The sequence below is a fragment of the Triturus cristatus genome, chromosome 11, assembly GCF_964204655.1.
Source record: "Triturus cristatus chromosome 11, aTriCri1.1, whole genome shotgun sequence".
Taxonomy (NCBI): Eukaryota; Metazoa; Chordata; class Amphibia; order Caudata; family Salamandridae; genus Triturus; species Triturus cristatus.
The window spans coordinates 878,007,602-878,079,690 of NC_140594.1; the positions used below are offsets into that span (position 1 = coordinate 878,007,602).

General features: G+C 42.1%; 1 pseudogene; it reads left to right on the forward strand.

The window, feature by feature from the left end:
* Positions 1-15,665: 15,665 nt before the first annotated feature.
* LOC146785571 (E3 ubiquitin-protein ligase makorin-1-like) lies at positions 15,666-54,557 on the forward strand (annotated as a pseudogene).
* The last annotated feature ends 17,532 nt before the right edge of the window (positions 54,558-72,089 follow it).

Genomic DNA, 72,089 nt, shown 5'->3' on the forward strand with positions numbered 1-72,089 from the left:
GAAGGGCACTTTTGCAAAGACATGAACAAACGCAACACCTTGAGGGGTGGCAATGCCACGTCAGTCGACCAACTAACTGAAATAGTACAGAAGCATAATATACATTATCCCCGGACCATTTAGCAATCAGGATGGAGAGACATTACCACTATGCTAACCAGTACCAGAACTGGAGAATAGTTCAATACTTGCATCAGAGCTGCTGTGCGGAGGGGAGGGCCCGCCACTCCTCGACCCCATCCTGTTTTTGTTTTGTTTGTAAGTGTGAAAGAATTCCTTTGCCTCTGTAGGAGTGTCAAAGATGGGAGCACGGCCACCTACATCCACCTTCAGTCTGGCAGGATACACCATATCATATTTTAAACCCAGGTTTCTAAGGGTGGCCTTCACCCCATTAAATTTCCGGCGGGTACCTTGTACCATTAAGGTGAAGTCTGGGTAGAAGGAGAGTTTAGAGCCCTACCATATGGTGTCTCCCCGTTCCCCAGCAAGGCGCAATACTGAATCCCGGTCTCGGAAGTTCATGACTCGGGCAATGATGGGTCTTGGGTAGCAGCCAGGATTAGGCCGGTGCCCGAGGGACCGATGTGCTTGCTCTGTCACAAATCCCGGGTGAAGGACTCCCTGCCAAAAATGTCAGACAACAAGGTCTCTACAAATAAATCCATCCGGTCTGTAGCTGCAGTGTCAGGGACCCCCAAATTGCGAATGTTATTGCGCCTACTGCGCGCCTCGAGGTCTTCGTTCTTTATAGCCACTTCCTTAAGGATGCGTTCGATACGCTCCAGACGCTTCAGAGACTGCGCGGTGCCATCCTCGATGTCCGAGAAGTGGGCTTCAGCAATATCCAAGCGTCGGTCATGTGCTTGGAGTTTGGCCCCCATGTCCACCAGGCTTTTGTCTAACGTGTCAAACTTCCCATCCAGTGCTTTGAAACCTGCCCTTATTTCCTGTAGCATCGACGCCGATAGCGCAGGGAGGACATCCACACACTCCGCACTCTGCGCACTCCCCGCCATTGTAGAGGCCTCTTCCGCAGTCTTGTCTGTGAGCTTTTCGAAGGGCAGGGTCTTCTGTTTAGGGTCTTTGCAGCCCATTCCGCGGTGCCGCGTCGTGGTGGAAGAGCAGTTTGGCCAAAAGACACTCTGTTGTATTTGCAGCCCAAGCTATTTCCCTAAAGGTAAGCCAGCAGACTGCAGCGCATCTTAAGTAGTAAGGATATCAATGGCACAAGCTACAGCTGGCCCAGTATACCGGCAAGGGAATAATACCAGGAGTATGGTTAGCCTTAGTGCAGCAGGTGACTGGGTAGTTGCAGCAGGTAAGTCTCAACAACCCCCCTGCGTCATGAGCCCCGGCCCCATGTCTGTGTGTAGTGTGCTGTAGCTAGGGCCTCAATCAGATGGTCTGGCAGACTAAGAGTCAACAGGCGGGCCACATGTTATAGCGCATGTCAGAGAGCCAGGCCCAACACTCTTGATGGTGTGATTAGTTGCCTGATGAGTACAGGTATCTAGCTGCAATTAGAGGGGCAGGCATGTCTGTTGTAACGGACGCCAGGAGCAGGGATGTTGCGCCCTTGGTGTCTCTCTGCGGCAGGGAAAAGCAGCAGGCAAAATCAGGCCCCTCGCGTTTCAGGGAGCCATACGTTGAGGCAGGTCTCTGATAAAGGGGCAGCTTAGGAGCGGGGGACAAGGGACCGCATCACCTGGCGGCCAGCCTCAATGCACCCAGGGGCTGGCACAGAGACCGCCCCCCACTGTCCCCCATGCTCCAACACCCTTAGATGGGCGCCATAGAGGCTCACAGTGGGCCCTGTCCCCCACATGGTCTAAGTAAGTGGCGGGTGCGTGCGCTTCTGAATGGGCGCGGCCCGCTATCTCTGCATCTCAGCCCAATTCTCTGCGCAGCAGGGGGGAGGGTAGTCACCACTGCCGCCTCGCAACTGGCCCCACCACTGTGGCAATGGGCCCCCACTCACCTCCGGCAGCACAGGTCACCGCACCGCCTCCTCGCCAGTCTGCAGCAGCAGGGTCCAGGGCAATATGCTCCGCCTCTCCGTGCCCCGAGTTTCCAGTCGCCTTATCTCGATGACGGAGGCACCCTCCGGGGTCTAATTCGGTTCGGCAGAATCGAAACTGCCTCGCACATGCAGCGCCGTTCCGTGTAGTATCAATGCTGAAGATAATGAAGGCGATAATGCAGAATACAGTTGGCTGGCCGACAGAGCTTCAACAGCAAGCTGCCATCTTGGACGCCTGCGTGGCCACACCCCCCTTCTTACGCTGCTCATAAGACCATTTCATACGTACATTTCATTAATTGCGAATTTAAAATTTCGCCCCTGTGGGCTTTCACACATAAAACTGTTTCTAACCATGGTTTCCTTAAATAATATAACATAGATAAAATGTATCTCAGTTTTCAAATTTTTACAATGCTATATAAAGTGCTGATATAAAATGATCATGTTAAAGTACTGTATTTAAGTGTCTTGCACTTAAAATCCTGTGCAAGTGTGTTAAAAACACTTCATTCTTCACCTTAACATAACTGGTTTTTCAGGTAGGGAATCAACTAGTGGCCTTATCATAGATGTGTATATAAGTCTGCTTCTGCATTGAGTTCAGGCAGTGTCATTGTGCTCAGTTCTATAATATATTTTGACTTGAGGCATCTTAGAGCTTTCTCCCTGTTTCCATCCCTTCTACTCCTGGGAATTGCATAAATCACATAATATAGCAGCAGGCCAGCATTGCTTGCATGGCACTCTACAAAGTGGCTACAGGGTAATTCTTGTCTTTGTTTTTAATTGCTCAAACATGCTGTGCCTGTAATATTGTACTGCCTACATAAAGTAGGATACATGGACACAAGAGTACATATACTGTATGTTCAGTCTTTCATGAATATAATCCTCCAAGCTTCGGCTACTTTTTTGGGAGTGTTCATGTCATGAAGAGGCCTTGCATTTACTGCATTTCCTGAACCCTGTATTCTGCCCTAACCAGGGTTACTTCTTTATGTATTCCGGACTACTCTTCACTACATAGTCCCTCATCGTTTAAGTTCTCCTAAAAATGACGCCCGGTTTCTCGGGTTCCAAGTTCCCTGTCACTAGGTCAGGCCCAATGAGGTGTAAATTTTTCTGTTAGTTCAATCAATCAATCAATCTATAAACTTTAAACTTTTTTTTCAGAACAAGTGCAAGACACACTACACCATTTTTCCTAGACATAATCTTCCTCCAGTGTCCTTTAGTTCCATAATCATGATACCAAAGTGTATTAAAAGATCAGACACATGACCGGTCTAGATGGCCTGGGATACAACCTTCGGGCACCTAATCCAGAAGTAAAGTAAAAATCGGCTTACTGCAAAGACTACTGGATCAGACGTTTAGCTCTTCAGAATTCTATAAGCAACCCAATGTTGTCTGATTTCTGCATTTAAGAAGATTGGTTGTATCCACCTCCTATGAATCAGATGATATTTAATGCAGAAAAACAAAATATATTCCTTGGATTCTTGTACTAGCTTGCATGCCGGACATATTTCTAATGTTAGATCAAAGAAGCTACTTTGTCCGAAACCTAACAAACAAGCTTTTGGCAAGTGGTGGAGAAATCAAATCCAGATAGGATTCAAACTTAGGGCAGAGCCTAAAACGTAAGAACTGTGTTGTTAGACAACCAATAGTCATTCTAACTGCATAATGCTCTGCCACATACGCCCAGTACTCAATCTTTACTCTAGGTAATTCATCTTTGCTCACCTACTCTGGTCAAGCCCACAAGTTTGGCATTTCCAATGATCTACACGAATTTTCAATGTGTTTGACCCATGGTAGTTTTTTTACGCCGCTAATCATCAGGATCTCCCGTCGTGAATTGCAGTAATCATTTAGCTGGGGCATTTTCCAAAAGCGCAGCCAATACATTAAGGGATTAAGCAAAGCAACATCCCCAATTCTTTTCATCCCCAGATCGAGGAGTGATGGGTTCAAAGGGGTGGTAACAGGTACTGAGACGAGTGATCTAGCAAAAATATTTTTGCATATCGTCAGTTTATGGGTGCTCGAATAGCCCCATATCTCAGCTCCCTCCAATGCTCCAATTTGGGCTTTTGCATACTAGACCTCCAGTGCTGGGGTCAGTGGCCGAATTCGTGACTGTCTATAAAACCTCAATATTGACTTTGACCTATGACATAAGGTAAGGTAGCTTTTATCTAGTTGTCGCTCCCATCTAAGCGAGTCAGTCCACCTTATCCCTCGGTAGTCAAAGCTTTTTAACCTCTCTAGTGGTTCAGCTGCATTCCTAACCACTTGTGTTTTTCCCCTCCCCTTCCCAAAGATCATACATTTTGTTTTTGCTCCATTGAGTTCCAAACCCCTTTTCTTGTAAAAAACATAAAATATATCTACTAAATTTTGTAAGCCCGTTGGTGTTGTGGAAATGAGTAGGGAATCATCTGCAAACGGCAGGATCGGCATTTTCTTACCATTCAAGAGGGGAGATTCATTCCTACAGTCCATAAGCCTATTTGCCACTTCATTGATAAACAGGGAAAACAAAGTGGGAGCGAGTACACACCCCTGACGCACCCCACACTGTATTGGAATCTTATCTGTTAATTTGCCAATTTTCCGCCATCGTACCTGGGCATAATGATTAGGCCTGGGCTAAAACTCCATTCCGCTTGCGGAAATTGCGATAATTTGACATTTTCGCGTTCCGCGGAGAGCGTGAAAATGTCAAATTTTCCGCAATCCGCATTTTACCGGAAATTTTTTGCTTGCTCGTGCTGTAAAATAATACATTCTCGCGTGCGCGCGATCGCCTTACCTGAATCCCCGCGTTCGCCGACAAGTTTTCCCGATCCGGTCGTGTTCTCCACGAGATGTTGGATTGCTGGTAGCCATTTGCGCTGTCTCGTGACAGTTCGCGCCCGCAGTAACGTCATTCGTCGCACGATCACGTCTTTTTTCTCGCGATCATGCACCGCGAGACAAGTGAAAACAAGATGGCCGCGCCCGCGAGCAACTGCATGGGTAAGTTGGCGAGCCGCGACCACGCAGAAAATACCGCGAACGGGCGGGAAAAAAACTTCCGCATCTTCGCGATATTTCTGCGTGTTTGCGGAGATTTTTAACATTTTCGCGATAATTTGCGAAAGTGAATTTCGCAAATTCCGCCCACCCCTAATAATTATCTTCGTACAATCTAGCTATCAGGTTTACCAGATTAGTCAGAAGACCCATATCTAGCATAACTCTCCATAACTTTTCATGGGGCACAAGTTCAAACCAATAGCGGCTCCTCCGCTAAGGCGGAGGAGCCTCGCCCCACCACTTTTTTGCAGTGAAACAAAGAAAAAATAAAATGATAATAATTTGAATTATTATCATTTTATTTTCTCCTAATTTTGCAGCTTTGCGTGAGAGGCGGGGCCAGGGGAGGAGTGGTAGCACCATCCTAAGTGCACAGGCCAGGTTGCTCTTCTGCAGTTGTTGGCTATAAGAGGCTCTTGTTCCATTAAAATATGGTTAGGTGGTTTCCTTTCAAGAGCGGCACCCTCCATATTTAAAAGCCGGGGGTTATGATCACCAACAGACCTCTGGACGATCACCATGTCCTCAATTAGTGATCAAATTCTGACGTCTTTTAAGATGCAGTCAATAACACTAGAGCTGGGGCTCCATTTAAAGGTAGATTGTCTATTTGAATCTGAGAGGGTCCTCCCATTACAAGGCCTTAGGCTCCTTCCCATAACCAAGGATGCAAGCTGGAGGGTTACAGATGTAGAATGTATTCAATAAAGGGGAAAGTTCAAAGGAAGTAATAACATCCCCAGCCACTAAAACTTTAGAATTGGTTTGGTATGCTCCAACAAGATCATCTAGTAGGGATAGCACCAATGACTCATTACTGTGGGATACCGACCTGGCATAAACATTAAGGGCAGTCAAAATTAATTCTGTGGGAAAGGTAAGCTCGATCCCCAATATGTTGGCAGAGTTGATTGGTAACTGTTTATATTTTTGGGCTATAGTATTTTTCCCAAAGATTAACTGTCCCCATTAGCTCTACCTGATTATTTAGGCCTCAATTGCTTCAACGCTGTAAGTTGTGTAACCATTTACGTATACCCTATCCATGGCCCATGTCTCCTGGAAAATACAAATATCGTTACTTTCTATGAAAGCATGCCAACCTGGATCTGAAAGTTTGGAGTAAATCCTTGCCAGATTCCATGAAATCAGGGACAATCCTTTATGTACCCCATTATTCAGCATTTTCAAACCTCTGGAGATTTCTACCTCATAAGAAGGCATGGTGCCAATACTAGAGTAACAATTTCGGGCTACTGGATCAGCACTGGCAATTGAAAAAAAAGCATTGGTTACAGCAGAACCGCAGTTAGGTGGTACATCAGTACTGATTGTAGTTTGCCTTAGGGGGTAGATGCCTCATAATTGTAGATGTTTCCCAAGAGCATATTAATAACACTGCTAATAACAGGGGGCCTTAGTGAGGAAGCAGAAACAATACTCACTTTATCCCTTTGGCTGCATGAACTACAAATCAGTTGGGTTTTGTCCCCTGTATCACTAGTATGTGGCTGGATCTAGATGGCCTTATCCAGTAGGATCTTCCATATCACACCTTTTTGCCTGCTTTATGTAGTAATCACCCTGAAACTAGGATTTTTTTTTAGATTGTTTAGGTTTATACAGCAGATGTTGTCTAGAATATTGGTTAGCTTTTCTTTTTGTCTAATCTATAGTCTCTTTTGAATTCCTTCAGTTCACAACTTGCGCTCCACTCAGTGTTGACTGTAGTTCAACACCACAGTCAACACTAAGGGGAGTGCAACGTAATACAATGCTCCCCTTAGTGTTGACTGTAATGTTGATACTACAGTAATCACTGAGGGGAGCGCAAATTGTGGACCACATGTACCATGATGCGAAGGAGAAAACTTTTCTGGGATATGATGTAGTGTCCGGCCACACCCCTTTCCCCGCCCAAACTGATTTTCTTGACCTCTTCTACCATTTATCACACATTCCTTTTTGTAAAAATTGCCTTCTGGCCTATTGAATATACTTCATCCGGTTCGAGCTGGAGAGTACGGCTCGAGTGGGAAGAGTGCGGCCAAAGCCAGAGATTCCGGCTCGACTGCATGAAGATACGACTCGTAAATTACCTCTGTGAATATCAAAAGTAGTAAAGCTAGAATTTTGGCATAGATTGCCTTTGTGAATCAGGCCCTATGTCTGTTTCAGGACAGTATGAGAGTCCTAATGATAAGTTCTTCACTTCCTTTTCCGTTAATGTCATGTCAGTTAGATTAATTATTGTCTGAGCGTCATAGGTTATTGATTCTTGTTCCACTTCTGTTGCTTGGTAAACTGTTGATTTTTCTTTCCTCTTCCTGCCCCGTCTGTTTCTCCTTTTTCTCCTCTTTTCTTTTGTTCCTGCTGCCTTGGTCGTAAGCTCAACCACCTGTCCTGTCTTTAATAATTGAGTTCACCAAAGGTTATAGGGATGTTAGAGTTGGACTCAGATTTCACATGCACAAAACCATGGAAATTCAGCAGTTATTGTTAACTAAGCTAATTATAAATGACGTCCCTGCAGTGCACTGATTATGACCTCACCCATTACATCACTCATGACATGGCCAGTGACATCACTGATGACATCAGTGATTACATCTCAAATGAAAACCTTTGGTTTTTTCAGTGAATTTCTAAAGGTGTTTTTTAATTCCATTTCCTAATCATAATGTGCCTATAGCATCTATTTTACCTGTGAATGGCTGTGTTCTTTTAATATTATTTCCTAGTGTGTAGGAGTGTTAGTGGTTTGGTGGTTGCATGAGTGGGTGTGTGAGTGGTTGCATGAGTCTGTGAGTGGACGTATGAGTGGTGATGTAGTTGTGTGAGTGACTGTATGGGTCTGTGAGTGGTTTTGGGGGATGAATGGGTGTGTGAGTAACTGTATGGGTGTGTGAGGAGGTCTTTGAGTTCCTGTATGTATCTGTGAGTGGATGTGAGAGTGGTTGAATGGGTATGTGAGTGGGTGTCTTTGTGGGTGTGTCAGTAGCTGTGTGAGTGACTGGGCCAGAACAGAACCTCACCTGCCCCGTTATCCAGCAAAATTCCACAGTTTTGCACAAAATGTCTACCCAACTGGAGTACTTTGTACCAGTTAATTAGTAAGTGCTAAATCAGTGGGTAAATGTCTAGTTTATATTCTATTCTACAGCTGCACAATGGGCTAGAGGCATATGTCTCCGGTGACCTTCTGTTCATTAAAATCCGGCAATGTGATTGTTATAGATGCGTCTTCTTCCAGAAATCTTTGATAACATGAATTCTGTTGTAGAGAAAATGACAAGACTACAAAGGGGTGAATCTCCACCAAACAAGAGTACTTCTTCTTAACAATTTAAAGTAAGTGCTTCTTTGTTTGGTGGTGATGTCCTCATATTCATCACATTAAGAAGGTGTCACCATAATTGGTGAGAAATGCACTGGGGGACCTTTTGGTGAGTTGCTCATCATACTGGCAATAAGGCAGGAAGACTATTGCATACTACTAAAGTGGATGGATGGGGCCAAATGGGCAAGGCTTCCTGGTGAATTCACGCATTTGGATACTCGTAGTAATTTAAAGAGAGAACCACAGACTTTGCTTTCACCAGGAGAGGACAGGAAAGAACCCACTTGTCAAAGTCACTACAGATTGTGCTCCGATAGATCCTGTGCAACAGATGGCAAATCTTTGGAGTTCGGAGGGTTTACATTTACTGTTCCCACTCCAGTCTGTGCAACAGTAGCGAAAGCGTTGGACTTCAAAGGGTTCAAATTTACTATTCCCTTTCCAGTCTGTGCAACAGTAGGGAAAGTGTTGACCTTTGGTGGGGTAAGATTTACTATTCTGACTCCAGTCTGTGCACCACTAGAGGAAGAATTGGACTTCTGGGGGGTAAGATTTACTATTCTGAATCCAGCCTGTGCAACAGTAGAAAACGTTTTGGACTTCTGGGAAATTAAATTTACTATTCCCACTACAGTCTGTGCATCAGTAGGGAAAGCGTTGGACATTGGAGGGGTAGGATTTATTTTTCCCACTCCAGTCTGTGCAATAGTAGGGAAAGTGCCGGACTTCGGAGGGACTACATTTACTATTCCCACTATAGCAAGTGTAACAGTCGGAAAAGCGTTGGACTTCAGAGTGGTTACATTTACTATTCCCACTCCAGTCTGTGCAACAGTAGGGAAAGCGTTGGACTTCGTAGGAGTAAGATTTATGATTCACACTCCTGTTTGTGCAATATTAGGGAAAGCGTCTGACTTTGGAGGGGTAAGATTTACCTTTCCCACTCAAGTCTGTGTAGCACTAGGGAAATTGTTGGACTTCGGAGGGGTTACATCCACTAGTCCCACTTCAGTATGTGAAGCAGTAGGGAAGGCCTTGGACATCAGAGGGGTTACATTTACTATTCCCACTCAAGTCTAAGCAACAGTAGGAAAAGTACTTCACTTCACATGTTGGAGTGACCCTATTAATTTTGAAGAAATATAAAACTCTTAATATGAACATTAGTAATTACCCCAAAGAATATATATATTTGGAGGATCAGCATGGGAGTGCTAGGCGTGGAGCCCCCAGAGAGTGCGGCGGAAAGAGGAACAAGGATGGCAGCTCCAGGAATTCCGGATCGAGCAGCGGGGCGGTCACATTGACTGCCAGCACTTGGTTCTACGTTTCTGAAACAAGAAATGCCTTGCCCAGGATACTGTCGTCCTCTGGTGACTGGGCACCGTAGATGCCGATGCAAAAGCGGTGAGGTCGGTTTTGGCATATCTGATTTGTGTGCATCGGTCTCCTCCGACCTTGTTACGTGCCCATTAAACAGATCCATGTCGCGCTGTTGACGGATAAAGACATTGAGACATTTCCCGTAATCTCAATAATGTAAAAGACAAACGGATTTTAGTTTAAGGTTCTAGCACACATATGGAGCATTGACAATTCGCATTCTGGCACTGGTCATGTAAAAAAAAAGAAAAAAAAAAAAACTGGTCATGTACTTACAGCTTTTTGAACTCTGCACTACCGACCAAATGGATTGTGGGCCTTGTAGTCTGGTTGGGAGAAATAACAATCACCCGGTGGCTGACATTAGCGTCGGACACAAACACACCTTGTGTAAATAAAGCCCCGCAGTGCTGCCACTAATCTCATGAATTAGAATGTGTTTCTCAGTGCACTCAAACATGCATTTGCAAGTGACAATTCAAATTATGTTCGATATTGTTACCAGAACAGGTTTTCTAGCACACATATGGAGCATTTCGAATTCTGGCACTGGTCATGTATTTACAGCTTTTGAACTCTGCACTGCCGTCCAAATGGATTGTGGGCCTTGTAGTCTGGTTGGGAGAAATAACGACCACCCGGCGGCTGACATTAGCGTCGGACAGAAACACACTTTGTGTAAATAAAGCCCCGCAGTGTTGCCACTAATCTCATGAATTTGAAGAGGTTTCTCAGTGCACTCAAACACGCATTTGCAAATGACAATCTAAATCATGTTTGATACTGTTACCAAAACGGATTTTTCATTTGAAATTTGAGATGTCTTAACACAGGATTGTTAATAATTTATGCAGCATGACCTCATTCGATTCAAGCGTATTTTAATTCATTTTTTGATCTAATGCAAAAAGAAAGGGCGTTTTATGTTTTTACAGAGAGTTGGCGCTACTATGTTAAATACCCAAATACCCTGGGTAGTCATTATGACAAACTTCCATCAAGAGCAGGAGAGATATCATTATATCTTCTCAGGGCATATATCAGCAGGCGCACTATGTTTAAATGCTTGTTGTAACTATGTGGAATAATGCACTATGCTTTTATTCATGTGTATAATTTTGTTGCATTCAGCATTTTAGTTATTAGGCAATTAGAATGTTTTGCCAGTGACATATCTTGTTTACGTGTAACAGTCAATATAGCAGTTATCAGCATTTGATTATAACTACATAGTCTGTCTTCTGTGCCTATCCACTTTCAAATGGGGAGAAGGGGTATTTAACTAGGATTGTTGATGTCGCCAATTAGATTGATAAAGGCTGCTGCGCAGCAGAAACGCGTATCTCATCTAATGCGGTGTCGAGGGAGACCTGAAATACAATAAATTAGCCTTATTCCTGCCTACCTCGAGTGCATGCCTCTTCTTCATTGGAGTTGAATGTTTCTTTTGATATATATATATATATATATATCAAAGAAACTTCCCAAATGTGCAGTCGCGCACAACGATAGGAACGGACAACTTCAATCGCCAGTGCTTGAAAATAGTATTTATTAGAAATAAATTACGTGCCTAGTCCATGACGCGTTTCGAGCCACTCGGCCCTTGCTCACATGACCGCGTTACGTGCATAACAGTGCATTTAAAGTGAAATCACCAATAAGCACCTGAAAACAATCCAAAGGCATTGCTACGGAAATAGAAAAAATACTATTGCGTGTTAATTCATTATATTCACGACTAAATATCAAATCCATAGCTGAATCATGAAAAACACTCCTGTAACATTATTAACTTAAGCTGAAGTTGCCTGAAAATTTGCTAAACACATTTGATAAGTTTACCAATCACATATTCAACAATGTACGCTGTACACATCAATCCGATCTGTTTATGTAAAGCCAAAAGAATATTTTTTCTGAATGGTTAACCTGTTGGTCCCAAGGACTTCCATGATTGAACATAATGCATAATATATAAACAGCAAATGGAAATGCAATGTGATGTAAATAACTGGAAGTTATTAATACTAGGTACAAATACCCTATTGTGAACAGGTATTGTGGCTCCACAGATTTGCAAAATCAATTGGCTGCTGTGTACACGTAAAATGATACACTTGGAATGATCAAATGGGATAACATCCCAAGAACAGTTAATGGAGGTGGTTGAATCCATGTTTGGAGATATATACCAGTGAGTGACACGATTTGTATGCCATAATGATTTAAGTGCTCAGTGCTAAGGTGCAAATAAAATTGTGTGTAAAGTGCTAGTGATTAAAATGTTGTGTTCAGAATGTCAGCAAAAAATCACCGACTCCAAAATGGAGAGGGATTAAAGAGTACTAAATCATAATTTTGGGTATAGATACCCAAGGCTGATACCTGACAAAAGGGATCCCCCTTAAAAACCGACCCAAAATATGTTGTTCATCAAGTAGAACTACAAACCAATGTACAGATCTGATAGGGTCACGTGACCAGGACAGTATCATTACTAAGGATTGCACAGTTACAGGTCAACACCCGAGTGTCGTGGGGTGTTGTTGGGGTGTTTGTTGGTAACGGAATGACCATTGGCATAAGGATGGAATGAACCAATGATTGTAAGTCAGAGATTTATGGGGCATAGAATATGATGGCATAGCCACGGACTGATTCCCTCACCTCATGCACTGGCCAGGTGTAAATTACAGAAAATGGTGCATGTCTTCGCCGGTATTAAGACCATGGGGGCATTTGGTGTCAAGCTCGATGATATAGCGAGACTCCAATTGTCGCAATCGCTTTTCGCGATTGCCTCCTCTTTTCTGGCTGGGTACAGAGTCTAGAACGCAATACTTGAGACAATTGAGATTGTTGGCATGCACCATTTTGAAGTGTCTGGCCACTGGATATGCGGGATCTGAATTGACAATGGCTCGCAAATGCTGGAGAATGCGAGCATGCACCGGTAGCTTGGTGCTGCCGACGTATCTCAGTCCGCAAGTGCATTCTAACATGTAGACTGCATATTCCGTTCTGCAGGAGTAGTGCCCTTTAATGGGGTAACTTTCCGTCGAAAAGGCAGTGGTATAGCTATTGGTATTTATCCCGAATTTGCAGGCGCGGCAAGAAATGCAACTGTAAAATCCTGATTTGGGAGATAACCAACTGCCTTTGGATGTTAATTCAGGACTAGATCTTTCTAAGACATTGTGCATGGAGTAGGCTTTCCGGAAAGTAATGGCAGGCCTAATAGGGAGTACCTGTTTGAGAGTAGAATCTGTCCAAACAATAGGCCATTGTTTATTGATGATGGTCTTAATTTGCTTGGCCTGTCTGCTGTATGTGGTAATGAGCCTACATGACACTTGATTGCACTGGGAATCATCTATAAGATTTGATGTAGTTGTTTTCAATGAATGTGCAGTGTTACTTAGTAATGACAATCTGTCTGTGCTGTTGGCCTTGTCTCTAGCTGATTTAAGTTTGAGAGGATTGTATCCTCTCTCTAAGAACCTCTGTGTAGCCTCATCTTGATGGCGAATCAACTCATTGGAGTTGCTACAAGCTCGGCGTATGCGTAGATATTCGCCGTAGGGTAGACTGGTAATGGTGTGGGCTGGATGGAAGCTTTTGGCATGTAAAATGCTATTTCCTGCTGAAGGTTTACGATACAGACATGTCTCTATGTGGTCGTTCTCAATGTACAGTTGAATATCAAGAAAATTGCAGACTGAATCGTCTATGTTGGCGGTGAAGTGTAAATTGATGGTGTTCATGTTGATTTTGGTGACAAAATCCTCAGCTTCCTCATGTGTACCATGCCAAATGACAAAAATGTCGTCGATATAACGCCACCACCTGATGACATGTTTGCTCCACAAAGCACTGTGCTCTTGCTGTAGGACATGCTCCTCCCACCAGTCCACGTGTAAACACGCGTAGCTGGGGGAGAAGCATGCCCCCATCGCAACTCCCTGCAGTTGTTGAAATAATGTACCATCGAAAGTAAACACGTTGTTAAATAAACACCAACGGATCATAGAAATCAACATCTTATTGTGGGAATAAAATTCAATGGGTCTTTTGTTGAGAAAAAATTCAATAGCTTGAATTCCGTCGGTGTGCCGGATACTGGTGTAGAGTGAAGAAATGTCCAGCGTTATGAAACAATATTCTGAGGACCACATCTGATTGTTGAGTTTGCACAAGAAGTCTTTGCTGTCACGTAGATATGTTGGTAGTTGAGTTACAAAATCCTGTAAATAATAATCGATATAACGAGAGGTATTTTCAAAAATGCTTTTGTTAGCAGAAATGTTTGGTCTACCCTGTACCGGATTAATACCTTTATGAACGTTGGGTATGAAGTAAATTGTTGGAAGAACAGGGTATGAATTGTAAAGAAAATTGAATTCGTCCTTGCTGATCAGATTGTCTCTTTTCCACATCATGAGATCGTCTTTATAGTTTTTACTGATTTTGTTGAACTCAGTTGTGTTGGTTCTGCGGTAACATTCTTCATCATTTAGGTGTCGATAGGCTTCAACTTTGTATTCCTTCTTACCCCACAGTACTATATTGCCACCTTTGTCGCTGTTGTTAATGATGATCTCATGATTGGTGCTGAGTTTTTTCATCAATTGGAAATAAGTACGTGGTTGATGTTTGGAGTAAAATCCCTTTTTCATTCTGCTTGTTTCGAGTAACATGGATTTTCTTTAATTCTTCAATGATCCTATCGTGAAAAATGTCAACCGCGTCCCGGGGCATAATAGGAACAAATGTGGAGGTGGGTTTGAAGGGACTTTGACCAGGAAGGGAGATGTTGATACCTTCTATGTCTGTCAGTTCTTGTGTGTTAATGCTTTCACTATCATGGTCATCAGTGTTGTCACTCAGTGAGTAGAGAGTTTTCATCACTTGTAGATCACCGGCCACGAGGTTCTCACATTGATTGGTGGCTGAACTAGATAGCTCTTGACTTAGCAATGATTTGGGAGCACTTATAGTTTTTTGCTTGATGACTGAAACATTTGTTGCTTTTGCTTTTTCTTTTTCTTTGATTTTTTTGGCATCGTTTGTGTTGACTTGTTTTTTGATGGTATAATATTTAGTTAGTTTAAGTTTATGAATAAATTTGAAAACATCGACTCTTGTTTCGCTGTAATTGAAATTACTTTCTGGACAGAAACTGAGACCTAGAGCTAGTAATTGTTTTTCTGCATTACTAAGCTCAACATCCGTAAGATTGATGATGGTACGATCAGCTGATGTTAGCGTTGTTGCCATCTCTTTCTCTGCTGCCCCCTTCCTCTTCCTCTTGGTGCATTTGCACTTCTCTCTTCTGCGTTGATTTCTTTTCTGTTTGGTTGTGCAGTGGTGTTCCGAGATCTCAGTGATTTTTTCCGGTCCTCTGCTAAAAAATCAATTTCCTCAGCATAGGTTAAATGACCTAAATCTTCTCTGTTGGTACTGGAGGAATAACCACTGGAATTTGAATCTAAATCACTCAAGTGAGAGCTGAGGTCAGACGTGGAGGCATTTGTGTTTGGTGTTGTAGCCTGTAATACTTTGTCGTTGGATTCCTTGCCGCTGTTTCTGGATTTTCTCAGATAGTCATATTTGCGCGCGAACGTGAACACTTGTCCCAGTTCGTAGTCTCTTTTGTCGCGCGCAAATTTGAAAGCCTTTCTGTTTTTAATGATGGTCTCTTGTTTGTGGAGGCGAGTTTTCATTTCGTCGATGCCTTTGTCAATGGTGTCATTGGTAGATGTACTGCGAACTTTAGTTAGTTCAGAATTCAAGCGTTCTATTTCTTTTAGATTTGCGTCGCGATCGATGCGGGCATATTTGATAAGTAAGCATACCAAACGCATAGACGCCTCTAAATTACTCTCTGCCCATTCTTTTAGTAGAAGCGGGTTCGGGCTGTCGAAACTGGGGGCAAGCATAATTCGTAACCCGCGCGGTATCCTACCCACTTCATGGTATTTCTCCAATGATTTGATTTCCCACCATTTTGTTAGTTCGCTTTTGCTGTTTTTTTCTAGTGCTCTCAATAAAGTTTTTACATCATTGCTGCTTTGATTGGTATCTTTGCTTGTATTGGGATTTGTTTTTATATATATATATATATATATAATAAGATACAATTAAACAATTTACATAATTAATTATCAAATATATTTTGCTTATTTATGTATTACTTAATTAACTTCCAACACTATACCCCTACCACCCTAGCAGTCAATGCTTAAGATATAGCTAAAATAAATAAGCATAACATAATTTACATAATTAGCTAATTGATAACAATTCATAATTATTTGTTCAATAATTATTACTTAATTAATATACCACCCTATACCCTTACAAACCTAGCAACCGGCAATTAAAATATAACAAGATTAAATCAGTATTACATGATGTACATAATGAATTATCCAATTAATAATTATTAATAATGACATAATTGGTAATTATTAATTAATGTATTAACTTCCCACCCTGTATCCTTACAAACCCAACAGCACAAAATATAAATAAAATATAAAGTTATTTCTCAATTTACATATTGAGTATTACATTGATTATGTAGTAATAAATTAATATTTAATTGGTAATTACTTATTATGTAATTAACTATCCACACTTCACCCCTACAAATCCACCAACTCACACCTAAAATATAACAAAAGAATATAATTACTATGCCATTCACATAATTAATCATCAATTACATTATTAATAATACATTAATAATTTATAATTTAAATAATTATTACTCAATTAACTTTCCAAACCTACACCCCCACAAACCCAGCATCCTTTACCTAAAATATAACAAACACAAATCAAATTATTGCACAATCTGCATAATTGATATTCAATTAAATGATTAATGATAAATTATAAATGTGTTAATTAATTATTCACTAATAAAGTTCCCACCCTATAGCCTTACAAACGTAGCAACCCACACCTAAATATAAGTAAAATAAATCAACATTACATAATATAGATAATGAACATAAATCACACACCTACCTAAAAAATTATAAATCAATTAATTTTTACTTAATTAGTTTCCCACCCTATCCCCCTACAAACCCAACAACCTGCTACATGATATGGAATTGCAGACTATATTTAAAAACATAATAACAATTTTACAATCAATACTAACACTTAAAATAATATATAAACTAAAACACATTAAATTACACTATTCTTAATAACGATATTACTTACCAGAAAAAACGATGTTCTAGATAATAATATTTTTGCATCACAATATTTTTTTTTCAATATTATCGTCTTCCGATATTTCAGCTCGATATTTGTCCAAATACCGTGCAAACGATAATGCTTCTATTAGGTTCACTCCTTACTGTTTTCAACCACCCTGCCACAAGTGCAGCCCAAGGCTGACAGACCTGTTTGCTGAGCCTCTACAGGGCCAACCATGGATATGCCATATATCAGTTTTGAGGCCACAGAAATGCCACCATAATTTTCAGCAGCATCAACAACTAATAAGAATACCACCAGTACATGGAATTGTTGTAGAATGGTCTTGGAGGAATCTCTGACATGCTGGGTGAAACTCTTAGAATGTCACTGAAACCTTGTGATATGTAATGGGAACAGTGCTTAGAATTAATGAATAATGTGGAACGAGGTGTGCATATGCTGCTTCTGTATCAATAATTCTGGCAAGTGCTATTACCAATGCAATCTACCACCAAAAGTGGTAATGAGCACCACAGTATATAAATAAAGAAGTGAATCAAAAACACTTTGGAGAATGAAATTGAAGCTCAGCGGTATTCAGTCTTAATAAATGTGGTCAAACAAAAGAAAGCACCTGACCACATTAACAGCAAATTTATTAAGAATCCATGCAATGCTGTGTGGCAAACATTGGTGAAACGGAGAGAGACGAATAGCGTCATATCTCATAAACCATTGTGATGTTTCTTCTCTCCCTGCACTGTCTCACTTTAGAGTGCCATGCCTTAACTCACACATTTTTGTATCATGGTTCAAGAGTGTGTGAGTTATTTCAAGCAAGCGTTTTTACTAGAAGTGTCCCTTTCCAGTACAAAATACTATGCTTTGACACAGTTTAAGGCTTTTATAAATTTGTATGAGTGCTGCTGTATGGTGCAGCAAAGTTAAAAAAAGGAAAGACATTTTTCACTCATGTTACAGTTGCCCTGAGGAGGCATCAATGTTTTACCCAAATCCCTTTGTATCAGAGGTAGCAGATAAATATTTGCACCTAAATCCCTGGGTAGCTGCAGGGCAATACCTATATACCAACCATGGCACACCACTTGGTGCAAGCTGTACTTTGCATTACTTTCTAGTGCAAATCATGATTTCCATTGTAAAGTAAAAATTGTCACTGGATGTTTCCCAAGTAAAATGTAAATAGATCTATTGTAACACAGCATAATCAGTACTGAGAATAGTAAAAGCATACATTTTTGGAAATTGGGTTTCTGGTTGGCAGAGGTATGCACCCTGACCACGAGGAACCACAGTCCTCGTCAGGATAAGTCAGAAACACACCCTACATTAACCTCTGTTCACCGTCTGGTAGCTTGGCACAGAGCAGGCAGGCTTAATGTAAGAGGCAATGTGTAGATTATTTGTAAAACACATCAAACAGTAACACAGTGTGAACACGACAAAAAGGCTCCACACCAGTTTAAAAGAATAGATTATGATATTATAAATAAAACAAGACCAAAACAACAAAATCCAATATGTAGAAGTCCAGATATAAATTTTGCGATGTGCCAGGTATCTCCATGCAGTCGAGGCGATGTGCTGATCCTCTTTCACTGCAGTGGTGGCGATGCAGTGGTTCTGATGCATCAATTCTGATGGCAATGGCCGAGGGTAGCAGGCTGCAAGACAGCTCAGCAAAAAAGCTGTTCTTCCAAATCATTAGTCCAGCAGAGTGACAGTCATTGTAGCAGCACAGCAGTCCTTCATTCTGGCAGGGTTTCTTTACAGGTACAGTAGTGTCTGATTTGGATGGGTCAGAGACCCAGTACTTATACCCAGTTGTGCCTTTGAAGCGGGGGTGACTTCAAAGAGTTGCTTTGAAGTGTACAGAGGTCCACCCTTGCAGCTCTTGCTCCACAGGGGTATGGAGCCCTATGTGCAGGGACAGGACACATCCTATACAGGTCTAGATGTCAGCTCCTCCCCCCATCCTGCCCAGGATTGTCCATCAGGATGTAGATGACCACTCAGTCACATCTAAGCTCCCTTTGTGTGTGGCTGTCCAGAGGGAGTGCACAAAGTCCAGCTGTCACCTACCCAAGACGTGTATTGGATACAGGCTGCAGGAACACAACTAAAAGCAGAAATATCCATCAGGGTAGTGATAAATTCATCTTTACCAGTATAGAGGGTTTATCATTACCATTCAAGTGATATGAAACCTGACAGATCTACTTATTTTCAATCAGAAATTACAGCTTAAAAGTGCAACAAGGAATTCCCAATGTTAACCTATGAGAGGGGTAGGCCTCAGAATAATTAAGAACAAATTCAGGTGTTTTTCAATACCAGGAAATACAAAACTTAAAAGTGCATGTCCTACCTTTTGATTACACTTCAGACTGCCCTATGGCATACCTTAGAGGTGACTTACATGTAATAAAAGGGTAGTTTAAGGCCTGAAAAAGGGTTTTAAGGTTAAGTGCCAAGTCAACATGTCAGTGTAAACTGCATACACAGGCTCAGCATTGGCATGCCTGAGACATGTTTAAAGGACTACTTGAGTGGGTGGCACAATCAATGCTGCAGGCCACTAGTAGCTTTTAATTTGCAGGCCATGGCACATGTAGTGCACTTTAATAGAGACTTATAAGTAAATTAAATACGTCAATTGTAGATAAGCCAATGTTACCATATTTTAGGGAGAGAGCACATGCACTTTAGCACTGGTAGCAGTGGTAAAGTGCCCAGAGTCCTAACACCAACAAAAACGAGGTCAGAAAAAGAGGAGGTGGAAGGCAGCTCATTTGGGGTAACCCTTCCAACAATATGAAACACCGATGTAAGGTTATTAGTGTGCAACTCAATAAGATCTGCAACTGTGAATAACTCCACTCTCCATTTATGCTTGATAAATCAAAACAATGACTTTACATTTGCTATAAATTTACCTTTAGAATATTCATGATGACATAAAGTCTCATTTATAGTTTGGTACAAACAAGGCGAAGTATTCTATACAGCAAACTAACAGTCCAGCCGCTACATCAGAGTCCACTGCCAGAAACCTTACACTGATGGACTTGAGGCCGTCGGTCAAAGTACGTCAGACAGTCTGCCCTATTTATGGGGGATGGTCTGATGTACTTTTTGTCCGTTTGGGACTGCCAAGAAAAGTCTGGTGGTTCTGGACAGGAAAATAAAAGAATGACCCAAACCCAAAACCTTGGGAGAAAACACCTAGGGTTTTGTGGTTATTAGGTTTTTTTTGTTTTAAAAAAACAGACTCCTGCTTTTGGAGTTGTTTTTGTAAAACAAAAAAGTTTGCAGAGCGGATGCATGAAACACGGTGGCTGGTAAGCAAACTTTCAGTGCTTTCAGAGGAGCCACGTTGGCAGAGGCTCCTTTAAAGATCTCCACCAGGCTGACAGAGCTCTCCAAATATGGTGGGCAGTAGTCTTAAGGGTGCCAGAGGTAGCCTCTGCCTTCCTGGTGGCTGGTGGCCTACTGCACACATTATATCAAGCATTTAGCCTGGCGCTATAGAGTCATTGCAGCACTGTATATTTTCACATTTGATCTGAATTTTTACAGGTATTTTCTTCTAAATAAAAACGAATGTCAATCAAAATGTTAGTTTTGAAGGACTCTTAGGGCCTGATTACAAGTTTGGCAGTGTGGCGCCGGGTCCACCCCGCAGCCACACCGCCAGATACGTGGTCAGGTCGCACTCCAGATTATGAGTGTTTCTCATGTCTGGCAGATTTCTTTTGTTTTACGTTCCCACGGCGGAGGCTCAGAAAATGGGCACGTAATTGGAATGTTAAAAACAGTTCCTGCACGGCATGGACTTTAAAGTCTGTACAGTACACAAACTGGGGTGTAGGCATACAGGGGGGCACATGTTGTGCCCCTACATGCACCTAGTGCCCCAGAGGCAAAATAGGCCCTGTAGGTCCCCCTTTGTTTCCTCTAATCCTAGGTTTTCATGGCAGGGAATGGCCATGAAAACCGTGGCGGTGAGGAAACCTGTAATATGCTTGGCGGGAACGTGGTGGTCCCAGCAAGCATTTTCCTGCCTCTACACCAGCGCACCACCCGCGGATCTGACGTTCCATGGACCGCTAGACTCGTAAGCGAGCCCTAAGTGCAAAGCACACAAATTGCAAAGACCATTTCTCTCCAGCTTGTTCTATACTGTAGAAACTTTGAAACCAACTTGAGCAACAGTTAAGTCTGCTATGTCACAGCACCTTTTCTTAAAAAACAATTTGCCAGTGTTAGAAATGGGGGTCTGTAGTTGGCAGTGGAATGGACCTTGTACCAGTAGAGACCCTTCCTTCTAGTCCAGTTAAGGGAATTACACACCCAAGATAAACTCTGCTCAACCCTTGGTAGCTTGGCACAAGAAGTCAGGCCTCTCTCAGAGGCAATGTGTAAAGTATTTTTACATAACACACACAGTAACACAGTGAAAACACTACAAATGAACACCACACCAGTTTAGAAAAATAATGTATCTGTATCTAAACCAAACAAGACCAAAATGACAAAACTCCAACATACACAACTCAAAATATGACCTTTAAAAGGTTTCAAGCAATTCTGTTCATAGAAATCTGTGGATGTGTGATTTTCTGACAAAGAACCTTGCATACATCAAAATCCACAAGGCAAAATAGCCACAGAGGAGGAAGGTGCCATAGAAAACAGTGATGGGGAGGCGATGCAACAGTCCTGCTGCACGCAAGAGAAGTGATGGGCCAAATCTGGACTGAAGGAGAAAGTGATGCATCAATTCCAAGAAGGTTCTGGTCTGCGGGTGATGCGTCAGAAAAACTTGGCACTAATGTGTGATGTGTGGAAATCTGGGATGTGCTGGAGGTTGGTGAAGCGGTGGGAAACAGGTGCTGTTTCGATTTCTTTAGTTGCAATCCCACGATGTGTCATGTCTTTTAGCGGCACAGCAGGGCCTGCTTCGGAGTCGGTCCAGTGGTCTCGGACTTAGGAGACCAGTACGCTGAACTTGCTGTGCGATGATTCTTCAGACCGCTGACAGGCGCTGCATTAATGTCTTCGGCGGCATGGGGCTGAGTGTCAGGAGTTTCTCCTGCACAGCGGTGCTGCATTGTGAAATACAGCTGCAAGAAGGGTGAAGCGTCGATTTTGTATGTTTCTTCAGTTCTTTGTAGTTCTTTGCAGCAGGAACAACCTCCAAGGACCCAGAACTGGATTTGGTACCACAAGGCAGATAAAAACTCCCGGCTGTAAAGTTAAAGGATGCAGCAGGTGAAATCTTTGTGTCCCTGAGACTTCTTAACAGGAGGCAAGCTTTACTTCAAGCCCTTGGAGAATCTTCCTAAGCAGGATACCACAGCAAGGCGAAAGTCAAGTCCTTCTCCTTTCCACTGCCCACAGACAGAAGCAGCAACTGCCGGCCAACCCAGCAAAGCAACACACAGCAAAGGGGCAGTATTCCTCCTGGCAGCTCTGCAGCTTCTCTTCTGGCAGGGTCCTCTTAGTCCAGAAGCAATCTGAAAGTCTGGGGTTTTACGCCTAATACTTATGATGGAGCAGGGTTTTTACTTTAAAACCGAATACCTGCTTCATTTTCGCATGTTATAATTAAAAGTACTACTGATTAATTATTAATTACTTAAATATGTCAAAGTCATGTCTAACCAACATTATTAACAAGAGAATTACACGTGGGAATGCTATTGCATGGCTACAATAATAAGTGAACTAAGTTGGTGAGCAAACTGACAGAAATCGATGTTGCTTATGTAATGTTATTGTGTTTGCGCTTATAATTAATATGCATTAATGGCTTTTGATGTCGCAAATGGCTAGATAAATACATACACATAAGGGTATTAGCAGGGAAATAACACTGTTTAATCATTTCCGTGCAGTAATTCTGTTTTATGTCTTATTTCATTTAAGTTGGCCAATGTGGCCTACCAGAAAATGGCTACCACCCGCAGCCTGCATTTGAGTGGATGGAAACTTTTGCAAGGAAGCTTCGCGCTGCCTGTGACCTTGCCCACTCGACAAAACTGAAAAGCCATGATCATGATGACAAATCCGGGATGGTTGCCAAGAGCCCCTGAACATGAAGTTTGTTGCAAAAGTGAAAACTGAACTTATGAACTGTTGATCCCACCACTGGGATACAAATTATCTTAAAAAGACATCCGTAGATGTATCGAATTAGTCATGGACATTCAATTTTTCTATTCATTATTTGGGACAATCTAAGTGTGAGAAAATCTCGCACAGTATCACAAATGTACCAAGATGACATTATTTCCGCCATTCATCCGTTCTGAACAATGAATTGTAACTTTACAGAATGTAAATTTTAGTATAAATATTAGTAGACTAGAGAGGTCTAGTGCCACTTCTTACCGAACTGATGATCCGAGGTCCCTATGCTGACGGAGAGGACGGTGACTCTACATGACTGCAGAAAACTCTGTTTCTTCTACTAAGGACCGGTTCTGACTTAGGATCCGACATTTAGACAGAATAGGTAAATATGAGAGAAATGAATTTGCATTTAATTGGCTTTTCCTACAATTTTAGATAAACGAACATTCTGTTTGAATCTCTGTGTCGGGTGGTTATTTCTAGTCATGATTATTGAATTTATTTGCATATTGTGTGAAATGTTTTGCTAGATTTATACGCAACTAGTTGGTCGCATCGACCTCAGAGTACATGCAGATTGGTTAGGTTATCAGAAAGTGTTTTCCCCTTATACATGGCACGGATAAGAGTGGTAGGATGAATGTTGGTGTAATGGGCCCCACCAGCGTGTGATGTGTGTGTGCGTGTGTGACTGTGAGATCACTCCGTCCGTGGAAGTAGAGGGGATTCGGAAGCTCCGATCTGCAACAGTTTCTTGGTAGCAGAATGATGGTTAACTATTGTCTTGGTCTGGCGAAATTGCGTGTATATAGGCTTGTTGAATATTGATTGATATTTGTACTAACACTGTATGTTGAAGTTGTGTTGAGTTTTATGTATTGTGAACGGCTTCTGGGACGTAGGGAGTAGATGACAGTTCCGTAGTAGGGCAGAGGGAAGCGCTGCTCTCGGAAGAGGCGGAATTGTTGGCCCTGTATGCAGGCAGGGGAAAACGTGTGACAATAGAAGTTGCACGTCGCATTGTCTGGGTTCGATGAGGTAGCATCGCCGTGTGTTGCCATTAGAAACGTATTTTCTGTGTGAGGGAAGTGTATATGATAGCGAAGGTTATCTGTGAAGTTCTGGTCTTAGGTCCCAGGGATCCGTATGGCATTCCGTTAAAGCTTCTCACTAGAAAAGTAATAGGTATTCTCTGAGCTTGTTAGAAGGATGGAGCAGAGGTAAGCGCTGCTTTGTTAACGTGTGATATAATTCTGTAATAGGACAGACTGTTCGCTGTTCTCGGGAAAGACAGAATTCTGTGTGAATGTACTACATTTTCTGGTATGAAAGTACGTGAATGAGAAGGCATTTTGGTTAATTGTGAAACTCTTAGGAGCATTCCGGAGAAAACAGTTAATTGGTGCTTGTAAGAAGGGTAGAGTAGAGGGATGTGCTACTTTATCAACGGAAGTAACGATTCTGTAGTAGGGCAGAGGTAAGCGCTGCTCTCGGGAAAGGCAGAATTCTCGTGGGAAAGGTCTTTTGCTGTTCTGTGGCCAGCGAAGCAGACAATGGAGATGTTTGTATGTTGTAACTAACAGACTCGTAGAAGTTGAAACAAAGTCTACCAAGTAGTCTTGTAAAGGAGGGGTAGACGAGAGAGACAGGAGACAGGAGCAGAAGCTGCTGCAGCGACTGCTGACGTCAGGGAGACCGCGCTGTGATTGGACAGTGGGTTGAAACGGTAAAGGCACGGTGATTGGTGTGCTAGTGTACGCCGCGCTAGGATTGGGAGACATACAGGGTGACGTAGACGCTCCAGGATTGGTGCGTTGGTGTGAGTCGCGCTGGGATTCGTGAACTGAGTCAGTGACGTAGACGCTCCAGGATTGGTGCGTTAGTGTGAGTCACGCTGCAATTGGACAAGAGATCGCACAGTTGTAGAAAGAGCAAAAAGCTTGTAGGAAATAAGAAAATGCATTACCACGCTGAGGAAAAGAAAAAGAAATCCTTGTTTAGTAAGGTTAAGACCTGGTTCGACAAAGATAAGGATATTGTGACTAGGGAGGGACAGTTACTGCCTCCGATAAGAACCCCAGCATCCTTCATGGTTGCGAAGTATGGGTATCATACCTGTATTTGGTTAGATAACTGGGTGAAGTATACAAAAGATGATGGAGTGTTAGCGTTCCCGGAACATGGCTCATTTAATCTGGCCATACTGAGGAATTTACGGGAGCAGATGATGAGCCTAGAGCCTCGGGTAGGCCGACGCAGTTTGAGGCATTGACGGAATGGGAAGATGAAATGCATGAACGAGAAAAGCAGAAAGGTGGGGGTAGTTACAGGTACATGTTTGGGCGAAAGTATGATCGCGAAACCCATCATGACCGGATGAGAAGGTGGCGTGATGCCAGTATGACTGAGGGATTATATCCTGTAAGAACGGCAGAGGAGTCAGGAGGGAGAAAGTGTAACGAGAAAGAACATAATATAGAACCCAGGAGATATGGGGCAAATGAGTCTGATGATGATGTCTTAGAGGACATACTCTATAAAAGACCACCCCCATATAGACGAGAACCAGAGGTAGGAACAGCAGTGACCCCGATGAGAGACACCCTGCGGATTATTAAGACAGAGGGTACCACCCCTGGGTTGAAAAGCAGTTGTTCTCTGGCGGAAAGAGAAAGAGAGAGAGATAGAGAGAGAGAAAGAGAGAGAGATAGAGAAAGGGAAAGAGAGAGAGAAAGAGAGAGAGAAAGAGAGAGAGAAAGAGAGAGAGAAAGAGAAATAGAAAGGGAGAATGAACTTGAGGATGAAAAGACCAGAGAACTAGCAAGAACTACCTTTGAACTGACAGAGAAAATCAGAGAGCTGACTAAAAATCTTGAGGCAGTTACAGTGCCTGTGACAATAGGCCCGGTTATGCCGATTTTTGACAAGCAGAGGACGGGCGAAAGTGGTTTGACGGTACCATATGTGGGCAATAGATTGATTGTTCCTCCGGAGCAGGCAGAAATGAGAGCAGGAGAAACCCAGTGGAGAACAGGAGAAAATCAGTGGAGACATACCATATGTGGAGGAGAATTGAGTGTGCAGACTAACTCGAGTTTGAATTCTGGATATGTGGAAGGGAACAGAGGATCGATCTTAGAACCACAAACAATGACAGAACCAGGGGGTGCAGAAAAATCTGTGGGAATAACTGCTGAAGATTTGAATGATTGGCTGAAGGCTTTGCAGAAGAAAGAAAAAGAATCACAGGGAATTGATGTAGCTAGGCTACGTATGGAAATGGAGGAGATGATTGTAGGAACACTCCCTACAGAACCACTGAAAAATTATCAGGAAGGGGAGATCCTCTTCCTGTGTAAAAGTATCACATGGAGAGCAAAGAACATACATGACAGGTTGAAAGGAATAGCCAGTGAATTGGGGATTGACATGGACAAGGTAAAAGCTTTACAAAAGTCTTACCGAGTGGATTTTACAGATAAGGACATTGAGAATCTGAACAATGCAGGCCGAACAGGACAGATTAAGGAAATGATTGCTTTGCTGAAGAAATGGGGAGATGTAGAAAGATGGAAAGACAGATGGTACCGAAAGCGAGAGGATGGGACAGATAGAACTTACTCGACATTCCCTCTGAAAGAAAAAGAAAAGGCAGTAACAGCTTACCCCATGAGAGAGATTCCAGGAGGTGGGTATGTACATGTCCCATTGACCAGACAGGATATTTTATCCTTCACAAATGATTTCCCTCGACTAAGGGAGAAGCCCATCGAGTTTGTATAGACAGGTCGACAGATTTGTGAAGTTGTCAAAAGTGCTGTGGATTGACCTGAATAGTCTGTTTGATATAATTGTACCAGCAGACCTGTGGGCAGAATGTAAAATAGTCATAGACTGGCCCACTAAGGAATACCCAAGAGATCCAAAGACAGGAGCTCCAGATCCGGAGGTAATGAAGAAATATGAGCAGGTTATGGCCTTCTTGAAAAATAAGGTGCCCCCCAAGGAAACAGATTGGGTTAAAATAGATCGAACACATCAAGAACTGAAGGAATCAGTACATGCATATTATGAAAGACTAATCTTAGCTTTCAAACAGTTCAGTGGAGATGAACATCTGGGTGACAAGGACCTGAGCCATTTTGTATATAGATTTGTGTATGGTTTGCGGCCGGAAATCTGTGAAATGATAAGGCAGCATACCATAGACTGGCAGAGCAAGAAGATTGATGAGATTCTGAGACATGCAAAATACTTCAGTGATGAGATTGAGGCAAAGCAGAGGAAGTTAAAAGAAAAGGCAATGTGGGCACAGGTGAAAGTTGCAGAAAGACAGGAAGCTCAGTTGGTTGAACAAGCAAATAACCCAGGAAATAAACCTAGGTTTAGTTCAGGCAAAGGGAAAGGAAATATTGAAGAAGCGAAGAAAAAGTTCCCATGCCACAACTGTGGAAAATTAGGGCACTGGAAATTCGAGTGTAAGAATCCACCGTCTACTAATGATGACAATCCATCATTGAATTCACAGGTGCAGAGTGAAGGGTGTGGTCAGCATCAGCCACAGCAGAAGGATGCTAAACAGCAGAATCAGGTGCCAAAACCACCCTTGCCGCAGAGAAAAGGATCCCAGAAGTACAGCCAAGAATCAGGGTTCTACGATGAAGAGCAGGTAATCAAGCCAAAACGCGCAAGCGCTGTTTCTCAGTACTGGCTGAAAAATGATGGAAGCGACTCCGAGGGAGACTTCTGACGGTGCCGAAGAGAGGAGGAGGAGTACGTACTTGGCGCAACTCTAGAAGTAGACCAGGCAGGGCCTTTTGTAGATGGGAAAATTAATGGTGAAACTGTTACTTTTCTAGTTGACACAGGAGCCACAAGATCGACTGTCAGGTCAGCTGATATAAAGAATCTTCCTCTCTCGGACGAAGCAATCCAAGTAGTTGGTGTGTCCAACACACAGATTAAAACTCTACTTACTGAACCAGTAAGAGTTAGAATAGGGAAATTTTCAGACATGCACCGATTTGTGGTGTGTGACACTAGTCCCGTGAACTTGCTAGGCAGGGACCTGCTGTGCAAGATGAATTGCACTATTTTCTGTACTCCAGATGGAATAACCTTTGAGACACCAGATGAGGATGTCCTATACAGAATGACGATGGATAACAGGGAATGTGAGGCTTTGGGGACATATGCTGTATTTAATCCAGATGCATTACCCCCAGAATTGAAACAGACAGTGAAAGCAGCAGTTTGGGATTTTACTGGAGAAGATGTAGGTCTGATGAGAAATGTAGATCCAGTAAATATTACTGTAAAAGAGGGAGTGGTTTACCCAAACATACCACAATACAGACTGACACCTGAAATAATTGAAGGAATAACACCCATAATTGAGAAGATGATTCAGCAGGGGGTGTTAAGAGAAATATTGAGCAGCCCATGTAATTCACCAATAATGGGACTGAAGAAACCTAATGGAAAGTTCAGAATAGTACAGGATTTGAGAAAAATTAACAAGATTGTTGTGTCATGTTGTCCCATTGTGCCAAATCCATCAGTGATTTTGTATCAGAATCCCCATGATGCAGAATGGTATACTGTAATTGATTTATGTCATGCTTTCTTTTCAATTCCCTTGCATCATGACAGCCAGCCAATATTTTCTTTTAGATTTGGAGAGCGGATTTTGGCATGGTGCCGAATTCCACAGGGGTATACAGAGAGCCCTTCAATATTTAATCAATTGCTAAAGAAATCTCTGGAAAGTCTGACAATGCCTGAAAATTCAGTCTTGGTCCAGTATATTGATGACCTACTTGTGGCATCAAAAACACATGAAGCTTGTGAAGTAGACACCATTGCATTACTGAATCACTTGGCAGATGGAGGATTAAAAGTATCTCCAGCCAAATTGCAATTCTGCAAGAAAGAAGTCCAGTATCTGGGACATAATATTGAGAAAGGCCTGAGAAAAGTGACCATTGACAGGATCAAAATCATTTGAGGAATGAGAGCCCCAATGACACAAAGAGAGGTGAGAATGTTCCTGGGAATGGTGGGTTACTGTCGTCAGTGGATAAGTAACTTTTCCCTGATTGCCAAACCATTGATTAAATTGACCAAAAGTGAGGTGAAAGACCCATTAGAACTAAACCCAGAAGAAATGGCTGCATTCAGAGAGTTAAAAGACAGACTATGTGAAGCTCCTGCCCTGGGAATGCCTGATTATGAAAAGGAATTTGAGCTGTATTGTAGTGAGAGAAATGGATGTGCACTTTCAGTGTTAATCCAGAAACATGGACGTCTGAGGAGGCCAATTGCCTATTTCTCAGCAACTCTTGACCCAGTAGCTGTGGGTTTACCAGGTTGCCTGAAAGCAGTAGCTGCTACCTGCAAAAGTCTGGAACAAAGTAAGGGAATCATAATGGGATATCCTGTACGGGTATTCGTACCTCATGATGTGGCAATCCTTTTGACAAGGAGCCGGACACAGTTCATGTCTCATAGTCGGCTGACTAAATATGAGAAAGTCATTCTTGGTGCAACCAATGTAAGCCTGGAGAGATGTGTGAATGTGAATCCAGCGACACTGTTGTCTGATGCTGAATGTGTGGGAGTGAGAAATGAAGTTGATCATGACTGCCTGGATGTGCTTGATTATTGTACAAAACCAAGACCAGACATAAGAGATCTACCACTGCCTGAGAGTGATCATGTGTTGTTTGTGGATGGATCTTGTCTGAGAACAGATGAAGGAGTGCTGAGTGGTGCATATGCGGTGTGTAAAGTCTCGGAAGTTGTGGAAGCATCACCCTTGAAAGGAGTTAAATCCGCTCAGGTGGCAGAATTGGTGGCACTGACAAAAGCCTGCAAGATTGGAAGGAGTGTGAGAGTGACTGTGATGACTGATAGCCAGTATGGCTTCGGAGTGGTCCATGACTTCGGCCACCTATGGCTAAAAAGAGGTTTCCTGACCTCAAGTGGAACTCCCATAAAGAATGCTGAAGTGGTTGGAAAATTGCTAGAGGTGATACAGCTGCCAAAAGAACTAGCAGTTGTAAAATGTGCTGCTCATGGTCAGGGTGATGATTTTGTTACTGTGGGAAATAAATTTGCCAATGACATAGCACAATACTGTGCAAGAAACAATCATTCCATTAACCGGAGTAAAGAGAGAGAAATATCTTCTTGTTCCTTAACGTTTACTAATGAGATGGGAACATGGGAGGAAGTAAAACAGCTGCAGGATGAGGCAGGAGATGAGGAAATTAGAGATTGGGTGAAAGCAGGTTGTGCACCTAGAGAAAAAGATCATGTGTGGGTTTATAGGGATGGAAGACCAGTCATGCCAAATAGCATGCTATCAACAATGGCAAGGATGTATCATAGCCAAGGACACCTGGGGAGGGATGCTATGATAAGGGCTTTTAAGCAGACCTAGTATAGTCCAAAGTTCAGGCTGATAGCAGAAAGTCTCTGTCAGAGATGTCTGATATGTCAGCAATTCAATCCTGGAAAGAAAACAGTGGTAAGCCTAGGAACAATAGGCAGAGAGGGAGGACCCTTCACAAGAATGCAGATAGACTTCATTGAAATGCCCCAAGTCAACAGATTGAGGTATGTCCTGGTGGTGGTCTGTTTATTATCCAGGTGGGTGGAGGCATATCCAACAAGAAGAAATGATGGGATAACAGTGGCCAAATTACTGTTAAGAGAGTTCATCCCAAGGTACGGGTTCCCAGTAACCATTGAATCAGACAGAGGAGGACATTTTTATAATGAAATCATGAGTCTAATTTGTGAAGCATTGAGTGTACAGCAGAAGCTACATTGTGCTTATCGACCAGAGGCTTCTGGTGTGGTTGAACAAATGAATGGTACCATTAAAAATAGAATTGGCAAAATGTGCCTGGCCACTGGAATGAAATGGCCCGATGTCTTGCCTCTAGTCCTGATGACCATTAGGTCTACTCCGTATAGAACAACAGGTTTGAGTCCACATGAAATTATCATGGGACGTGCAATGAGACACGCATTTGTACCAGTCAACAAGTTGATGACAATAACTGATGACATGATTTTGGATTACTGTAAGGGCCTGGCTGACGCAGTTCATTCTGTGTTTCACCAGGTTGGAGAAGACGCCACCACACTTGAAAAGAAACCAGCCCATGATCTGAGCCCAGGGGACTGGGTAAGGATAAAAGTCCACAGAAGAAGGAATTGCCTGGTTCCAAGGTGGGGAAGGCCAAGACAAGTCATCTTGACCACAACGACTGCTGTGAAGTGTGCTGGAGTGAAAAATTGGATACATGCAAGTCACACACTGAGAGTTCCAAATCCAAGAGACGGCACTGGAAAAGAATACTTTGAAGAATCAGATTCCAGTGATGATGCAGACAGTGAGACAGTAAGAAGGAAAAAGAATCCTGAAAGTGGGGAAAGTGAGTCAAGGGAAATTTTCATCCCACCAGAAGAGTTTCTGAAAAGAACAGTGCAAACTGCAGAGGCAAGTTCAGATTCTGAAGAAGTGCCTGAGGTTCTAACTGACAGTGTCCAACACAAAAAGAAAGAAAGAAAAGAAAAAAACCTTCCAACAGAAGTGACACCTGAATCACATGAGGAAATTGGACGAGTTCCACCTGAGATAAATATAGAAAAAGAAGGGACAGACAAAGACAGAGAGGGACAGATTGCGGAAAAACCCCGAGGAGGTGTAGGGAATATCAACAACAAGCTAGGTGAAGGGACAAGTAGACAGCAAGAAGATTGCGTGTCGGAGACCCGAGGAGGGACAGAAGTAGGGAAATCTCAATTGGTGGAAAAAGAGACTGTTGGAGAAAAGGAAGTTGTTGGAGAAAAGGAAGCTGTGAATGAACAAGAGGCAACTGAGACAGAGTCTGATGAAAGTGACAATGAGATACATGGAGGACGAGTTCTGAGAAAGAGAACTTGGCTTGGAGAAAGAAACAATAAAGAAGGAAACAAAAGAGAAATGCTAAAGGAGATCTTTGGCCAAATAAGATAAAGGGACTGAGGTATAGGCTGACACGAGTTAACTCTTCAAAAGATGAACAAGTGAACGAAGTGTCAAGTCAAAATCCAACCAGAGAAGAAGAAACAAAAATACCTGAGAGAACTAAAAGAATAAGAAAACCAAACCAGAGGTATAAGTCACCGGAATGGACGTATGTGGCACTGCCTGAACAAGGAGAAGACGCAGACAGTCAAGGAAGTCCAGAGGAGGCTTTACTGAAAGGTTGCCGAAGAAGAAGCTGTGGGAATCCTGAGAGTTATCTTGTCCGACATTGGAGAAGAGACGGATGTTCAGGACCTGATACAGTTTGATGATGATGAAGAGACAGTGAAAAGTGATGAAAATCCAAATTGAGTAAATCCAAGGAAAATCACTTGGAGAAGAGAAGAAAAAGCAATACTAAAATTAGTAGATTGTAATAATCTGGTGGGTACTTACTGCCCTTAAGTTCGGTAGAGGAGTAGAAGAGGCTAAGTCAAAAGACACGGTCAAATTAACCAAATGGCTAACACTGAGAATAATAAAAGTAGATGTACCTTTCTGAAAAGATGGTGCAAGATGTGCTGCTGCTGTACAGGTTTATTAATGCTGCTTTGGAGCGTGCTTGCTCTATTGATTTCATTTAGAGTCACTATAGACACTTTAGAAGGTCATACTGAGAACAGAACTAATATAGGGAAAAGTTCACAGAAAATAGCACCAACTAGAACTAGCAATGTACATACACATAAAGATAGGTCGATTAATGATTTTTCTAGCAATGTTTTTTCTAAATTGTGGTATGAGTACGTAAAGACAATGGAAGTAAGGGATTGCTACGTTTGCATACAATTACCTGCCTCTGTTTCGGAAGGAGTGACTTATCATCATCTTCCGGCTACGTATGGAATTTCCTGTAGTGTGCTGATTAGTATATTTTATCAGTTAGGGAAATTAGATTATAATATGTCTAATGTAGATAATATTCTTGGGCAGTTGCCTATGAATAAAGCACTGAATCCTGCAAAAGAAGCTAACACTTTAGGTGAGATTTTTTTAGAAACCAAAGAATTAACATTAGAATATGTTTTTAGAAACAATTTAACTTGCAGTTTGAAAGGAGAAGAGAAGAATTTTCTAGACATGGTTGAGAGAAGAAGGTTGAACATGCACAAGAAAGCAGAAGGGCATAAAATGAGTGACACAATGTGGGATATTGAGAAAGAAAAGGAGTTGAAAAATGGAGCCAGTCCAACTATGGCTATAGATGCCCCACAGAAAGGCAGACTGTGCATTACCAGGAAGAGATCCCAATATGATTATTATTTTATAGGGACTAGTGAGTGCCATGATACATACTTTATTGCAACCGGATGGGGATTTAGAGGAGGAGAAGATCCAGTTTTTCCGGGAGTGTATTATATTTGTGGGAACAAGGCTTATTACCGTTTGCCTGACCATTGGTTTGGTACATGTTATGTTTGCCTGGTCTTTCCAAAGATTTTTCACATGGATAGAGTAGAAAATGTTGAACAAACTAATCCATTAACACTCTATAGAAGAGAAACATGGACAGAAATTGTAGGAGATATTTTTGGAGCTTTAATTCCAGCAGTGGGAATTTCTTTGAATGCATTTGGCATTCGGAAGTTATCAACAGTGGTGGATCGCTTGTCAACAAGCACCGCTGGAGGCTTTCTTTTGGTTAATACAGAAATGGTTGCTTTGCGTGCTATGGCAATGCAAAATCGACTTGCCCTTGACATTCTTTTGGCCAAAGAGGGTGGAGTCTGTGGAATGCTGAAAGTTCAACATTGTTGCACTTACATTCCTGACGAAAGCAAAGATCTAAAAGTTGATATCAAAAATATTACTGATTTGCATGAAGAATTAGTACCACTGGAAGCTGAAAGTATCTGGACTAGAATGGCTAATAAGATGATTGCTCTTAAGAATTTTATAGCTAAAATAGGTAGTACTATTTTTGGTAAGATATTATTTCCATTAACCTGTGTAATTGTTGCATTATTGATCCTTAGATTAGGGTGTATGTGTTGTAGATATAGAAGAAATAAAAAGAAAATCATAAAAGAAAATGTTAAAAAGAGACAAAAGAAACCAGAAAGAGATCCACAAGAAATAGAATTAGAAGAGCTAAGAGAAAGCATGTATATAGAAACTAAGAAGGAGGATGAGAGGGAAACAAGGGTTTGAAAGATTGAACAAGAAGATATTTAGAATTCTTCCAAAAAGGGAAATTAAATTGATTTTTTGGGGGGTTTTGATTTTTGTGGTGATAAGATATCACCAAAGGGGGGATTGATGGAGCAGGGTTTTTACTTTAAAACCGAATACCTGCTTCATTTTCGCATGTTATAATTAAAAGTACTACTGATTAATTATTAATTACTTAAATATGTCAAAGTCATGTCTAACCAACATTATTAACAAGAGAATTACACGTGGGAATGCTATTGCATGGCTACAATAATAAGTGAACTAAGTTGGTGAGCAAACTGACAGAAATCGATGTTGCTTATGTAATGTTATCGTGTTTGCTCTTATAATTAATATGCATTAATGGCTTTTGATGTCGCAAATGGCTAGATAAATACATACACATAAGGGTATTAGCAGGGGAATAACACTGTTTAATCATTTCCGTGCAGTAATTCTGTTTTATGTCTTATTTCATTTAAGTTGGCCAATGTGGCCTACCAGAAAATGGCTACCACCCGCAGCCTGCATTTGAGTTGATGGAAACTTTTGCAAGGAAGCTTCGCGCTGCCTGTGACCTTGCCCACTCGACAAAACTGAAAAGCCATGATCATGATGACAAATCCGGGATGGTTGCCAAGAGCCCCTGAACATGAAGTTTGTTGCAAAAGTGAAAACTGAACTTATGAACTGTTGATCCCACCACTGGGATACAAATTATCTTAAAAAGACATCCGTAGATGTATCGAATTAGTCATGGACATTCAATTTTTCTATTCATTATTTGGGACAATCTAAGTGTGAGAAAATCTCGCACAGTATCACAAATGTACCAAGATGACATTATTTCCGCCTTTCATCCGTTCTGAACAATGAATTGTAACTTTACAGAATGTAAATTTTAGTATAAATATTAGTAGACTAGAGAGGTCTAGTGCCACTTCTTCCCGAACTGATGATCCCAGGTCCCTATGCTGACGGAGAGGACGATGACTCTACATGACTGCAGAAAACTCTGTTTCTTCTACTAAGGACCGGTTCTGACTTAGGATCTGCATTTAGACAGAATAGGTAAATATGAGAGAAATGAATTTGCATTTAATTGGCTTTTCCTACAATTTTAGATAAACAAACATTCTGTTTGAATCTCTGTGTCAGGTGGTTATTTCTTGTCATGATTATTGAATTTATTTGCATATTGTGTGAAATGTTTTGCTAGATTTATAAGCAACTAGTTGGTCGCATCGACCTCAGAGTACATGCAGATTGGTTAGGTTATCAGAAATTGTTTTCCCCTTATACATGGCACGGATAAGAGTGGTAGGATGAATGTTGGTGTAATGGGCCCCACCAGCGTGTGATGTGTGTGTGCGTGTGTGACTGTGAGATCACTCCGTCCGTGGAAGTAGAGGGGATTCGGAAGCTCCGATCTGCAACACTTACACCTCTTTCCCCCTTTGAGGTCTTTGTAAGAAAGGCCCACTTGCTCAGCAAAACCAATGCTGTCCTCCCTGGTCCAGCCGCACTACAGGGGGTGGAGACAGCATTGTGAAAGGCAGTCACAGTCTAATCAGGTGTTAATGACAACTCCTCCCACCAGTCTAGCCCAGGAAGACTCATCAGCATATGCAGGGCACTCCTCAACTCACTTTGTGGGAGTGTCTGGAGTGAATGCACAAACATGCCCCGGTCAGTCTAAATCAGACGTTGATACCACAGGCAGGCAGAGGCACAGGATGATTAAACAAGAAAATGACTACTTTCTAAAAGTGCCATTTTCAAACACAGTATTTAAAAAACACCTTTACTAAAAGATGTATTTTTTAATTCTGAGCTCATGGAGCCCAAGCTCAAAATCTATTGCTGTTCCTAAATAAAAGTTGCACTTGTAAAGTCTTACACAGCAGCTCCAGTGGTAGCCTATGGGAGAGCTAGTCCTTGCAATAGTGAAAAATGAAATTGTCAGTACTTCACTATCAGGACATGTAAAGCACACCAGTGCAGGTCCTACCTTTCACATACACTGAACCCTGCCCATGGGGATGCCTTGGGCCTACCTTAGAGGCGACTTAAACGTAAGTAAAGGGAAGGTTCGGGTCTTGCAAGTGGGTGCACTTGCCAGAAGGACATGGCATTTAAAAACTGCACACAGACACTGTGGTGGAAAGTCTGAGATACATTTAAAAAGGTACTTGTGTGGGTGGCGCAATCAGTGCTGCCGGCCCACCAGAAAGTATTTGATTTACAGGCCATGGACACACAGTGCACTTCACTAGGAACTTACCAGTAAATCAAATATGCCAATTATGAATAACCAATTATAGTCACAATTCACACAGGGAGCACTTGCACTTTGGCACTGATCAGCTGTGGCAAAGTGCCCAGAGTACCTAAACAAGTAAAAATGAAATCCAGCACCCAGTCAAAAATACAGGGAGTACCGGCAGAAAGACTGGGGAAACCATGCCAAGGATGCCAGATCTAACAGTTTGCCAAAAGCATTTCAATTTGGGTGTAATGACATTGTTCTATCCACATTAGGGTATTAGGCCCACACTGCATCTTCCCTCCTGGAGCCATTTACTGTGCATCACTTTTAGAATGGGCACCACTGCTCCAAAACAACCCTCCGAGTGACAAGGGAATGCACACTTCCCATAAACAGCCAGGGCTCAATATCCGCATCATGTACTGGGAGGAAATATCCAATGCACGGGGTACCAAATGCTTTATTGCTATCAAATCTATTTCAATATTAGCACTCTCTATGGAATCAGCCAACTAGATAGCTTAGGGTGGTGGCACTATTTTAAGAGTTGTTTGCCTGCCTTCTAAGTTCATTGAGCTTTTTCAAATAGGGACAAAGGGCAGAAAGGGACAGTTGTCTCGTAATTGCAAGGTGGATAGGTAACAGTGGTTCACTCCCTCTGCAGAGAGCTTTACCAACTGGTAACTCCCTGAGCACTGGGAACTAGCACTTAAGTGTTACATAATGAGGCCATTAATAAATGTATGTTTAATGTGATCCACTCTGTCTCACACTGTGGTACCATTGTAGAGGAATAAAAAATGTTATACCATAAATAAGACATGCAATAAGAATATTTGATTCTGTTCTTTTGTTATCATCTCCTAGTGAGGAGTTTTAGTACCTTGAGGGCTAGATTTACAAAGGCAATTAGCATTTCTTAACGGAACGAATCTCTATTTCAGCCCATTAAGAAATGCTAAATGGCCTTTTCAGATATACAAAGGCCTGCTCGCAATTTGCGTTTTCTACCCAGTGGAAATCGCAAATTGTGTCTGCAATTTAGGAAACGCAAGTGAGGAATTCCCTATTTCTGATTACTAAAGCACGTGTACATAGCATTTCCTAAATGCGGTTTGGTAATTTAGGAAATGCTATCACCATCGACTTGAAGTTGATGGTAACTATGTGCAAAATTAGAAAATTCATTTTTTAACATGAACCGCATGTATGCCCTTACGGCACTTACATGTGCACAACGCATTTCTGGGTGCCTCTACGAGTGCCGTAAGGCCAGAGGCAACCTTGGGTTTTGATTCCCAAAATTGCAATCCCGATCATGAAATAACAATTTAAGAAATGCAAACCATTTCCTATTTTACCCATAGGGAATGCAATGACATTTCCCACCTGCGATTCCCTAATAGCGATTCCTACTTTGTAGGAATCGCTATTAAGAAATCGCAAAATTAGTACATTTCTTTTTGTATTTTCTAAATAGCTATTCCTATGGGATCGGTATTTAGTAAATGCAAAATACCATCTTAGTTCATCTGTCCCTTAGTATTTTATCCCGTCTGTTTTCGGTGGAGCACACAGACTAACATTCCTTCTCACATATTTTCTGGTGAGGCACATCTGTCCCAACCTTTTCCCCACACGTTCGGGGCAGGGCCGGACTGGCCGTAGAAGGCACTGGGCATTTCCTCGGTGAGCCGGAGGGGTGGGAGCTGGTTATGTGCCCGTGGGAGTGGTGCTTCTTGCTAGCATCCCAACCTCCTGCTCCCAGGGCCGGTCAAGCAGCAGGGCTGGTTGCTGTTCTCAGTCGGGCCCTGGTTCAGAGGTGGTGACATGCAACATGATACTTCACTATACCCCCTTTCCCTTATCAGTACCCAAAGTCAGGAGTCCCTTCTTAAACAATAGTTTAGAGATGTTTAAGACATGCTTTCTTTTAGGACTTGAACCTGTGCGACTATCTCTTCCAGGTCTTTTCCACCATGAGCGCAGCAGTGGATGTCACGGTACCCCGTGGGTGCTCTGGTCTACTCAGAACTGGGATACATATTCTTCTACAGTCTCTCACTCACCAAAGTCCTTTCTTCTAAACCAGGCAAAGCCCCAATGCATTTGTCCAGGCACAGAATTCCATTTCGTATATTTTGGTTTCAGAGCCGAACACATGTTTAATGCATGAAATGTAGATATTACTAACCGAAAGACAGTAAAGGGATTTTATGAACATGAGTGATGCTAATGCTCACAGCTTGCTCAATGACTCAGGTGTTTCCGAGAAAAATAAGTAAAATGTCAATTTTCTTTTAATGATCATTGTCCAAATTCACGCTGTGATCTACCATGATCTCACTATGTTTACATCAAGTTATGGTCATTGGAGATGGCTAATGGAATTGCCAGTCTTTTAATACAAGAATGTGTCTGTAAATAAGTAATGATGTATTCCATCTATAAACTGCACTTCTCATACAAAAGGAAACACTCTCATATCAGAGTTCTTATGATAGAATAGGGCCACTTATTTAAAAGCACAAAGTAACTGCTGCAGGGTCAACAACGAGAGCTCATCGCGACACATGTACAATTCTTCACACAAAGAATTCCACTTGTCCTCAGGGCAGGAGGCAAAGCGCATTTCAGAATCTCATAGAAAAATATTGTTTTTTGACAGGAAAGCAATGGATTGGTACCAATAAGCTGCTGTCAGAGATGGTAACTAAATAAAAAAAACAAGGGGTCAAAGGTTGACGTTGAGAACTGAGCTGACTTTATAAGCCAATAAAAAATGTAATTTACTCAAAGGGTAGCTGAAAGTTACAAAAACTCGCCTAAGGGATTGTTAAAGGAAACTATATAAATCAGATTAACAGGAACCAAGCATAATTTTAGAGAATAACGGGTGCCACTGCAAGTTACAAATCACAAAGAATGATGTGGCTGGAAGTGGTGAAGACTAGTTTCTCCAACAAAGTACAACATCGTTTTTTAAATTTCGGATTTTTTTCCTACCTTTATTCATCACAGATCTTAGAGCCAGATGTACGACCTTATTGTGCATGCGCAAACGGGTTTGGGACCCGTTTGCGCAAGAAAAATGTAGTAGGGGCCATGTACAATCCCTATTTAGCGAGTTTCATTTTTTTTGTGACTCGCTAAATAGGAATTGCGAGTCATTAATAGGAAGGGGCGTTCCAAGGGTGTCCCTTCCTAATAGCGAGTCAGAGGCCTATGTAAGAATGTTTTGCAACCGCAATTGTGGTTGCAAAACACTCACAATGTATCGCTCACTTCAAGAGGGTGGTAAAGCACTCGCAAATCCTTTGCCAATGCAGGGGAAAATATTTTTTGGGGGCAGGGACCACTACCTACCCTTAAAAAATGAAACGAAAACGTTTCAGTTTTCTTTTTTTAAATGCATCCCGTTTTCCTTTAAGGAAAACGGGCTGCATTAAAAGAAAATAACTTCTTTATTCAAAAGCAGTCCCAGACATGGAGGTCTGCTGAGCCCAGCAGTCCACCATACCTGGGAGGGCCAGCCATTCCTAATGGGGTCTCAAATTGCGAGTGGCTCATTAATATGCATGAGGCATGCAATTTGCTACCCCATTAGGAATCGCTAACAGTGTCTCAGACACTGTTGTACACGACATTTAGTGACTCGCAAATTGCGACTAGCAATTGGGCACAATTTGCGAGTCGCTAAATGACACGGTCACGCATCTGGCCCTAAGTCCCTTATGATTAAGTGCATTTAAAAAATGAGTAGTCAATCGAAATAATGTATTGACCTACCTAGGCTACCCTGCAATCATCACATTTTCACTCACAAAACACAATACATTGCCTTGCTATTTACATTCTTTCTATTGTATATACTGTCTCTTTATGATCCGTATCTACTAGTAAAACATATAAACCATAGAGGCATAGTTTAACAAGTGTCAATGGTTCATCGTGTGGTGCATGAACAATTGCATCTTCACCACATTGGAATTCACTTTAAAACATTAAACTGTGCTCCATCAAATATCTTATCACCATATTATTCTTCGTATTCATTTCCTCCTTCCTGTATTCCGTGTACTAACTAGAGCCTCAGGTCTACACCACCAACCCCACTACTCACCACTACAGATTATCAGTAGCCACACACAATTTCTACACACATAATACCTTTTAAAACAACGGTAAGCCACCTTATATATGAATAGAGACTAAACCTCAAACAAACCAAAGAGTTCTCTCAGAAGACCTCTAATGACCTGTCAATCTCATTTTGGTTGTTGAGTTCTTGCTCAGTCTGCCACAAAATATTTCTCATCACTGATTCTCACATTCCTCCATTCCACAAAACTTCAAACACAGAGACCTAGATTGACCGCAAGGACTCAGAAACACAGTGCTGCATTTGAGCGGGTGGTTTCTGGTGCTCAGCACCGGCACCTAATCATCAACACTGGTGCTTTACATGAGCAACAGTTAAGGACAAATTAATTTATGGCAGACATGGGGAGATTAAGTGATTTGCCCATATCACAGGATGTTGATCCGACACTGAGACTTGAATCTGGTTCCCCAGCTCAGAAGTCAGCAGCTCTGGCATTACGCCACACCCTCTCCCCACTTTCGTGGTTAGTAGTTGGCTCTGTTTTTTGGGGGGGCGCAAACAGGAGAACTTAATTCACTTATAAGCTGCGTCCTAATGAGAGCCCCAGCAATTATTATTTTACAAATTAACCACTATGGCTACATTGGCAACCCTCCTCTCTGACTTTGCCACACCTACCTTGTAGCAATTGCAAAGGAGGGGGAGTAGACATTATTTTAAACAAATCTCTCAAGTGATCCCTTTCTCTCATACACTGTAAATTTGTTCATGACTTCTTCAGAGCATGCATTTTGTCTTTCTGTTGACACCTTGAAGCCATTCTCTCTTTTTCGATGAGTTTTGTTCTATCCTTGGCTCACTTAAGCCCTCCATCACTTTCATCCTTCGTGGTGATTTCAAGGTTATACTGAAAAATCATCTACAACACACCCTGTTCTCACATTCACACAATTTGTTTCTGATCTCTTGTTAGTCAATGCACACCTCATAACACTATATTGCCATGGGACACCCTTAGTTAGACCTCAAAATTATATTTAATGCAGTATCACGCTCAAAACAAATGTCTAACCGTCCCCTTTTATCATGACTTCACCTGCTTGAGAGTCAACAATCTCCCACTGCTCCCTTCCCCCCCTATCCCCCCAATTTTCCCAATGGAAATTCTCTTTGATTCACTCTCATCATTCCTATATCAGACTCACAATGACCTCACCCCACTCCTACTCAACATCTTTTGACTTGTTTAAAAATATCTTGAAAGAGTATTTCATTACACTCTATCCATACTGCACTTTTTCACACTCTTAACCCTGGATATCATGTAACAGTCAGTGTCAAAACCAAATGAGAGCACTTCTATGAAGATGGTACAAGAACCACATTATTAAAAATCTTTAAGATTACAAACAATCCCCAGGAACACTATTGAACACCCTTGAAAATGCTACCGCCTCTTACATTCTAAACCTAAACACCTACAGTCTAATACTGCAAATCTTCCTCTAGACTTGTGCACACTAACACAACTGTCCTTTCCCCTTTGTTCAGTGTCTTTAACCAATCCTTAAAAGGCAATGATTTTGAGTCATATTTCTCCATGAAAATCACTACAAAAGATACACCATGCGTACATTACTTACCAACAATATTGTCCAGCCCCACTACATCCCAGTCATGCTCAACTATATTCACACTTTACCATGCAAACCCCAAGCCATTTCTTTCCAATAATTAAATTTGACTACTAATCCTGTACACCATCAGACTCTTGAGCCCCCTGATCATCAACTGTCTCATCATCACATCCACTGATGCTGGCCCCTCCTTTCCCTTTATCACCAGGTATCTCCAATTCTCTTTTTTTTCTAGATTCATGAAAGAATAATCTTCAATCGTCTCACACTATATCTTTCCTCAAACAACCTCCTTAATTTCCCAAATCTGGTTCCTGCTCGAAGCACTGCACAGAAATTGACTTCTCACATTTATTTGACTTTATCAACACTGCCCACTGCAGTTTTCCTTCTTCCATCCTAAAACACTTGGACCTATATATCTCCATGAGTATTGTTCATTATCCTATTTTTCTCTACTTTCTTGATGCTCTAGGCAATACAGGGGTAGCAGATAAATCCTTCACTATACCTCTCTGGACACAGCTTCACAGTCACCTGGACCTCAAAGACATCGGCGCCAAGCCCCCTTCCAGTGGGTGTCTCACAAAGCTCCATCCCTGGCCCAATACACTGGTCCCTCTATACAACTTCTCTTGGCAATGTTATCGTTTCATATGGATTCTTACATAAGGTTGAAGCTGATGACATTCAAACTCTCTCATTCCAACACCTCCGATCCAATGAAGCATCTTTTAATACCTCCCAGCATCATAAGACATTTAGATGATTTGAGCTGAACTCTTCTAAAGCTAAGGTTTTGCATTTCCCCTCTTCAACTGCACCGCCTTACTTAATGACTCTATTTGTCTTCCATAGGACTCTTCAAAATGTGTTTTTTCAGCCAGAAACCTTGATGCTCTTAAGCCCTTCAATAAAAACTGCATGCCTTCATTACGAGCACACTTAGTACTGCATGATTTCAGTTCATGAACATATGTAAGATAGTTACACATACCATACCATTCAAGACAGCCAAAATACTTTGGAATTCCTTGGCATTCAGTTGAGTAGCCTACTGAAGTAGCCTTCTAGTGGCCATACCAATTTACTCATTTGCCTTACAAGATCATATACGTTGCTGCCCAAATACCGTACAGTCTAGCCAGACACAGCCTACCTCAGCAAACAACAGCCAAGCCAGATGGCTCAATGTTCAATTGCCATATGCAAACTATTGACACAATTATGCAAGGCAATAAATGGTTTGCCCACTAACTACTTGTTTGGCACTTTATTTCAGTGCACACTAACTAATATGTAAGATCTACCTAGTATAATTTGATGTCTTGCACGGCCTCCAAGTGCTGATCTTAGGCCCACTTGAGTGACCTGTATTGGAACTCTCTACCACCAGGTATTTTCACAACTTTTATGTGTTTCTATTCCATTTCACATCATCTTGTGTCCCTTTTTACTCACACACTTTGAGTCTATCACCAACCATAAATCTTTCTTCCTCTAGCACCTGAAGTTGTAGCCCTTGTTCTATGGTCACACATTACACCAGCCCAGCAGTCTCTTTCACAGCTTTGTAATACACTTTCTTCCCAACTCTTTCCTCATCAATTGCATAGTATCAGTCCTTAATCTTGCTGCCTGCTTATGAAACAAACACCAACTGGAGAATTGTTGTCAAAGATAATCACTTCCGTTTCACACATACCAATGAAGAACATTGCGTTTCCCCTTCACCGCCATGCAATCTTCAATGTGAGTCTTTGATGTGTACACTAAGGAATCAACTCCAGTCCTTGCACGCAGAATCAAAACAATTGTCATGTAGCAGTACCAAAATCTCTTTTGTTCTGATGCCGAGTGGTTCCTCTCCTCTCGATACCATATCTCTTCAATACTACTGTTGATATAATGAAGCTGTATTCTGACCTCTTGTTGAACTTGCATGCACCACACATACAAATGTCTTTGTGTCCACCTGTTCACACAACACAGAGACGAGCACTCATGGTGAATTAGTGACCCAGCGCAACATTAACAAAACAGCATGAGCTTACCTGGGTGCACCCAAAAAAATGTTCTATGCTTCTGACATAACCAGTCTGAACCTCCTACCATGATTAAATGTTTGCTTTTCCTCTTAAACAACAGGCAGCAGTTACACAGTGAAATGATGTCTAGGAGACAGATCATTAGGATATTGGTGTTAGGCTGCTCTCTGTACATCTGGATCCACGTTGATAGTGAAAAGATGTGGATTTCAGATGACAGACAATAGCTACTTATTCAAGTTTTAGTAACAAACAGAAACACCTTATGATATGAAACTCTTCTTTATTGAATAAATACAGAACAAATAAGAGCATGTGAAGTGCAACAAAACTGTTTCTCTTCTGACAACCATCCCGTTGCATTGCATCCCGCAATGGTCTCCCTTCAACCCCTTGTTTCACGCAGATCTTGTTGACATTCTCAGCTCCTTCAAGGCTCCTTCATTTGCAAGTGATGTTGTTCCCTCATCCTTCATCAAAGAATTTTCCAGAGAAGCTTTCTCATTCATACTGACTATCATCAATCCTTCACTGACTTAAGACATCTTCCCAGAAGTTCTCAAGGCAGGCCAGATCCACCAATTGCTGAAGAACCCCAGACTGGATGAACTTGTCAACTGCTGGTCCATTGCTGACCTACCCATCATCGAGCGGATTATTAAAGAAACAGTCTATGCACAACTCCAAGATCATGTAATTCTGCTCTTTTACTACCAATCCAGCATCAGATCATGCTGCAGCAGAGGGCAGGTGTTAGAAATGGAGGTCTCTAGTTGGCAGAGGTAGGTATCTTTGACCAAATAGGGACCCTTGCTTCTAGTCAGGGTAAGGGGGAAACACACTGTAGATAACCCCTGCCCAACCCCTTGGTAGCTTGGCATGAGCAGACAGGCTTATCCCCAAGGCAATGTGTAAAGTATTTGCACCAACACCCACAGTAACACAGTGAAACACTACAAATGGACACCACACAGGTTGTTATAAAAAATAAAGTATCTTTATCTAAAGTATGACAAGACCAAAACGACAAAAAATCCAACATATGCGTATACTTATGATTGACTTCTCAGGATGTTACGTAAAAATCATTTGTAGGTTCTTCTCGGCAATTCAAATGTTATAATACAGTTCGATTCAGCACCAGCATGCGGTACTGTCAAGGTTAAACTAGTCGTATTAGCTTTCAGCTGACATAAGTGGTCAGCGCGTACAAAGATAGCCCCCAAATCGATGAGAAATAAGAATTAGAGGGCAGCCCCAGTATTATTCTGTAAGTACGAACCGCTCGAGGGTCTCAGCACAGAGGCGCGATGCAGCAGGAGAGATTGGAGCTGCTCCTTCACTTTCCAGCTCGCCCCCAGGTGACGCACACCGCGGCTCGGGACCGGAGTCCAAGCCTTACCTGGGGGTTGCTCCACTCGTCTCTCTCTCCACACGTCGGACGTCCTGCTGTGTGGGTACAAGGTCAGCAGCGGCTTGGCGGCTGGAACACTCTGTTGCTAGGTGACGCTGTAGCTGGACGGGTTACGGCGCTGCCTCTTCTTCTTTGACGATCTCGGGCAGATTTCTTGGGCCAGCAGTGATTACGCTCACTCTAAGTTCTGCGGATTCCGTGACTCGTAGAAATCCTTTCATATGTTGCGGCTCGGGCCGGAGGCAGTGACAGACACTCAAAGCCTCATTACAGGTGGTGGCTCGGGCCAGGCGGTGAAGACAGCAGCGTGGACGATAATTTGCGCTGCGGGGGCCATGCGGTCATGGGGCACCTCAAAGATGAGCACCACAGACCCTATGGCAGTCTCAGGCTGGAAAAGCACCCACACACAGCGTTGCTGAGACAGGGATTGAAACTTTGATGGTCCTGAGTTTCCACAACAGGAGGCCAGCTCTTCTCGGGCCCTTGGAGACGTGTTCCTTCAGGACACAGCACACAGCAAATTCCTCTTGGCAAGAGGTGGGACACAGCACACAGCCAAGTCCCTTGTCCTCTCCTTGGTTGAATCAGCAAACAGCAGGCCAGCCCCAGAGCACACAGCAAGGGCAATACTTCTCCTCAGTCTCTTCAGCTGACCTTCTTTGGCAGAGATTCCTCTTGATCACGAAGTAGTCTAATTTCACTGGGGTTTCAGCTCTTACTTTTATATCACAAAAGTCTTTGTTCTCTATGTGTTAGGGGTCCTGGACCCAGTTCAAACCAGTTCTGGGTACACTCTGCCTGTGCACAACTTCTTCCTTTGTGAATGTGGGCCAGAGTCCTCAGACGCACCGCAGGAGGTGAAGCCAGCATTGTGGAAGGCAGGCATAACCCTATTCAGGCCCAGGTGTTACTCCTCCCACCACTCCAAATGCAGATAGGTCTATTCAGCCTAGTGCTGACTCACCCAGATTCCTGGAGCCACCCCAGCCCCTGTCACTCTCAAGCCAGACAGTCAATCCACAAACAGGCAGAGGCACACAGAAAGGTTGAGCAGGAAAATAGCCACTTTCTAAAAGTCCTTTTTACAAACACAGAATTTAAAAACCATCTTTACTAAAAGATGTTTTATTAAATTCTGAGTTCAGGGATACCAAACTCCAATTTCTTATCTCAATCCTATGGGAAGATATGCAGGTAAACATGTTACACAGCATCCCCCATTCTGTCCTATGGGCAAGATAGCCTTTCAATAGTGAAAAACGAAATTGGCAGTATTTTACTATCAGGACATGGTACACACATCAGTACATGTCTTACCTTTCACATACACTGCACCCCGCCCAGGGGGGTACCTTGGGCCTGCTATAGGCGTGTCTTATGTGCACAGAAAGGGAAAGGTATGGCCTGGCAAGTGGGTGCACTTATCAGGTCAAAATGGCAGTTAGCAACTGTGCACAGGCACTGCGGTAGCAGGCCTGAGACATCGCTTTGGGGCTACTCATGTGGGTGGCACAATCAGTGCTGCAGGCCCACTAGTAGCATTTGATTTACAAGCCCTGGTACACTTAGTGCACTTTACTAGGGACCTACTGATAAGACAAATATGCCAATCATTGATAACCAATAACCTTAACAATTTATACAGGGAGCACTTGCACTTTGACACTGATCAGCAGTGCCAAAGTGCCCAAAGCATCTAAACCAGCAAAAACAAAATCCAGCATAGCATAAAAAACATAGGCGGTAGAGGCAAAAAGTCAGGGAAAACCCTGCCGAGGATGCGAGGTCTAACAGCAGGTATAGTACAGATCACATATTATACCTTCCTGGCCACAGAAAAAGGTGATCCCTGCCTCCTGACATTACCTGACCTCTTGGCTATCATGAATACCATCTAACTATTATCCCACCCTCATCCACGGCCTGTAGTCTCAAATGGTGCTTCATGGCAATGTCACTGACTGGCTCTCCTTCTTCCTATCCGAGACCAGTTCATTCTCATGGGCACCTCTGTGTCCCAGAACATCCCCATAACATGTAGAGTCCCTCAGGGTCCATCTTATGCACATGATCTGCAAACGATACAAAAACGCCTTTATGACTCACAAAAAGCAGTAGCAAAAAGTACAAATACCCAGATGGCACACAACTTTACTTGAAAGACTACTCCAAACATCCAACAGCTCAAATACTACCAGCACTTCACCAGTCATGGATTTCACCACCTATCGATAGCTCATCCCCACCAACACAAAATTCCTTGTAGTCACCAAGAACAACTAGCAACTATTAGTCCAAACTGTGCTTAATGACACCAATCTGAATGGATTCAAACCACAACTTTCACACAATGCCAGGTCACTTAGTGGACCATGGACAGTGGTCTCACACAAAAGAAACACATTGCAAAGAAAAGCAAAATGGCCTAGCAAACTCTCTCTACTATAGAAAGTGAAACAAATTCCCTCAGAAAAAAAGTTCAGAACTCCTGTTCAGCCCATCATACTTTCACATCTGGATTGTGACAACATGCTCTTCCATGGCCTCCCAGACTCTTCACTGGCCCTTCTTAGGGCCATCCTACACACCACAGCACACCATCAAGGGCCAGAAAAAATATGTCTGAATCACCCATACCATGATGGCACTACAATTTATGTTCCACACATCTTCAAACCCAGCTCAATCTTCTACACAACCATCATGGCCAGCACCCCACCTATTGGGCAGGCAGGATTGCTATCCACAGCCAGCACAAATTGGCAACAAAACATTACAAAAAGAAAAAAACAAGACAAGAAGCATTCTCTAAATCTGTGTCCAGGATCTGGAGCGACATCCCTGTATTTATTAGGGCTACCCCAACTGTCCTCCAATTCAGGAAGTTCTGAAGACACTCCTTCTATATAGTTTTATGCAATTAAAATAGCACGTACCCACACATTTACATACGTACACCTTGACTGGACAGAGTAGAGAGTTGAACTACCAATACATAGAACAGTCAGGTACCAAACCTTTTTTCAGAAAATTAATTCAATGTGTTCCTAATCCAGCTTGCCACATCCTCAGTATCAAGAATAGCATTACATTTTTAAACACAACTCGTCGCCTCATCATGCTTCCACACCCTTCGCCTGCTTCAGAAAACCTTCCGATTGATCCCAACTGAGGCCAGGAAGACAGTCACCCAGTACACACAAACAACAGCAGACTCGACTAATGCAATGCACTCTACACAGGCACCACCCAGAAACTCCTCAGAAAACTTCAGAACGTGCAGAATGCACAGCCAGATTGGTCCTGAACCTCCCCCAACACAGCCATATCTCCAAACACCTACAAGAACTCCACTGGCTCTCAGTCAACAAAAGAGTCACTTTCAAGCTCCTCACACACACCTACAAATACCTCCACGATACCAGACCTGCACCTGAACCGCGCACCCACCAGACACCTCCGCTCTCGCCCTGGCCACCGTCCCTCGATCCTCTGCAAGATCCTTCTCCTACCTTGCCACCAAATCCTGGAATGCCATGCCTCTTCACCACAGGTTCTCCACGTCTCTGACCCCAACTCTGGAAGGATCTCAAGACCTGGCTCTTCGAATGAACCACAATGCCCAGTCAGAAATGCAAGTCCCTCCACCCCCCCTTTTCCCCAGTGCCTTGAGACCCTCACGGGTGAGTAGCCATGCTTAATGAGCACTCATTGATTGATTGCTCAGTTTAAATAACACTACAGGAAAAAACTGCTGCTCATTTTCTATTATCAGTAGTCTAAGCTAAGCAAAATCCAAAGAGCGCCTGTCTCCTTGCTGGGGCACAGAATTGTGTGCTTGAACCCCCAAATGGACCTAGATGTTATTTGGACTTTTCTTAGCCTAAGAAAAAATACAGCATCACCTGTCTCCTTGCTGGTGCACAGATGTGTGTGTCTGTGCCCCAGCAAAGAGCCAGCCTCTATTTTCCTTTTTACTAAGGATGCCCCTGCACAGAAAAAAGAAGCAGGTGAATCACTGCTCTGTGTTTAAGTGCTCTCCACTGTCTGCAGCCCATGCACTTCCTCTCCAAGTAATGGCTTGTTCTACAGAAAGATCATATTGAGGTCATATTAAGAACTGGCTACCATCAGTTTTAACTGTCAGAACATCTTATGTCATCAGTTCTTAAAACAAATAGCACATGAAATGCTGAAAGAGAATGAGGGTTTTGGCTCAGCTCCTTTCAGCTATCAGCTTTCTTTGCTTTCATGGAATGCCATTGCTTAGATGGATTGTCCCCCATGGCCTTTCTTCCAATTGTGTTCCCGTCAGGTTTTGGGGCTGGGCATCAGGTCAAATTTTGTTAGACATTTTAGTTCCTTGTTTTTAGCTTTTTTTGTTTGGGAAGTGCCTGCTATTTGGGTGACTTGACCTGTCATAAATGCACAGTTATATTCACTAACAACTATTGTGCGCTCATTAGTTTTACTCTGCTGTTATAATATGTTGGGATTACTGGCTTTTGGTTCACACACTAAAAATGGGTATGCTTCCTTAAGATGTAATGAAAATATTGGACCTTTCTCAAAATTATCTTCTATATAATACTTTGCTTGCTATGCCTTTTAGGGTCGTACAAATGTAACCTTCTGTCTTCTTTTCATAACACTCTTTTTTGAGGGTGCTGAGTAACTGTGCTAATGGAGTTTTTTTCATCAAATGCGTCCTACTTCCAGCTTCTGCATTGTGACCCAATATGTTGCGTAATTAAATGATTTTCTTTTTAGGACAGATGGTGCAGTGCACACAAAATCACTCAACTTACACCAAAAGATCCCCTAACAAAAAGCCAGACCTATTAGCTTTGCCAGTATATATTTTGTATTGAAGTGCACGGCTATGGTATCACCCCTACCAGAATCTGTCATTTGTAAGACACATTAACCTTTTGGCTCATTGATACACAGCAAAATAAGAAATAGACAATGGCATAGAAAACACATTTAAAATAGAACAAAAAAGTTGCATGAAATGTGTTGTTGCTCGCAAACAGAATTGTACCCTTTTCACCAGTCAATTACAAGAATTAATCAGTCAGTCAGAAAATCTTTATTATTTTGACATTCGTCTGTTACACAATAAATACACATTGTATGCAATGTTAAAACCCAATGGCCCCAACCTTCCACATCCTGTTCAACACATTCTTGAAAACACAACCCTGTACCCAAAACACCTCAGAAACACCCTAAGAGCAGAAACCCACATTGCATTATCATCCTAATTTACACAAAGAAACTAAAACCGCTTCTACCCCTGTACTAGAGCAAGCATACTCTGACATGGAGATCAATAGACTTCAACATAATTATTAAAAATCATAAACTTTCTACCCCTAACTTATTTTTTAAATGTTGCCAAAGCACGTGTTAAGTTAAAAAGTTTCATGTCAGAAAGTAGGGAGAGTGGCTCAAAATGATGGTACATGTATTTTAAAAAGAGTGGTTTAAGAATCTGACTTCGAACTCTGCAAGAATGCAGACAAACAAGTAATACGTGAACATTAAAGCTGTTACAGCATAACCCACAAGTATAGTTAATTTTCATATCCAAAACGTGGCAACATTTCTAGTACTTTAAATACCAATTGCTAAACCTACCCGGAATTTTATTAGCAGCAAGCGTAAGTGGGGATTCTACAATGCAAATATATATGGGTATACCTGCTGATCATGCCAAGACTCCATCATATAACAGGTTGAGGGTTTTGCAGTTCAATAGCATGAGTCCGAAAACCTCGATTTCCTCTTGCAAGCAACTTTCAAGCTCTACTTAGAAAGATGAGGTGGCACCATGGCCTTAAAATTCCCAATATTCATATTAGCAATAGCTTCTAATCTGTTTTTAATCCTTGTTGCCCATTTTAATTAGAGGGTAACTACTTCTTTGGCACAGAGACCTGAAATGTTGTATTCCTCCATGACCCATAGTTGATCCCAGAAGATCCCAGAAGCATATATTAGATTTATGAGGAAGAAAATTCTAAGGCTGTGGGTCCCCTTGTAGTCTTATTATAGGACCCACTGTGCTTTTAGGTAACCCCAACATTTTTTTCAAACATATACCTTCACCTTTATCTTACTTTACCTCGGAGCCAAGATACAGTAATTCTGCTGCATACAGACACTGTGTAGGCACTATTGGTTTATGCGCAGTAAATATATGGATCATAGATGGCCCTCCAAATGAATTTTTTTTATCTTAATTTTACTAGCACTCCGATTGTGGATACTGCCTGAGCATCCACAATTTCTCCATGAAGAGCCCAATTGTATTATGAAATGTCATCCCCCAAATACTGATAGGAGATTACCACTGCCACAAGTTTGTCTCCTACTAAACACTTATACAATTCTGCCTTCTTCCCAAAATGTATTATTTTTCTCTTATCCAAATGTATTTGCCACACAGTACTTACAGAATGTTTCCATTTTATTTTACAGGTCCCCTTTGGCCAGGTTAAAAATCTGCATAGAAAAGACAAGACATTTCTCTTCCTATCATTTAAGGTATTACATGTTCTAGGGAACAAGAACATAGCAAATGAATGATTAGGAATCAGAGAGAACTTGTGGGAAATCTGCAAGAAATAGAGAAAACAACATAGGAGAAAGAACACGGCCTGTCTCAGCACATTTTCAAGCAGGATTCTTTTTCATAAGGCCCCGCTTAAATCTAACTACAATGTAGCCCAATTTTCTGGCTGTAGGTCTTGTGGGATAACAAGAAGGTTATGGGGAATAGTCATATTCTGCAGTTTATGCCACAAGATACTGCGGTTCATAAGGTCGAAGGTGGAGCTAAAACCTATTTCCATTGCATTCTGACCAATGGCCCACAGGCTAAAACAGTGCTCATTTGTATAATGACCCTGCTTGAAGCCTCTTTATTCCATGGGCACAAGATTGTTGCCTTCTATCCAATCTCATGAAAACCGTGAATTGCATTTCTGTCAAACTAGAAACACCTTTTGTATGTAATGGAAAAAGCAACATACATTAGATCATCTATTGCTTGCATGTGTGAATTCATACATGTACTCAGCATCATCAGCTCTTCCGCTGTCTCTTGGAGGCATTTCAAAATAACTGGACTTCAGGAAGGCCTTGAAAACATGGTTATTCAATGCCTAGGCCCAATATGGATCCATTCTGTGTTCAAGTTTCAGCAGTACATCATACATAGCGCCAGGACACCCTCGGGTAACAGTGCTCTATAAATGTCAATAACATTAACATTAACATTAACATCATAGAAAATAGACACAGCCGAGTGAAAATGTGGTTCATAATGTTACTAAATACAGGACAACAGCATGCTATGAAATATCTAGACAAACGATGGAGGGCTCTTTTTATCTAATTTACAAACAAGGTCAATCACTTATGGTGAGTGCTGGAGATGTTTTTAATTCCCCAGTGCTTTACTTATTATTTTGTATATAAAAATGTTGTATTCAATGCAGTGGCTCTGGGAATACAGTCAGCAGCGGATGCTGGCTCCTTTTCCTCCACCACCCGGGGCCCTACCCCCCTCGCCATCATCGCCACTATCCCCCAGGGGAAGGCTGGACCTGGCAGGTAACTGAAGGTATGCCAGCTTCTCAGATATTTCATACATGGAGTTTGCATAGAAGGTTGCAACTGCGGCTCAGTTGCGTAGCTAGATCTACTGTGGCCCGAGGAGGCCCCTAAGTTTTTCACCCAGTGAAGGTAAGAGCGGGGGGATGGCTGTCAATCTGTCAATGGACGACTTGTTCCAGGGAGGGGAGAGGGTTTGCAGCCGACAGACAACTTGTTCACGGGGGACGGTGGTAGTTGACAGACCCAACTTACTCACCTCCGCCGGCCCCAAAAACAGTGCAGCGCAGGCAGACCGCCACCCCCCCAGCTACGCCACTGCTGCTGTTAATCCTACGATCTCTATAGCAGTCATCCTACAATGAGCTGCAGTTAATACCAGCGAGGGTGCTATGCCTACAGGGATCAGTGGAGATATGAGCACATAAAGGACCAGTAGCTGGTACTCGATGAAAGGACTTCTGTGGATTTGTCTTTCCCAGTATTGAACCTGGTCTTGTGTTCTGAAGTGAGCACAATTGCTGAGCCTAGCACAACTGAGACTGAAGTGGAAAAGTCCCAACACATTGTGTCAATGCCATGCATTGAAGACTGGGTTAACGAAGTAGAATTTGTACCCGGGCAACCCAACTGTGAATGTGCCCCAGTCACAACATCTGAAGCTCCTGAGCAAGCAAAAGGAATGGAGGATCAGCATGACCATCTAGAGAGCAGTCCAGAGTTGAAGTAACAGGTATGCCCCTATGCAGCAGAAGGAGAAGGCCGTTATTTTAATGAGGGTAGAGGGAGTTGTCCATGTGAGGGAATTGTTTTTACAAGCATGCTTATCCAGATGGACGTATCAGAGAGCCACAGCCGCGGCCCAAAGGAAGTTCCTCAAGCAAGTATCAGGCCAAGCAGAGAAGCTGCATTTGGGAGTTCATCCAAGAGCGAGAGGGCAATTATCTGTTCAAGAGTGATGAAGATGAGGTGGTGGCTTTTGAACTCAGAGAGATTCTCTTGATGCTCATGGCTGCAGGGGCAGACGATGACCTAACAGACTCTAAACATGAATGAGATTTGTTTCATGAGGATCTAGATGATTATTATTCTGATTTGGACCTAAAGCATGGTGTCTCTGGAGTTTGGACTGTATGAGCAGCCTGCGACAGTCGCAATTTCTTGTGCTGTTGTGTCAGTGCCGGTGTTTCTCCTAGGCAGGCCTATCAATTCCAGCTGCTCAAGTAACAATTTTTAAGCAGGTCCACCTTCCCTCATCCTTTGCAAAGACCATTCCTACCCCAATATGAATGTTTCTCTGTTTTAGGAAGAATAACACATCTTTAAACTATAAACTAGTATTGTGCAAGTTCTTTTTTTTCAGTGATTTGAACATAGTGTGCATTGTTTTGTTCACCTGGTGAGGGTGTGAGTTGTGACTTGCCCAGCTGAAAATAAATGGTGAATTTCAGGGCAATTTTGGTTTGTTCAGTACCCATAACTTCACTTCAGTTGTGGGTTTTATAGGTTTTTATAACTCTATTCTTGTGTTCTTCAAAACATATTCTACTTTCTAATGGACAGAAGAACCCTTAATTAACATTATCAAAGATTTTCAGTAAACTTTAGTTTTTTTGCACTACACTTCATCCAGCTCCTGTATTTTTATATTCCACTATGTACTCCTGTTAGACCTGATAGCCTGGTTAGGTCTTCCCCCAAAATATTTGCCTCCTTGTAGCGGAATTTGTTTTTGTTGACTTTATGACTCTTGCACTTTACCACTGCTAATCAGTGCTAATCAGTGCTAAAGCTAACGATAAAATCACTTGAACAATCCACGGGCAACACGCAAAAACGCAGGGCAGGACGATTAAATTGCACTTTGCTTAATGCCCGGTCACTTACCAAACATGCAATGGAAATGGCTGCCTTCTTAGACAGCGCGTTTATTGACATAGCTTTCATAACAGAGACATGGGCTGATGTCGCATCTGGCCCAGACCTGGTTACTGCCACCCCCCCGGTTATTCGCTAACCAGGCTGGACCGCATTGGCGAATAGAGGTGGAGGCCTAGCAATTATCTCTAAAGTCCACTTAAAAGTCAGATTTGACCCGCTACCTCACCCCGGATGCGAAGCCTTGATCTTTAGAATCAACCTTACCAGCCACTACTCAATCAATGGAGTCCTGATTTATCAACCTCCTGGCCCTAGAAAGCCCTTCCTAGATAGATGTGCATAAGTCCCCATAGGGCATAAAAGCCAACTCCTCCGATTACACTATTCTTGGAGATTTCAACTTTCACCTGGAGAATATGGAGGATCGAGATACTCTAGATCTTACTGCCTCCTTCTCTCTTTTATTTATTTTTTATTTATTTATTTTAAAAAAAATATAAGCGATGTATTTTAATTTCAGTGACAGGGCATACCCCTTCAGGACCACATTATATGCCTCCCATATAGTTTGCGCCGAGCCCACCGACCCCAGATTTTCTGTTAGGAAATACCCAGTCTGCACACAGAGCTCCTCCTTGATATCCTGTATTTTCAACAGCCATGGGTTAGTGACAATAGTGCAACGCTGCTGCCGTTCCCCATGAGTGAACTCAACCCCCACTGGGGAATGATCAGATATACCCCTAGGCCTGAAATTACCTACTGAGGCCGTATATGTTAAAAAATAATCTATTCGGGAGAGACTACCGTGCACACTGGAAAAGTACGTAGATTTGGAGTCCGCTTTTTGGAGCTCCCACCCCACATCTGAGAGGCCCAGTGCCGCGGTAATTTCCGCCATAAGCTTGTTCGGTCTGGCCCCCTAACTCTGCGGGTGTCTATCAATCGTGTCGTTCATAGTCATATTGTAATCCCCGCCTAGTATCAATGTACCATTAGGAAGTTTGGTCAATACTCGGCCCAGATCTCTTAAGGCATCTCTACCCAGTGCCGGTGGCAGGTAAACAGAAACTACATTTAGGGCCCTCCACTCCCACTGGGCCTAAGCTACTGCAAACCGTCCCCCGGATCCGCCCACGTATTGTGAATAATCAGTGGTGTGCATTTTTTAACCACGATACACGTGCCCCTAGACTCGGTGGTGTAATCAGCATGTACCAGGAGCCAGTATCCCCATCTATTGAGGGCCTTACTTTTGTTATCTACTAAGTGGGTTTCCTGCAATAGAACAAGATCTGGGGACTGTCTCTTCAGATACTGCTGGACGGACGACCCCTCTCTTTATTTTATCACCCAAGCCATTAACGTTCCAGGAAAAGACAGAGACCAATGACTCCTTTTCAACCCCCATCCCCTAGCACGGTGATATTCATAGCCTGATAGGTTAACAATACAGTAAACACTTCTTGACGCAACCCGCAAATAAAAGCAGCACTTTCACGCCTGTGTCTGTCACACACAAAAAACCATGAAAAACAAAACATATCAAAACAATACAATTACATTGGAACTCGTCTCCAAAGCACATACTTAGCGGTCTATCCAGCCCGCAACATAGGAGTTTTCCACAACCTTGGAAACAGAAAGGAACTGCAAAACACCCGCCCCTGACCCCCAGCCCACCCCCCCTCCCTGCCTCCCTGCCTGTGGATTTAGAACTACCCACCCCAAACATGGCAGAGTGCCTCTCACCCCCCTGAAATGCTAAAGATGCATGGGGTGAACCGACCCCCCCTCCCGCAGATATACATCACAGTGAACTTATTTTGTAGCCATCCTCAATTTACAGCAACCAATCCGTGTCATATCACATCAATGAACCCAGCAACTAATATCATGTCATGACATCCCCAAGTATAGAAACAGTCCCCCAACGGTGAGTCCTAAACACCCCCGCCCGCGCCCCCCACTTGCGTTTTCATCTAGTTCCGAGCTCTCCGGTCCCACAGCCAGGGCTATCAGTCCTGCTCATCCAGCTGGCTGTTATCTTTAGCAGAACCATCGCCTATCACCTCCATCCGGACTCCCCTCTGCAGGCCAGATCTACTAGGGCGATCTCTTCTTTGGCTTCCCACCATGCTCCAGCCCTCCATCCAATCCCAGACCACCTCCGGTGAGTCAAAGAACCACGAATTGCCATCCGACTCCACTCGCAGCCGTGCAGGGAAGAACATCGCAAACTTCACCTCCCAATCTCTCAGCTCCTTCTTCACCGCCTGGAAGCTTCTGCGCTGTGCCTGAACCCTGGCTGTAAAATCCGGAAAGAACGCCACCTCATAGTTATATATCTTCAAGGGAGGGTTAGACCATGCAGTCTGCAGTATTATGCCTCCTTCTCTCTTTGAGGGCTTTCACAACTAGTCCGCGGTCCTACTCATTCTGGAGGCCATACCCTGGATGGCATCTTCTCACACTGTCCCCTCATTCAGGTCACCTAGTCTTTACCGTTAACCTTGTCAGACCATAGGGTGGTAATTGTGGGACATGCCAATGCTGTCACCTCATCTTGTTTTTCATTTTTAAATCTCTCAGGAAGATCTTCCCTCTGGACCTGTGGAAAGCAGTGATTACCACTCTAGTCTTTGCTAAAATAGACTATTGCAACGGGTTTTTCCTGACGGTTCCCCAGAAAGCCTTAGACAAACTGCAATTGTTAAGAACGTAGCTGCCAGGCTGCTTTTAGGGATTCCAAAACATCAGTCGGTATCCAAGTCTCTCCCTTCACTCCACTGGCTCCAGGTTAAGAAAAGGGTTATGTTCAAATCCTTGTGCTTAGCCTTTATAGCCCTCCATTCCAAGGGACAAGTCTCCATTAGGCAACTCTTCCATCGCTATATCCCGGCCAGAAACCTAAGATCGGCCTCCCAGGCTAATCTGGCTGTCCCCAAGTTTAGGAGAACTACCTGGGGAGGAAAGAGATTTGCAGTCACGACTGTTAAACTCTGGATTACCATGCCACTTACCTTCAGAACCTCAAAAAATCTGCTCACCTTTCGCAAAGCTCTTAAAACCTGGTTCTTTAATAATTCTTTCTAATATGTTCTTTCATTTCTCTGGAGCCTCACTGCTGTCTGGTGTTTTGATACCCTTCTTCTATTTCCCCTTGGAGCTTCAGCACCTAGACACCCGCGGGTATGAGTGCACTTTAGAAATTCTATTTTCATTTCTAAAGTGCTGGTGCTCTTTCCTTTAAACTTGGTAATATTGGTGTACACCTAAATGTACCCTTTAATTTACTTGTAAGTCCCTAGTATAATGTACTCCAGGTACCCGGGGTCTTTAAATTAAACACTACTAGTGACACTGCATCACTCCATGTGCCACCCACTTAAGTAGCCTTTTAAAACATGTCTCATGGCTTCCACTGCAGCATATAGTGCACTTTTAAACTACAATATCGACCTGGCAAAATAAATCTAATGGAACAACACAAAAAAGCACCCCTGGGTCTAGAGTGAAAAAAGATTGTGGGGAATCCCTTTTAAAGGACTGTTTCCCTCACCCACCCGTGGGTGGCATGCTTCATCATTGGGTAACCTCGCACTGTGAACCTAGTCGCAGTGCAGGCTACTACCTCTTCACTGAGAGAGAGGAGCTCAGGGATGTTTCATGATGTAAACCAGAGATATTCTAAAATCTTCAGATGAGCCGGACATGGGGGAAGTGCAGAAGGAGGGTGAAAGTGAGATTAAAACTAACTCCCTGGTATGTCTGGACAAACTTAAATAGGACATCCAGAGGTCAGGATTAAAACAAGTGGGCTATGCAAGAGGATTCAACCTGTAATAGACTAACTGGTTGACATGCTTCTGCCACTGTGCCCTCAGTAGAGGTGACGTGGCTTTCCTCAGGACCAAAAATTGCAGATTAAGGTGATTCAACCACGCATAGCAAATTCTGTTGGTGGTCAAAGAGCATGCAACCAGTTGGTGGGTATTTGAACCGTTCAGGAGTTTTTCTGGTCAACGTCTTCCCCGCGTAGTCAGGTGAGCTCGTGGCGCCTTACCCTCGGCGCATGCACTCGAAGTGGCATCCAAATCCTTCAGGACGGCTTCCTAGCACTGATACATGTGACCGGGAAGGGGAGAAGGTCATTGCTAACCTTTCATAGTTTCATAGTTAGTCATCAACTAAATGTTGCTGGTAAAGCAGAATGCCATGAACTCCAGGACGTTGTATATTCCTTCCATCATTAGGAGCATCTCAGGGCAACCTGTGGTAATCTAGATGAAACTGCGGTCAATGAGGCGTTGCACAAGAGCACAGGTACTCAAGTCTGCTGTTGGTCCAAGTTGAGGATCGCACACTAAACTCATACCCCTGGCACACACCCGGTCATGGGCCTTTAGTGGACCCATTAGCAGATCGTAATCTAGAGCAGCATGTGTGGTATTGGAAAGGCAGACATCCATGTCCCATTGAGAAGAGCATTGGAGGAGGTGAAACACAGGTTGCACGCAGGTGAAGTAGGCATGTCGGAAGGTCAGCCAGTAATCAATGGCAAAATATTCCACTGGCACTGAACCAAAGAGCTGCCGCATATGATCACAGTACAGTTGCAACTGGACCGGGTTTGGCAGCACCACAGATCGAACATCCATTGCAAAGCAATAATAGGAGAACCAGCATGCCACAGACCAACAGGAACACCAGGGGAAGCCCTCCACTGGCGCTGGAAAAAATAGAATGAATAAAATCCGGAATTACTCCAAAAATAGTCTGAAAGGAAGAAACAAGGCTGGATCCCACTTGTTTAACAAGTGAGCTAGGCCTTCCTTATTAGACGCATTAAATATTTGGTGTATTAATTCCCCAAAATGAAGTGGGAGATTCGTGTTTAGCAGCGAGTTTATCTCGCTTGCGGTTCTTGCCACCTGCAATTCGAAGGTCTCTCGAGCCGATGTGAGAGCAACTTTTTGTTGAAACAATAGCGCTTTAAGTCCTCTTAGTTTATTGAAATCTGTTTTCAAAGTCGGAATGGAAGGCCAAAGAGAACTATTTACAATCCCATGCGGGAGTGGAAATAGGACATTGCTGCAACATGTAACTCTTTGAGAAACTGTTACTGTATACGGGATGCCAGCTCTCAAACCGCAGCAATCGTGGTTATTCAAAATAAGATAAATACCATTAGAAAGCAAAGTTAATATGGGAATAATAGCCGGGACAGGGGTACCTTTAAAAAAATAAGCTAGATTAGGGGCCGAAACGTTACAGGCTCCGTGTAGCTTAACCTGTTTACAGACTAGGGAATGTCCTACTGTGGAATCACAATCCTCCCCTGTAAGGAAAACGTCCATGTCCACACATTGACATCTGTAAGCGAAAGGTAAAGACTACAATTTGTGAAGAAAATTATTGCCAAGGGGCTCTTATCTACCAATCAGGTAATGTTTCATGCATGCTGTGAACTGAAAAAGTGAGATATGCAGTGAATTCACCCCATGTATTAACCACACAGCTGAATCAGTCTTGGCTACCGAAAACGGCAACTGTTCTAATTGTTTAATATGTCACAATGTGTATGTGGCATCTTTCATGGACATCAATTTCTGTTTATCAGTCAAATTAAATGGTAAAAACAGTTCATAAGCATTCAGATAATCCCATGGTACTTTTCCATTTTTTAGTGTTTGCAGCGTTCAAGCAAACTGCATCACAGAACATAACTGATTTTGACCATGATACAAAACAGACACTTCATGTTGAACAATGTCGATGACAGAAGAAACAATATTATATAAAGTATATTTACTGGAAGACAGTGTATTAATGCTGTGATCGACAACTGCAAGGACTTTTTCCAAATTAGTCTGGTCAATTTGAAGGAGGCGCAATGCAGCTTCCATCTAAGACAGTTTCCAAATTTCATTATATGCAGAATAAATAAAACGTTTTGTTCGAGGGGCCTTTGGACCTAAAAGAAAATCATTTCAATCAATGTCGCCTGATAAATGAGAATGGTGTTATTTCACATTCGACAGTGTAGAATGTTCAAACCATTGCTGACATAATTTATCCATGGAATATCTGGTAACTGTATGTGAATGTGGGAAACGTAGACCAGGTCTACTCTATGTAAAACCCTATGTAGTATTCAGAAAACGTAATTAAGATGCAGTTGAAGTTGTCGGCCACACTAACCATGCCAAGGGATCAATATCGGAAGAGTTAAGTGTGCCATTTTGAAATAAGACCTCTAAGTCTTCCATTGTATAGTTGGTATGTTTTTGCCATGAAGCATACGCAGCTAAGATCGATGGAGGGTATATTAAGATTTTTGGTCGTTGCTAAACCCAAACAAGTAGTCTGTTGTACGGTGTCATTTCAAAATAAAATTTGAGACGGTATCAAACAAGCACGATGCAAAGCTTTAATGTCCTGCACTTGCCTATCTTAAGTACCCCAAATGGATTTTAAATCAATTGTGTCCTTCCAATGCTCATAACCCTTCACGGACAAATCCTTCCTCAAGGACATGGAGTAAACTAGTTTAGTTTGGGTTAACATAAATTTAGATTGGGTGGCATCTTCAATTTATAAAAATAGGACTGTGGGTTGGATAGATTGTAACCAGAAAAATATACAAATTTACTTTGTTGGGTCTTCAAACTTCCCAGTAATGCTGTTGGGCAATGGTCCCATTGGGTATAATTAGAAAATGGTCTCTGTGTTTTTGTCTTGTGCAAGAAATGATGGCCGTAATGCTGATAACAAAATAAATCTGCCTAATTTGCCGAATTTAAGTACAATCTTCAGTGTCAAATGCAGTATAGTATTTTAAATCAGGGAATGATGAATGAACGGCATGAACATCCCAGTCATCAGAATGGATGTCGGGCAAGACCCCATCCCCTAAGCAAACGCGGTAGACGTATGGAATGTTCAAAATTTCCGTTGGGCAATGTATCTCAAAAGCAACTTTATCCCAGACAATACCATCAACAATAGGGAATGCTGATATATTGACAAGGGCTTGGTCTCTTGTCATTATGTGGGACGATGTGTGAGGGGCCAGAACTCAGTCAACAAATTTCACAGCAGAGTGTTCAGGTAAATAATGGTCATTAATGAGTAGAAAGAACACAGTCACAAATCTGATCCACATAAAGAGGAATATCATCGTAAGCACTATCCAGATATATGTCCAGGGTGGGACCAAGTAAGTCTTTTTGAACCAGGAGATGAAGACGCTGGTACGGGTAGGGATCTACCACACAGAAGATGACAAAGAAGATGTGCCAGAGAAGAAGCTGTTGCGATCCATATAATACCCACTGAACCCCAGTTGAAACAATGGTGGATGTGCTGCATCAGATCTTTCAGGTATGGTACTTTCAGGAATGTCAATTGTGACTTCAACTGGAGGAGAATCATACTCAATATCTGCAGGAGTAAATGTAGAAGGAAAAACTAGTAATAATTCAATTGAGGTTTCCATCTCCCCTTGTAATTGCTGGGGTATAGTTGAAGACACAGAAGCCATCTGTTTCAGCGAAAGTTCTCGATGTGGAATACTTTGAGGCATACTAATCAGTATCGGCCATATGGTTTAACTTGACATGTTTGATTGAAATGTAACGATTCTCCTTACGACCAGGTAAAAGAGGCAGGATCACAGTACAGGTGCCTTTCAAGCCAAGGACTCTAACCGGTGCATGGTAGGATGGACCAAATTAATTTTTGTTCTCCACCTTTCCACGGACCAGATCTCCAACTTTAGGAAGCCAGCCAGCCAGAAACATGAATCAGCACCGCTGGATCTGTAGAAGAAGGCAACTGGGCTCTTGCTTGTGAATCACATTTTTGTAGATCTTCTAGGGAGATTATTTAGTGCACGTTGGACTCCATACAAATGAGTCAGACAACCCCTGCCTTTACCTAAGACTTTAGCTGTCAAAGATTGCTTTAAGTTACGGTTCATCCGGTCCACAGCTGAATTGCCCTCAGGCCAGTATGAAGAAGAATATTGCACCTGCACCCACAGAGACTTCCTCGCCTCCCGGTGAGCCTTAGAGGCAAACGCAGGACCTTGGTCAGAATGGAAGGTGCCACAAGCAAATGACCCGACAAAGACAGGCAAATCTTTAATGACAGTTCGAGCGTCAGCGCTACGTTGAGGCCGAACCCATAGGAATCTTGTACACAAATCTACTGCAACTAAGATGTGTTTAAAAGCAGTGTCAGAAGTCAACGGATCACAGTGATCAAGATAAATACGGCTGATTAGAAATGTAAAGCTGTGGTGGGTGTGCAACAGTAAAAGGCTTAATTTGTTGACAAATGTCACAACAAAGAACACATTTACGTCTCTGCTGATATAAACCACACCCCCTAAAACGCTGCTGTAGCAGAGAAACAGTCGCATTCACACCGGCATAAACTGAAGCAACACCTTTATGTGCAGCGATGATCAAAGAAAGTCTGTGGTCCTCGTTGGGAATCAGCCGATCCCCAACAGACAGAATAGAAGCAAATGGAATTTGATCTGTTAACAAGTGGTGAGTATAACGTGAAGGATAACCTTGGGGAAACTCTGTTCCCTCCTTCGTGGCAGCAATAGCGGCTAAGATATTATCATCAATTTTAGTCCTGGACCTAGTGACTGCTGCTACAGAACAAGTGGCTACTGCAGATTTGGCTGCCTCATCAGCCAGTGAATTATCAACAGCGTGTGCTTTCACACTTTGATGGCCCAAAGTATGAATAACATGTGTTAGTGGGTTCACTGTTAGAATATCGACCCCCAAAATATCCCCATACACAAATATCAAGTTATAAATATCGATGTCAAAAATATCGACATCCTATATTTATAATTGTAAGTACAAAAATAACAGAAAATAATACTGATGTAAAAAATATAGTTGCACAAAATATTGATTTTAGTATATGTATAAATATAATAATAAATATATTAAATAATAAAATTAACTTACATTTTTATTAGATTTAATGTACATTTTAACAAATAAATGTAATTTAAAAAATACAAGCACAAAGATGAGGGTAGAGGCTAATTGAATCCGCACCCAGCAAATATCAGTGGTTCTCGTAATCAGTGAATAGTGGTGCACGAAACCAGAGAGTACTCCCCTCTTTACTCCCAAAAGTGTAGGATAAAATCCTACATCAACATATGTAGACACAAGTGGTTCAGCACTATACACTATACACTTCTCATGTAATCAGAGCATGTGACACAAATTGTAGAGATTTTCTTCTTTATTTATCTTGATCGCAGATTTCTTGTAATTCATATATTCACATAACTGTAGCCAACGCATTTCGTCTCACACGAGACTTCTTCAGGGCTACCAAAAAAACATATATAACTAATATATAAAAACAATCTCAAATCTCTCATTTTATAATAATTCTTCCAAACATATTATAAAAATATATATACTATTGCATTAAAAATCCAAAGTCAAAGCACCACTAACAGTTCAATTCATTTGCTGACAATCAGACAAGAAGGCCTAGGTATACTACGATAGAAACAAACCTTATTCTCAATGCATCATGTGTATCTTGCATCATATATTCGTCACAATATTCACTTCACAGTTATATGTATGACTTTCCATAGGCATCTGTACATTACATCATTCCAACAAAGTTCAGCACAACTATTTAGTCAATATTATTGAACCATCAAGGACATAGTCATGAGAAGCATGCATATTGTTTTGATTGTATCAGGACTGTTCTAGTTTATCGCGTAATGTAGGATAAGTACCAAAGAGGAAGTCCCATTATATATAAACATTGTCAGTTAAACGTTTCCCATTATAACCGTTTCATATTCCTACAGTTTTACCAACTACACGAGTCATCACTATATATTAGTTCATGTACATAACATTTATATATCTTGCATACCTCATGTATATACTGAATATGATCCTTATGTGATGGCGAATTCCTATGATATGGAGTTCTGCGATGAATGCTTCTCAAATCCACATGTTATTCTAAAAGAAAGATTTTCTTACATGTATATACATGCAGTCATAATATGTACCATGATATTTCTAATAACCAAATGCCATAACTGAACTAAAGTATAATCGCGCAGTTCGCCTACTGTTCCTTCAATTATTCAAAAGTCGGTTGTCATTTTCACTTTATGTACCATATAATGTATTACAGATCAATATTATTTATGTGATTTCACCTCTATTTAGCTCCTACGTGCTCTAACATCATGACATCAGCACAGATACGATATGATATATAATCTGGACCAGTTACATAGAGCACATTCATTCATTTGTCTTCAGAGAACTACTCAGTTCTGACAATGTCCATTAATATTCCCTATTGTATTCTAAGTGAGTAATTCTGAATATGATAATCAGGGATAACGACATATTTAACCCATAGGACCGCCCTTTATCCATTTATGCGCCGTTAACGCAAATGCATGGATTGCCGATTTCAATGCAATCTTACGGCAAACCTCTGAAATATCGTTGAGGTTTTTTATGATAGAAAATTGCTAGACTTTGCTTCACAATTATTAATACAGTCCAACTAATGGTAAAGACATTTATGGCTCATAGTGTCACTCTTTACCTATCCTACGCCGTACTAACGAATATAAAGATTTCGGATTTTATAACGATCTTACGGCAAAGCAGTGAAATAACAGTTAGATTTTTTGTGATCCAAGATTGCTGGACCTAACTTCACAGTAATTGATATAGGCCAGTTGCTAGTCTATTAATCATTTGAGTTGATCAACCCATTTACTACCTGCTCTGTAACCACCCCGAACCCATCTAAAACACAGTTCCGGGTGACAACGTACTTCTCCCTTCCGTACGTTCGCATTCAAAACCTTTATGGTATGCGAGTTCCTACAGCTAATTCTTTAGATCACTTACTTCTGGTCGACTGATAGCCAGCGTGTTCACATCGTAGTAGCGGCGAAACCGTACGAGCATATTTCGCGGTTTCTTATAGTACCACCCCCGGAAGTGCCAAAATCATGTGTCTAATTGGATACACCGGTATAGTCAGCAGATATCGTAACGGGATAGCGTGGCGGCCATCTTAGAGTGACCAAGTGTTCCTATATATCAATATCTATCTGTGTCGTATTTTATGGGCAACGAAAAATGATAACATTACTATATCAATGTGATACCAGATGTGCAATGAATTCTTTCGCAATCAGATTACTAGCGAACATGGTTACTCATACCTTGTGCCGCGATGTAAATTTTGTAACCTAAAAGTATACGATCAAAGACTCATCATTCTTTGTAGTTTGAGGTAATTACACACCTCGGAGTGATATATGCAATATTAGCTGTTCGAGTTAGATAAATATTATGCAAAGTTGTGTCCAACAATTACAACATGCTAACATTATCGCGACATTTACCAATTAGGCGGCCATCTTTGAGTGGCCGAAAAAGCTTTCCATGTCACTATTTTCTATTGGTAATGATTCCCAGACTGAAAATGACAACAATGCGATTTGAGACGAAATTGTCTTGTATAATTCAAAATCATTACCAATTGTGTAATAATTACACAAAAATTACAGTTGTGTGGCAACTAACCTAACTCATCGTTAGTTATGCTGACATAATAATTGTACCAAGGCTAGACACGGAAACCATATCATGATTTCCACATGATCTGTCTGTGTGTAATCTTTGTATATGTCCAATATCAATTGAAGATGTTTGTTCCCAAATTATTATGTAGTTTCTAAGCCTTGTCCAATTGTATAATAGTCAACTGGGATGTTCGATTATGTGACTATTTGCCAAGTCCATCCTTGACTACATTGACATTTTAATTAGATTATCAGCTACATGGACAAAATTATAGACATGTCCACAGCTCCTCTATGGTTAAAAATCATTCCTAAGTAGTTACAGGAAATAATGCATTTCATCATTGGCATTAAGACCAAACTGTACGGTCCTGAGACGGCATATCCATGACGCCTCCCGCTGTCTCAAAATCAGCTCTCTATTGCCCCCTCGTTCTGGCATTTTAACATGATCGATGCCATAAAATTTGAAATTCTTTTCACTTGGATGTTCACTTTGTATGTGCACAGAGACAGGATATTTATCATTCCCATTTTTTATGGCTCTGGCATGTTCTTGTATGCGCAGCTTTAAACTGCGTATGCTGCTACCAATGTATTTCTTTTGACATGCACATACAATCATGTATATCGTGAATTCCGTGTTACAATTAATAAAACAATTTGTGGTATATTCCCTAGAACCATTACTGAATTTTTTGTTCTTATTAATACCGAATTGGCATATACAGCAGTTACCACAGGTGTAAAATCCGGGTGGTTTGTCTGGTAAATAATATTGATCTGTAATACATTATATGGTACATAAAGTGAAAATGACAACCAACTTTTGAATAATTGAAGGAACAGTAGGCGAACTGCGCGATTATACTTTAGTTCAGTTATGGCATTTGGTTATTAGAAATATCATGGTACATATTATGACTGCATGTATATACATGTAAGAAAATCTTTCTTTTAGAATAACATGTGGATTTGAGAAGCATTCATCGCAGAACTCCATATCATAGGAATTCGCCATCACATAAGGATCATATTCAGTATATACATGAGGTATGCAAGATATATAAATGTTATGAACTAATATATAGTGATGACTCGTGTAGTTGGTAAAACTGTAGGAATATGAAACGGTTATAATGGGAAACGTTTAACTGACAATGTTTATATATAATGGGACTTCCTCTTTGGTACTTATCCTACATTACGCGATAAACTAGAACAGTCCTGATACAATCAAAACAATATGCATGCTTCTCATGACTATGTCCTTGATGGTTCAATAATATTGACTAAATAGTTGTGCTGAACTTTGTTGGAATGATGTAATGTACAGATGCCTATGGAAAGTCATACATATAACTGTGAAGTGAATATTGTGACGAATATATGATGCAAGATACACATGATGCATTGAGAATAAGGTTTGTTTCTATCGTAGTATACCTAGGCCTTCTTGTCTGATTGTCAGCAAATGAATTGAACTGTTAGTGGTGCTTTGACTTTGGATTTTTAATGCAATAGTATATATATTTTTATAATATGTTTGGAAGAATTATTATAAAATGAGAGATTTGAGATTGTTTTTATATATTTTTTATATATGTTTTTTTGGTAGCCCTGAAGAAGTCTCGTGTGAGACGAAACGCGTTGGCTACAGTTATGTGAATATATGAATTACAAGAAATCTGCGATCAAGATAAATAAAGAAGAAAATCTCTACAATTTGTGTCACATGCTCTGATTACATGAGAAGTGTATAGTGTATAGTGCTGAACCACTTGTGTCTACATAATTTAAAAAATGTAAACATATGTGTATAAAATGTAAAATATATATTTACTTTAAAACAATTAAACTATTAATTGTAATTTATTTTTCTGATTGTATATATGAAAATTTACAACAACAACAAATATATATATATACATACACCAATAACATAAAATCAAATAAAAAAACCATTATAGTATAAAATAAAACATTAAACTTTTTCATAGTCTTTAAACTTGAATTTTCCACTTCAGTGAGTGCAACAGTAGGTAAAGTGTTGGATAGCAAAGGGGTAAAAAATGACTATTCCCACTCCAGTGAGTGCAACAGTAGGGAAAGTGTTGGATAGCGGAGGGGTAAAAAATACTATTCCCACTCCAATGAGTGAAACAAAAGGGAAAGTGTTGGATAGTGGGGGGGGGGGGGGGTAAAAATTACTGTTCCCACTCCAGTGAGTGCAACAGTAGGGAAAGTGTTGGATAGCGTAGGGGTAAAAAGTACTATTCCCACTCCAGTCAGTGCAACAGTAGGAAAAGTGTTGGATAGCGGAGGGGTCAAAATGAATATTCCCACTCCAGTGAATGCAACAGTAGGGAAAGTGTTGGATAGCGGAGGGGTAAAAATTACTATTCAAACTCCAGGGGGTGCAACAGTAGGGTAAGTGTTGGATAGTATAGGGGTAAAAATTACTATTCTAACTCCAGGGGGTGCAACAGTAGGGTAAGTGTTGGATAGAATAGGGGTAAAAATTACTATTCTAACTCCAGGGGGTGCAACAGTAGGGTAAGTGTTGGATAGTATAGGGGTAAAAATTACTATTCTAACTCCAGGGGGTGCAACAGTAGGGTAAGTGTTGGATAGTATAGGGGTAAAAATTACTATTCTAACTCCAGGGGGTGCAACAGTAGGGTAAGTGTTGGATAGTATAGGGGTAAAAATTACTATTCTAACTCCAGGGGGTGCATCAGTAGGGTAAGTGTTGGATAGTATGGGGGTAAAAATTACTATTCTAACTCCAGGGGGTGCAACAGTAGGGTAAGTGTTGGATAGTGTAGTGTAATATTATGCGTTGTAATGGTATGCGTTGTAATGGTAGTATGCGTTGTAATGGAATGCGTTGTAAAGGTAGTTTTTAAAAATGCGTTGTAGTGTCATGCGTTGTAATATCATGCGTTGTAATGGATTATGCGTTGTAAAAAATGCGTTGTAAAGGTAGTGCGTTGTAAAAGTTGCGTTGTAAAGGTTGTTCCCCCCCCATCATTAAACGTCAAGTAAGTGAAACCTAACGCGCCTCGTACAAACCTTATGACCAAATTTGTAGAATTGTCACGTGTTAACAAGAAGTTGGTCGCAAGCAGATCAGACTTCAAGGATGGAAGAATCATGGTATGATCCGGAAGCCAACAGGAAGCAAAGAAAGAAGTTTGTATCAAAGAGTAAAGTGGTTTGATACGCTGGGTAATCGGGAATGTATGTCCTCCCGAAATTCAGGAAACCCAGCAAAGATTGTAACTTTATAAGAGTAGAAGGAGGTTGAAATTGAGCACATTTCTCCAGAAAGTGGGGGCCAACCCCCTACCTTCATTGGTGTGTTCGTAACCCAGAAAAAGAACTGCCAAACAGGCAATCTGCGACTTGACAAACTTGAATTTGTATCCCAAGTCAGCAAAAGACATTATGATGAGATCCACATGTACAAAATGTAGTATCAATTCATCATCTGTTAAATAAATGTCATCGACGTAAGAGAACGCATGAGGGTCAATGTCATGCAAAATAAACACTATGGGGGTGATTAGGATGTCCGCCCGCCACCCTAGTGGTAACGGGACCGCCCACCAGCTATGCAGTGATCCTGCCACCCCAATCATGATGTGTCCGCCACCGCGGCAGTCGCATCAGACATCTTCACCATTGCGGTGGGTGCTGCTGGCTGCAGCACCCGCCGCAATGGTGAAGATGCCATGTTGTGCATTGCCATGCACAACGTGGCAGGCACCATGCAGTGCCTGCCAGCTTGTGCATGACAATGTATGGTACCCCCCAAGTGCAGCCCAACACCCCCCCAACCTCCCGCGGGCCCACAATGGCCCCCAATTGAAATCCCCACCAGCCTCCATGGAAAAGCCTTGAGAGCCAGACATCCTAATATGGATGGCGGTGCCTGCTAGGCACTGTCACCGTATTGTGGCCCGAGTCCGCCCAGCCGGCAATCGGAACGATTGCTGACTGGCGGAAAAGCAGCAGACGCTCTTTGCGTCCGTCGCAATACCCCATCCATTATAATATGGTGGGGGTAAATCAGGTTGCGATGACGGGCGGATGGTCATCACCGGATCGGTGGTGGCGATCCACCCGCCATCCTAATCAACCCCCATGTGTGCCGCAAAAGCGCTGGGACTGTTCTTATACCCCATAGGCAAACTCCATTTGAGATATCAAGAATCATTTTATATTTTTTACGAACAGTGGTATCGGCTAACGCAGAGCTGTGGGCGTTCTGTACCGCAAAGGTACGAACATGACTGTTCAAATGGCGGTAATCCAATAATATATGATATGAACCGTCCAGTTTCGATATCGGAAAAAGAGGATTATTCATTGATGAAACACAGGATTCAATCACACACTGATATTCCAATTGGGTCAAGATTTCACTGACGGAAGCTTTTGCTTCATTTTTAATTGGGTATTGTGGTTGGGGTTGTGGCATTGATCGCAAAGGAATCTCATGTGCTGGAGACTCCATATCCCAACCCACCTGATTATGATACACAGGCGGGGCAAGTGCTAGCACCCACTCTGCTGGATATGTTTGTTTAGCCTCCTCCGAGAGATGACTTGAGAAATTCGGGAGAATAACATCCTCTCCTCTAGAAGAAGCTAGAACAAGTGGGGAGGCCAATCAACCTCCATCAACAAAATATCATAGGAAGAAGTAAGGTTGTCACAAAAGACCGCCTTATTTGTGCTTTTAATATCACACTCAATGCAACTTGTGTGTCAACTGTTTCTGCTGTAATGAACGTGTCAGTTGCTTTCACCTCCAAACACTGGTGGAGTGCCTCCCGCACTATGGTAACTTCCGCTGCGCTGTCGAGGAGTGTTACTGCCAATCGAGGAGCAGGTTTCTCACTGTCTGAGGCATACTTTGCAGTCAGTGCAGCAACTTTCTTCTTTTGAAAAGGGGCACAGTATTGAGATGGTCCCTCCTGTTTGGTTTTTACATCAAACTGGTGGTGCGGG